Genomic DNA, 72,089 nt, shown 5'->3' on the forward strand with positions numbered 1-72,089 from the left:
TCTGAATTTCTTGATAAAATATAAATCTGTTATTTTGAAATTGGAAATGAAACTATCAATTGATAGAGAGCTAGAGACTTATTAACCCCTCCTACTTAGATAAGGAAATAAGTGACAAAGTCTCTTGCACTGAAGTATGTATTTTAACAGCTTTACATGTAATATTCATATATAAAAAACTTTAAGTGCTTTTCTCCAATTTAAAAATCTAAAGAATTCAAAAATAAGGCATTCAATATTTGAAAAAAGTACAGATTTACAAAATGTGTATATTCTGTCATGAAAACTCCACACCAACATTATACACTTGGAAAAAAATACAAACAGGATATATTACAAATTTATGTAAGCAATAACTTAGTTCACACCATGCAATAAAAAGTACATTAATCAAGATACACAAGCTTTTGTAGGTTCTAAACTGAAGGACTTTTTTCTGCAGAATCCTTAAAACCTGTGGCACTTAAAATTTGTTAGCCTTTCTACTGAGAGGTAAATTATACACAACAATGATGAAAAAGATTAACAGACCAGTTGTCTATTATGAATCATTCCAGCTTTGTTCAACAATGGCCGAAACTCTTTTCTCATATTCTCGTTTGTTTTCCTGATAAAGCTGTGCTGCCTGACTATTGGCTGGACTATTTGGATTCGGTTCATCCAGCAGAGACTAGAAGGAAAGAAGAAAAAACACGTATGTAATTTTTTTATATTAACATGGGTCAGATACGGAGCACGAAAGTTATAGAAGACAGAAATTACTTAATGAAGAAAGAAATTAGTATGTCTCATGCATTTTCAGATCTAAACACTTTCAGAAATAGTTTGATAAATACAGTAAGAAGTTTCCTATTCCTACAAAACTTCAGTTTTCAAAACAGATAGCTCTCAATTGCCTTAAGACCTCTAATTTCAAAGAAACTGGAAAAGAACAGATATTCTTCAGCATACTGCGATATTAACTGGGAAGTAAACAATTTGATTTGGTTAATATACAACGTCTATAAAATAGCTCAGCAACTAACATTTTCCAAAGTTAAACTCTATTATTGTGATAGGTTTGTAAATTCCTGGCAGTAAGTTGGGTAGTATATCTTATTTCCTTTATAATCAACAAAACATATACACCTAGCAGCAAGGGAATATATTAACAACAGGAAGGCTGAAAATACTGTTTATGACTCAAATTAAAGCATAAATGTGACAGAAAAAACTTGAAGGCCACAAACCAAAATATCACATCTGCTCCTCGCAAATCCATGTAACTAAAACTTGACTCCACCCCAAACCTTCCTCCTAAACTGTCATTCAAGGTCAACTCTGAAATATTCTGCCAGAGTGCTTTGGTGGATAGTTACATTACTCTCCTTTGAAATAGCATTTCTTGGATGGGGCAAAATGATGCTTTTCTGCACTGCAGTTTCTTGAGGTCCCTATGTTTTTACTGAACAATTATCTTTCTCTCTCCCCAAGATTTTTTCATCTGTCTCCATAACCTCTGGCTATGCTTTCTAGGCATGAATAATATTTGACCTGTGAGGGAATTTCCTGGTGGTCCAGTGGTATGACTCCGCACTTGCACCACAGGGGGCACGAGTTCTATCTTTAGGAGGGGAACTAGGACCCCAAGGCTGCGAGATGCAGTGAAAAATTAAAAAAAAAAACACAAAAAACAAAAACCCAAAGAAACAAAACAAAATCCCTTGATCTGTGAGAACAATTTATACTTTAATTTTATCAGGAAAATGATCATGGATTTGATCCAACATGGTCACAAATGAAAAAGCAGATCAGCTGTATGAAAATCCTGAGGATTCTGTATGAGGTCTGCAACGGGTAACCTTAGTGTTGGGAAGGTTAGTTTGCTCACTTGGCCTTTAAACTGATCCTGAAAGAGTCAATTATATTCCATAGAATCTTGAAAAATTAAGATGCATTCTAACACATGCTTACCTGAATTGATGTTAAGATAGAAGATACATCGTATGTTGGACTCCATCTATTCTGAAGGATATCTAAACATATGCTACCATCAGCATACACTGCAAAGACAACACTAAAATTGGTTACATGTTAACTTGGTCATATCTAATAATTAAACAGTAATTTTTTTTTTTTACCACAAACAGAATGCTTGGCTCAGTCAGAAGCTTTGAACATTGGTTAATAACTAAAACTTTCTGTCTCACAGGAAAATCAGTCTCAAACTAAGGGCTCTTTACAACATACCTTTTGATGAGGAGGCTGAGTGAGAGTTAAATTTTTTCAACACATAACACATAGCAAATCTGTTTAAATTCCACACTTCTAAATATTCCTAAATAAAGCTCTTCAGAAAAAAAATAAAATAAAATAAAGCTCTTCGGGGGGGCTAATTTTTTGAAATAGCATTTCTACTTTAAAATTAATAATGAGGCACATGCAAAGTTTTATTTATAGCATGTTCTCTATAATACTCTTTACAGAAGTGAAAAACTGGAAACGATTTGTGGTCCACAGTGAGGGGACTGGCTAAGTAACAGTACATTATTAATGGCACATACCAATACTGCTGCCAGAAATGATACACATCTACCATATGTTAATTAATGTAGAATGACATCCCTAATATATTACATTAATAGGTTTCCAATTACTTATATAATTCCATTTCTTATAAAGAATCATTTACAAATACTTTAATTTGAAGTATAGGCAGTCACAAAAACATTTGTAAGACTCAATGCCAAAATGTAGATATCTGTAAATAGTAGGACTATGAAGGATCTTATTTACCTTCCCTTGTACTTTGATTTGTTTTTCCAGTAAGTATGCATTCCTCTCATAATAAAAATAATAATCAAGTGATTACTATTTTAACAGTCTAACACTTGAGAGTGGATTTTTCCCCCTCTTGATTATGTGAGAATACAAACAATGAACATAAACTTTTATCCACTTGTCAGATTATGTATACGTATAATAAATTAAAACAGAATCACTGTGTTGACAAAGAATAAGTGCATTTAAATGTTACTATCAAATTGTGGAAAGCTTCACAGAACAAGTCTGATCACTCCACATCAAAACAGGAGTAAGTGAGGCCTTTTTGGGGAGAGGAGGTAAATTACACTTAATACTGTCATTCTTCAGGACTCTATGGTTACATGTTAACTTGGTCATATCTAATAATTAAACAGTAATTTTAATTTCTACGGTCTTCTTCCATCTTATACCCTTTACACAGCCTCTGGGGGCAACTTTATTCATGGCCTCAATTACTATCTATGTGCTAGGTATTTCCAATTGTTAACATTAGACCAGATTTAACTCTCAGCTTTAAAGCAGCATAGTCAACTGCTTACTGTGTACCCCACAGGAACATCAAACGTAGCAAGTTCAAAGCAAAAATCATCACCTCTGTAAAACCCATAAAAATGCAAAATGATTTTAAAGTTTTGAAGTAGTAACTATTTTTAAGAAGTAATCCAAAAGTAAATTAGAAACCGAACATCCATCAACTGATAAACAAAATGTAGTCTATTCATACAATGGATTATAATTCAGCAATAAAATGAAATAGTTATGTGTTACAAGAGATGAACCTGAAAACTATGCCAGCTGAAAGAAATCAATTACAAAGGACCACATACATTATATGACACGTATATTCTATGACTCCATTTATATGCAACGTCCAAAATAAGCAAACCTACATAGAGAAAATAAACCAGTGGTTGCCTGTGGCTGGGAGGCAGGGGGATAGGGATGGGGAGTGACTGCTAACAGGAATTTTTAGGGATTTTTTTGGGAGAGTGATAAAAATGTTCTAAAATTGATTATGGTGATGACTGTACAACTCAGTCAAGATACTAAAAACCACTGAATTGTACAACTTAAATAGGTGAACAGCACAGCATATGAATCTTTTAAAAATAAAGATGTTTTTTAAAAAAGTAAACTAGGAAGTTAACTAAATGAAGTTTTCCACTCATAGTGGAAAAAAAGGGAAACCATGCTATTAATATGGAGGGATAACAAAAATAACCAAAGGACCTCCCTGGTTATCCAGTGGTTAAGACTCCCACTCTCCCTATGCAGGGGGCACAGGTTCCATCCATGGTTAAGGAACTAAGATCCGACATGCCACACAGATCAGTTAAAAAAAAAAAAGAAAGAAAAACGATATTTATTTAGTTTTACATATAACATCAATTTTGAACATTTGTTTGTAGTTTTACAGCTAAACTTTAAGCTACAAATTCTTTTTAGTATCTTTCACATTCTGATAAATAAATAGATATTACTTTTAAAAATCATAAGTTATTAAAACTTTCCTCAAATCAGGAACCTTGGTAAGATTCCAGACTAAAAAAGTATGGTTAATACTGACATGGAAGCAACATTGAGAGGTGGGCCCTAATAATGAAAAGCATGGGGAACACCTAAAAGGATGAAACAACTCTTTCTTCCTCCTATTATTTGCAAAAGCTAATAAAATGCTACTCACCATTTGGATGAAACATTTTGGATAAAAACCTAACAGTTGGCGGTTTATTTGGATATTCTTCAGAAAATTCTATTACTAGTTTAAAAGTACCTAGATAGAAAACAAACCAAAATAATTACAGTAATGACAAGCAAAACTTTTCTATCTCATCACCAATGAATTCCCAACCCCATGCTGGCTTTTGCACAACCACACAAAAATTAATGTCAATTTTGGTTTAGCATATAAAACATACTAAATATACTTCTATTTATGTATTGATAATATACAACACTGGCAAGCATTTGGGGGTACAAGCACTTAACATATACTACTGTTAAGAACATTAATTGTCATATTTTTGGCAGGCAATTTTGCCCTAGCTACCAAACTTTTAAATGCACATTTGAGTATCTACAGATAATTTTCTATAACTTAGAAGGAGGTGCCAAATGATTTTGAGACGGGCTAACCATCATATGACAAAGGACTCAGACTGGAGGTATGGCCACTAATGTGAAAAAGTCTTTTCTGTTCCCATCAGTTAAATATGTCAAGAATCAGTTAAGCATTAGTGGAACTGTCTACTGTTGGTTATAAACCAATATGGTACATTTTGGTCAGCCTAAATCATTATTTACTGGTCAAGAGACAGGCATTAAAAAAAAAAATTACGCATTTGTAACAAAGTCAATCTGTTCAGCGTACAAAGGGCTCTCAACTCAAATTAAAAATCTATTTAGCAGATACAACCACCATTAATATACAGTTTTATGTTTGTCACTCTGGACTCCTTTTGTGTTTATTCACTATCCAGAGACATTTTACTTTGAGGAAATATACCTGAAGGCTGGATAAGTGCTCCAATTACCCACCGTGGGCTTACTCATTAAGTTGAAGCCTATTCCTAATGAAGTCAATAAAAGTTTAAACCATTCAAGATGTCTCCACAAGCTTCTCTCCTTATCAATTCAATTAAAAAAAAAACAACACTTTCTCAACCTAAATTCTAAACTAATGACTTCAGTCTACCAAGATCAAAGGCGTGTATTTAGTAAAATATTTAACATTCTATTTTCATTGCTCATATATTCAATATATAACCTCTACCTCTTTAAATTTGTTGTTGTTTGGAAATTTGGGATTAGGGAGGCCAAAGATACAAACAAAATCAAAGGTGATATTTAATTCACCTTCTGATATATTAAGAGGTTCTATGAAATGTATAGTTCATTAGCAAAGAGAGTCTTATAACCTAATATATTTTTAATACCTAATGTTATATATATTTTACGTCTACTTTTAATTTTCATTACAAAACATACAATGTAAACATTTCAGGTAAACACAAATATGAAACAGCTTTAAGCTTGCTTTCTTCATATTTATGGGGTCTCTGGACCTCTTTATACTCTGACTCCCAATCATACCAAGCTTCGAATGTGAAGTCATTGAATATGAAGATAGGAAGAGATGCATGCAACAGCACACCACTTCATGGCATTTCCACCAAAAATTAAAAATGTTTTAAAATATTTCAACTTTTTGGTTGGTAAAAATTCCGCTAATTTTTAAACAATCCATTCTCACAACTGGTATAAACTGTCTCTGGCACATCATGTGCATTAACTATTTATATTTGTTGTATTAGAAAGGATTACTCAAGGAAATCTTAAAACACTTAACAGCTGCAAACTCATTACACATTAACCTAAGTAACATTAATGAAAATAACTATTTCCCCCACCAAGTTAGTGAGAAGTGTAGCACTGTTTATCTGCAAATCTCTTAAATGATTAGCTTAATAGAAAACAGCTGCATTCTCTCAGCTGCCTCTGTCTGCATTCAATCTGTTGCAACATGCTGTTCTGGTTGAGAAACATGAAGAAAATCAGGCCTCTTCCAAATATGTAAAGGAAAAAGGAAGGAGTATTTTCATAGCCTTTTCAGATAAAGGTAGGTATTCTTTTTTGATATTACATAAAAGAAATGGTAAAGTTTTTAAAGGTTAGCTGCAATATAAAATTTGAAGCCATATAAACTTTTTGCATCACTTATATTAACGACTGTTGCACACTGCATGCATCTTTTATCCATCCATAATTTTCTAACACATTGGCCATTTGGAAAATACCAGTTCACTGAGTTATCCAAATCATCTAAATGTTGCCATATTTCATTTGATATGTATTTATATACACCAGGGCTTCCCTCACAGCTCAGTCAGTCAAGAATCTGCCTGCAATGCAGGAGACCTGGGTTCAATCCCTGGGTTGGGAAGATCCCCTGGAGAAGGAAATGGCAACCCACTCCAGTATTCTTGCCTGGAGAATCCCATGGACAGAGGAGCCAGAGTCAGACATGACTTAGCAACTAAAGAGAGAGAGATATACACCATCAAAACCAAAGTCACAACCGGTAATACCATCTACTAATCTCATCAAGAGAAAAAAGTATTGAGAAACCATAACTTTATCAGCAGCAACAAATCCTGTCAGTCACTTTCCTCGACTTAATTTAAAATCTTCCCTGGTGGCTCAAATGGTAAAGAATCTGCCTGCAATGTGGGATACCCAGGTTTGATCCCTGGGTCGGGAAGATCCCCTGGAAAAGGGAATGGCTATCCACTCCAGTATTTTTGCCTAGAGAATTCTATGAACAGAGGAGCCTGGTGAGCCATAGTCCATGGAGTCACCAAGAGTCAGACACGACTGAGCAACTAACACTTTCACTAGGAATATGGCAACCAAATACTCAAATCTAAATAACCGAAGTTTGCCAGTCATTCTTTCAAGTAAAAATGTTCCATGAAAAAAGCAGTAATTCAAGTTGCAACTCAAACAACTGCAGAAACTGCTTTCCCTCCAACCATCAAACTGGTATGTAAGAGAAGTGCTGTATGCATACTTCCAACTTCATCAAGCAGAATATGAGAAAGCAGCATACTCAATGGTCAAAATTTAGCAATATTAGTAATTCCCACTTTTTCATCAAAACATTTTAAAGTGAAATGGACATCTTTTATTGAAAAAATGCAAAAAATACGACTCCCAGCAGTTCGGTGCCACTGTCTTGGAATGTGCCAAGGCACTAAATTGCTTAGGGCCAGTTTTAGTCACTAATGCTTCTGTACCATCAGTGCTATGTTAATACAATAAAAAAGGTTAAAAAAAAGCCTTACTATTGCTATGAAGACAGTTTGATCACATGGAACCCCTGAAAGGGTCTCAGGAAACTTAAAGAACTTGTGGACCACCCTTAAGAATCCTTGATACAGAGTAAAAAGCAGAACCCCTTGAGTACGTTTCTTCAACTCCTTACCCCTTGACCCCCCATCTAGAGGTAACCACCGATAGCAGTGTGGTATACAAGCCTTTAAACACACTTGCATGTATGCTAGTCAGTGAAACTGTGGTATTACAACATATATTCTGCAACATTTTTGTCTCCTCAGACATACAATCAGATATACCTTATTCTTTAATAGGTTTAGATATTTAATAATTTGCTTAACCATTTCTCCTACTGAACACTCACGTTTTCTCCTTAAAAATACTTTTGAAATCATTATTTGTATAAATAACCTTGATCGGTTAATTCTGGAGCCACTGTGATAACTAAGACATATCTATTTAACACATTTTAAAAATTCACACTGTATTAGGGAAACTAAGTATCTGGTTAAAATCAATTTAATAAGTGCAACTATAAATACACATTAGAACAAGTTTTCCATTTTTCTGGCTCTTGGTCAAATACTGAATTTAAGATGCAAAAAGATTCTGTCGAATGCTAACTATTTACAGGTGTCAAAAGATAGCTGTTAAGTGAAACTACTGGCAGTTACACACAATTAAGAGCACTGATCAACACACATAAAGTTCACAATGCGTGATTATTACTCTTCTGATGTTTACCTCAGGAACATCTTTAGCAGGCTATGAGGTTATTTAAATTTAAAAGTATTCTCAACAGAGACCCCACCCAGTAGGCCCAGAGTTCAAGGGCCAATACAAAAGTAACAGAATGAACTAGCCATGAAGGTGATCAAGCTGACATGGGAAGAAAGTTCTTTGTAAACTATAAATTCTCAGTGGAACTATTTAGTTTTAATCTGATCTATTATTAATAGAAAATAGCTTTAACTAGATAGATTGGTGTTATAATTTTCTACTTAAAAGAAGCCTCTTAATACTATAGAAGACATTGAGAATGACTTACCATCTTCAAAGGGTGTCCCTTCTGGTCTGAAAACAAGAAGATTTCTGATTAAAAAGTTTTTCTTTCTGCTTTTTACCGATTTTCAAAGAGTGGATAGGATAAACTCAAACAAGAGAAAAGAGGAGCTCATTCTGATAATTTGTGGAGTATTTATTGTTAATTGAACATCACCTTAGCTCTGGATTTTTATTTATATACACAGAAAAGAGGCTTCCTTGGTGGTTCAGACAGTAAAGAATCTGCCTGCAATGCGGGAGACCCACGTTGGATCCCTGGGTTGGCAAGAGTCCCTGGAGAAAGGAATGGCTAACCACTCCAGTATTCTTGCCTGGAGAATTCCACGGACAGTGGAGCTTGGCGGGCTACAAACCATGGGGTCACAAAGTCAGACACAACTGAGCAACTAACAACAACAAACGCAAGACATAAATAGTAACTTTCATTTTCCAAGTTTTCCTTTTAGAATGGTTTTACAAAAAACAAAAGAAACTTGTCATAATTTTAGCACAAAAAAATTCAGTTCATATTTATCAACCCTTTTGTAAATATACGTATTCTTAACAGAAAAATTCCTATTTTCAATATATATCAAAAAAGTGGAAGTCAATACCCTTTAAGATAATTATGATACTAAAGTGTCCTGCTTTTCAAAAGAGAAATAGCTCTTGTTCAACTCAACTAAATTTATCTGATGTCACCAAGAATGCCAGTTTCTTCTGTCCACATCTTTTCATTGTACCATATCCCTAATCTCATCTTTCCTAAGCAGCAACATGAAGTTTACTTTTATTTTTAAGTTTGTTTTTTTAATTGCTTTACAAAGCTGGGTTGATAAGGTTTAATTATTATTTGCAAGGTACACTCAAGATCTCAAAGAAGCATGCTAACAGTCTGAATTTAATATCATTTTACTTTAGAAGAGTGAACTACACTCATTTTCCCCACTAATTTTTAATGTAGACTCTTAAAATGGAGTCAATGAAAATTCAGAATTCTGTTTACAGAAGTGTTCCTTTTAAGTTTTAGTGCAAACCCTAGTATAAAAAGAACAACAAAAGAGATTTCCCTGGAGGTCCAGAAGTCAAGAATCCACCTGCCAACGCAGGAGAAACAGGTTTGATCCCTGGTCTGGGAAGATCCCATAAGCAGAGGAGCAACAAAGCCCATGGACCACAGCTACTGAACCCGTGCACTCTAGGGCCCTCATGCCACAACTACCGAGCCTGTGTGCTGCAACTACTGAAGCACGAAGGCCTCGCTCTGCAACGAGAGAAGCCACTGCAATGAGAAGTCAGGGCACTGTAGAGATAGTCCACACACAGCAAAAATAATAAAGAAAAAAAAATTTTTTTTAAGAGTGAAAGAAAATAAAGTCCAGTTCAGGATAACCAAAGAAAAAGCATGAAAATGCTTTTATACAAATAAGCCTACATGCAATACATACTATATGTAAAATATAAGACTGCACCTTAAAAGGCTCCATTCAGTTATTTCACATTAAGCTGTGAAACACTTTTTAAATTCTTACTATGGTGGAAGTTATCAATATTTTTGGTTCTTACTCTTTTTACAGTTCTAGTAGAATACATATAAGCATCTGCTTGGCACATTTTGTACAAACTAACTTATCATTCTCCTGTAGTCTCAAATGATATTTTTATCAAATAAAACCCAGTGATTATAAAATCAAATTTTATGTGACTGCCAAAACTCTATCAGAATTTTTTTTAATCTTACTGTTTCTGTAGGATCCCTCATCCCTCAGTTCCTTTTCCTAGCTGTTATACATTCAATTTTCTTAAAAGAATCACCATACCTACCATTTGTTATTTCTTTCAACTCACCCAAATATAACTGCATTCCACTGCATGATGTTGTTTTCAGATGGTGCGCCACTGACACCCACAGGTGGGTCCTCTTGCAATCTAGAAATCCAGAATAGAAATTTTAAAAGTTGAACATTAAGGGCACTAAGAAGGCCAGTCAAACATCTTTGAACCATCTACTTTGAGAAACAAACTAAATCCATTTTCTTGTGCTGAGCTGGTATAAACCATACCACTTTAAATGGCTCGGGAGTCATCCCTCTTCAAACATCACCAAGGTTAAGGTATCTGTTCAAGAACTACTTTTAACAGTAACAACAAAGGAGAAACCTCAAGTGCAAAAAAACACTATTTACTCAACCATCCATTTTGCTGTTGTAAACATACAAAGGCTGTGTGAGTCCTAACCAAAGCTACTTGGGCAACACAGCCACCAAAAAAACTCTCCCTCAAACAAAATATAAAGACCCACCTCAGTGTAAACATTAAATGACTGAAAACCATTTGCATCCAGTTTAATCAGCAAACTAGTTTTGGGCAGTAGAGCTACTTTATTCCATTTGCTTTAGTTAGCAGTAGCTTTTAGAGTAAGCAAAGCTGCCTTTTACCTCTCAGATCATGAGCCCATATAAAAAGCTACCGTCCAACACCTGTCACAAATTCTTGCAAAGGAAGACTCGGAAAACTACCGAAGGTGCCAAGCACACAACTCAAAATTAAGCAGAGAACTACAATGAGAAACCAGGGTACCAAAGGCCAGGAACCTCGAAATTTTATTATTGGAATTTCACTCATGGGAGCTAATCTGAAATCTATGGTTTCAAGCTGTAGAAACAGAGTTTTGCACCAAAAGGAGTATCTCTCGGGGGGGGAAAAAAAGTAAACGCGACACTATATATATACACACACATACACACACATGAACACACCGTCATGTGGTATGCTTCTTGGAATTAGTCCCCCCAAAATGGCTTTTAGTCAGCCTCAAGCAGAACAAGCCATGACGAAGAGAACCCTTGGAAGATAACGCTGCGTGATTTCGCCCACCAAAGATAAAGGCTAAGTTACCAATGCACTCAAGGCCAAACTGGGCAAAGAACCAAACAATGGCTTCCAAGTGCTCATTTAAAGGTTCACAATGAAGTTGAGAGGTTACTTCCTGATAAGCCAATCCAAGTTTTTACAGTGGATTTTTTTCTCTCAAGCAGGGCAGGTTTCGCTAGACACACACTTAAAAATGCGCACGGGAGCGTAGAGCTAAGTTTTCTTGGTTATTTTCTTCTCCGTACCTGTAAGCAAAGCATTCAAAGGAAAATAACTGGGGCGGGGGGAGTCACTTCCTCTTCATCAACAACCCTAACACCTCCTAACAAAACCCTATTTTACAAAGGAGGCTCAGGGAGTATCAGGTTAGCGCCAGCCTCCAGGAAGGCATTTTTCCAGACCTTGGAGGCTATAGATAGGTCTTTATACACCAGGCCACAGAACTAAGTTCCAGAAAGCACTGGCAGCCGGGTTTGCCAGCCCGAGTCCCAGCCCTCTAAGCCAGTTCTCAAGGTCCTTTCAGGCGGGCGGGGCGGCGGGGGGAGAGTCGGGTTTCGGAGGATGGGTTAACAACCTCCGGCCCTCGCGCATCAGACCCCACCCTCACTGCAGAAAGAATGGGGAGGGAGGCGGAGGTTGGCCCCAACCCTGGCAGTCGGAGAAGACGGCAAGGCCATCGAACAAAGCTGACTGGTGTAGCTAGCGGTGGAACGGCTTCTGCAAGGGCTCGCTCTTAGGGCAGAAAGAAGAGGCACCGCAGGGTGCAGAGGCGAAGGATGAGATTTGAAAGCTAGGGCGAGGTATCAGGCAACTGGCCGCAGTGGGCAGCAGGGAATCGTAGGACAGACCATAGCCATCTTTTTACTTTTTTGGGGGGGTAGGGTGGTGGTGAGGAAGTATCAAAATTTCTTACGTAGGATAAGTGAACAACCAAGGAGAAGAGAGTGCTAAAACGGGGCTAAAACTGGGCTTCCGTCTGTCCCCCTGGGCCCGCAGCGGCCCTCTTAGACTCAAGAGGGGACGGTGTCCCGGATTCCCACCCTAGCCCCGTAGCTTTGGGGAGGAGTCGTCATTCAGGCGAAAATGAAGGCCCTTACCGCTTGAAATCCCGCATAAGCCTCCTCCGGGCCGGGGTCGACATGCTCCCCAGCAGCCCCGCGGTCAGTCTGAAAGAAAAGAGTCCCGCGCAGCCCCCCCACCCCCCGGCGCGGCGGCCGAATCACTGTGGGTCACCGCCGCCGCCGAGGTTGCACAAACAACCCTGCAATGACGTCTCCCTCCGCCGCCTCCAGATCCCTCCGCCCTCCGCCGGTACCATTCAGTGAAGGGAGGGGGAGAAGGGAACGAGACGTAGGAGGGCTAGTTATGGGAGCCCTTCAGCAGGGCCTTATCCCTTTTGTCTCCTTGAACGAATCAACCAATTACTGTTCTCTATGCTCAGACTGGAGGTTGTGAGTAAAAGAAGTACCGGAACTGAAACACCAACCCGTCTCCCCCTCTTTCACTAGTTTAGGTTCAGCCGGGTGGGGAGAGAGGGACGCATCCGGGGCCAGAGATTTCAGGGAAAGGAGGTGGGATGACGTAAGATCACGTGACCGCCGGCGGCGTTGTCAACAATCCACCTCCGAGGGGGAGGGGACGAAGTATCTAGAACCACGTGTCCCTATGACGCCATTAGGACGGATCACGTGAGAGCGTCGCCTGGGTCTAACTTTCAGCCAAGTCTTTCAGCCCGGTAGTTAAATTTACGGGCTGAGGGCTGGTATGCAATTTTATGTTTTTTCTCCAGTTTGTCCTATGAACAGCTATTGATGAGATTGTGTCGGAAGCAGTACTTTTGCTTCTTAAATTTTTAAAATAGAGCCCCAAATAATTTGGATTTAAAACTCCCCTCTTGTTGGCTCAATGGCTTATCAAATGTGGCATCTGAGGAAAAGTGAAGGGACCTCCGTTTTCCTCAGCTGAATGCGAGGTCCATACAAAGCGAAATCCCCTGAAATGCTTCCTTAGGGCCACCAAATATTACTGTATGAGCATTGCAGTGTTTCCAGGGTGGGCAATGCTGGGCAGAGATGAAAGAACCATGTGCAGATTGTTTAATGTTTGTTTAAAATCCCCACAGGATTACGGAATTTTGTTTTTCCTTTATGAGTCTGCTCTTATTTGAGGCTTTGTGTCAGAGTCCTTGGATTTGTCTACAGTGGGGTACCGTTGTATTTGTCAAGAAATGCGCAGCTTTGATCATAGAGAGTGTGTATAGACAGTGTAGGAGACTGGTTGTCAAACCTAAAAGTTTGACTCACATGTGGGGGAGAGATCATGCAGACGTGGATAGGGGTTGTATATCTAGCCTGAATAACTTATTTCAGATTTTCAACTCTAGTAAGTTAATGGCCTGAAATGTCCCTCACCGGGACTCAGAGATATTGGCTGTTGGAATTCTGACATTATTTCTAGTCATTGAGTTCCCTTCCTCTATCGCCTTCAATTCTGTTCTTAAAGACTTTTTCGGGCTGAATCCTGAGCTCTTGAAGTCCATTTGGGTGATTCCTCAACCCAAGGTGTTACAGAAAGAGAAAATAAAGAATATGGTGTTGGGCATACTTTCACTAAACTGGAAAGGGTTAATTTCCCAACTTTTCTGGTACCTCTCTTTCTTCAATCCCTGAATTCTTTGTTGCTTTTATTAACTGCCTTGGTGATCAAGTTAGCCAGAGCTAATACCTGATAGATACCCACTGACAAATATAATTCTCTAAGTCAAAAAGTGATTTTCTTATTTTCATTTTTTTGCCTTCCTGCCATAGCAATTCTTAGCCTCCCTATAGCTAAGGATGGAGACATACATACTGTTAGGGTTACCTACAGTGAAATGCTAATTTTTTTTTTTTTTTAAGATCTGTCATGTCATTTGTTTAGCAATTGTGATTGTTTTGGAAATCTACAGTTCATGGTTTTCCAGTATGAAGTAATGCTTTCGATCAAATCAAGTTAGTTTCATTAAAGTCTGAGAGCTTTATTGTATAAGCAAGAATCATACGTTGTCCTGGTTACCAACCCTGTCATAATCTAGTTGTAGAAAGGATACTTTTAAGGCTATAATTTTATAGTGTAGACTCAGTTGCTCTAGAGCGTGAGCTCACTGAGAGCAGGGACTCTGATTCATGCTTTGATCCTTGCCAACATTATAAGTCAACAACAAATATTTAATAAATGTGCTTTCCAAGTGTGAGTCCAGTATAAGATTTACTATGATACTCATAGAAAATATAATATAGTTGAATAACTTTTCAAAGGAAAGGCAATTTTGAATATTTTTATGGTGATAAGCAAAAAACCATGACCGCCTTTCTTTCTCCTCCGTCTCTCAATATAAGCTGTCGCAGCACAGAAACACTTAAGAATGTTTTAAAATACCAATTTCTTTACCCTAACTCATTTAAATCAGGATATCTGGGGGTGGGGCCTTTTAACAAGCTCTCTAGGTGTGATTTTAATGTGCATGTTGGGGTAAGACTAACTGGACTAGAATTTATTGGATAATAATAACGTTTTCCAAGTGAGATTTGGCCTCTTACGCTTAACTTTATTTTTTTTTTCTTTAACAGGAAAATGAAAGCCGTAACGAAAACAGCACTGCCTGGGCACTTCCAGTGATAGTCTTTTTATTCATTAGAGGCTGTCACTCGATCCGAACCCCATGTTTAGTTCTTAGGCAATTAAGATTCCGGGAGGTGGGGTGCCTTGTATGTCACTCTATTTTGTGGTGGAGCCCTTTCAATTATTTGCTTTTCCAAAGAGGGGCTTTGACCAGTTTTGACGTGTAGAAAGGGAAGTTTTTTAAAAAGAGGATTACTATGAGTTTAAGAAAAAAAAATTAAGCATATAAGAGGTATTCAGGAAATGTTATCAATCGGCTTATCCCTGTTTTAAGGATGAATGTCGACAGCTGAGGTCAAACACAGATTATGTAATATTAAGATAACTAGGTAACTTAGAAAACTATAATTTTACAAGACTTCCTTGGAAGTCTCGTTTTCAAGAAGTTTCTACCTGTGACACCAAGCATTCTTTTAGGATCCAGCACAAGCAGCAAGTGTTCTCGGGCCTGCGGGCGTCTAAGATGCAGGTCGAATAAACTTCCACCCCGGTTCCCCTTCCCTAGAGGATTTGCAGTCTCTCGAGCTTTTGCCAAAATATGATCCTCCCCTGTCGCGGCAAAAAAACCAACCTTATGTAGTGGCCCCGGTTTGATCGACAGCTGCTCGCATTACCGACCTCCACCCGCAGGGAAGCTTCCAGTTATCCCCCACAGCAACACGTGCCCGCTGGTTCCCATTTTCCCTTCCGGGTCGGGCCTGGCCGGTTTTCCGGTCTTGCGCAGTAGACCCCAAACTAGTGACCTGCTGCACCGTTGCTATGGTAGTAGGCAGTGGGGTAGCAGGCTAGATAGGGTGGGGGTTGCTGTGACTGCACTGAGCCAGTCTGGCAGGATCACAGAATGGGCTGAGGCAGCGGCGGCTGCCCGGACGAGGTCGACGGTGGGGAAAAGGGTGCGGCACTGGTCTGGGACCCTAAGACTCCTGGTTTGAGGAGCGGGCGGGACCGAGGTTTTCTTGGGTCCCGGGGCCTGATCTGTTGGCGACTGCAGCTTTGCGGAAAACTTATGTTTGATGAGGCTTGACGAGACGTGTGGGGACCCTACCCATGATGAATAGGTGACATGTAGTGAGAGCATCTTATATCTTGGTGAGAATGATGGCGACAGTAGGAAGTTCCCCCAAGTTCTGGTGGTGGCCGAAGCCACATAAGGAAATCTTGCTGCAGAACTGGCAGGGTTCCCAGAGACAGACAGGACTTGTAGAAAAGACTCCTAGTTTTCCTTTTTCCGTAATTTAAAGTATTAGTTTATTGTGATCTTGCATTATCCAACTTGAATAAAAAAAGGTATAATTGTTTAATCTCCCCCCCCCCCTTTCTTTCCATAAAGAAAAAACCGGGCTTCAAAATGGAGATGTATGAAACCCTTGGAAAAGTGGGAGAGGGAAGTTATGGAACAGTCATGAAGTGTAAACATAAGGATACTGGGCAGATAGTGGCCATTAAGATATTTTATGAAAAACCAGAAAAGTCTGTCAACAAAATTGCAATGAGGGAAATAAAGTTTCTAAAGGTTTGCTTCTTTTACCTTAATTGCTCTCTGTAAGTCAAAAAAGAGATTGTTATGAAATAAAAACTTATATTAACGAATATTTCAGTTAACATAGGTATTTGGAATAGAAAAACAAGTGTGATAGCTTACCTTATTGTGTACATTTTGTAATTTTACAGTGATACTAGATAAATGTGCTTGTGTATAATGTAACAAAAACTGCCAAATGTGAAATAATTATTCAATTATTTAGTTTTATAACACTTAATAAAAATGTCTGTGTTTGTGCCAGATGTTGTAACTATAATGAGGTAAGAGACAGTACCTGCTCTTCAGAACTTTTATTATTTAGTCAGAAAGACAAGAGGACATATAAAAATAACAGTGAATTTTAAGTGACTAACAGTAAAAGCCAGTGATTAACACAAAGTCCTACTGGATAGGGACGATTTCTTGGAGGAGATGGAACTTGAATTGGGCTTTAAAGGGTATGTAGGATTTAGGAAAGAGGGAGAGATTATTGTTTCACAGGTTAGGGGAACAGCATAAGCTCAGAGAGCCTAAAGCAAGACAAAGGACAAAGAGCAGAGCAGAGTGGACAAAGAGCACTTGCCTGTAGAGTTTCTTATATTGGAGTGGAAAGAAGTGAGATTAGAGAAGTAAATTGGAGGTAGGTTTTAAAGTCTTTTAGGTTAAGAAATCAAAACTTGATTTTTCTGAGAGATTTTGAATTCAGAGTAAAGAAATGGTTAATCTATATTTTAGAATAGATTGGAGGACTGAGAAAGTAAAAATAGGGAGATGTGTTATGGCTTTAATTCAAGAATCCTGTTAAATGTGAGGGACTTGCTAGAATGCAGCAATTTGGATTGAAAGTAGTAATATATTACTAAAGAAGATATGAAAGTGTAGAAGGCAACAAAAAGGAGGAATCAAAGGTATCTTTGAGGTTCCATGATTGCTACCATTGATGGAAATATCAGAGACTCAAAAGAGACATGGTTTGGGAACTAGTTCAGTTTTAGAAATATTGAATTTGAGGTGACAGGAAATCAGTAAAGATGACCAGTAGGCCTTTAGACATGGGGAACAATATGAGGAGAGATCAGGGGACAAGGTAGAATTTCATGTAGGTATGATAGGTCCACCCAAGGGAAAGACTTAAAGAAGTGTAAAGAAAGGAGCATTAACATTCCTAGGGGATTGGGTACAAAACTAATGATTTTAAAAATATCTATATATACATATGTATTTTGTTTATTGGAATTTAGATGCTTTAAGGTTCATAAGGTTCACCTTATGAAAAAAAGTTTCTCTTCTTGTTCATTTTTATCTGATACAAAAGTAATATTCTCTTCTTGCTTTGTAAGTCTGTATTAGATATGATGGATCAATTTGCTTTCTAAATAGAAAGAAATATATTAGGCATCTGTGGATTGTTGGAACTGCTCTATTTCTAGACAATGAAAAGGGAAGTTAATTCAGGAGAGGTGTTATGATTTTGTGAGAGATATCACCGACTCTGTGGACATGAGTTTGAGTGTACTCCGGGAGTTGGTGATGGACAGGGAGGCCTGGCGTGCTGTGATTCATGGGGTCGCGGAGAGTCGGACACGACTGAGCGACTGAACTGAACTGAACTGAACCTGTCCTTATCCTGATGACCCAAAACATAATAATACTGGAAGGCAACTTTGTGCACCATAAGTGAGATCTGATTAGCAGACCTTTTCCCAAAGCAATATCTTTTGCTCTTTTTTTTTTTCAGCTTTGTTGCATTTAAGCAGATTTTTTTTTCTTCTTGTTTTGTAAAAATAATTGATATGTGATAAGAACTCAGAGATGAATTTGACAATTTACTATTGTAACTATTCAAGCTACTTTGAGATATCCTAACTTTTTTCCCATTGTTTTATTTCTTGTAGAATTTTTAGTTTAATCAAATCTAAATCCACAAGAGATATTTCTTGGATTAGTTAATGTTCTTAGTCTAAAACCAACTGCCATAATGACTTAATTAGAACTAATTTTTTATCTGCTATAATTTCATTAAATAAGTTAGAGTTATTAGTGGGAATATCTGTAGAAAAGTTTTCTGTTTATAAAATAAAAATAAACAACCTGAAAAAGGACAGTGGAGTATTTCTGGGGGTTTCACGGTTTATCTGAGGAAGTCACTGATCCCTTATCCCTAGGTGCTGCTTCTGCTGCTAAGTTGCTTCAGTCGTGTCCGACTTTGTGCGACCCCATAGATGGCAGCCCACCAGGCTCCTCTGTCCACAAGATTCTCTAGGCAAGAATACTGGAGTGGGTTGCCATTTCCTTCTCCAGTACCCCTGGATGGATGTTCCTTAATGCTTATTAACTTGCACTCACCCTTCTCTGCTTTTGCCTTTAAAATTACAACTGGACAAGAAAACAGTAATTTTCCATAGTTGAAGTATTATATTGTAGTATCCAAAGGCAGTCTTTTTTTTTTTTTTGCTACTGCCAGCATGTTGCTATAGCACTCTGGCACCCCACCAACCAGGGAAATTGGAACAAAAATAGGAAAGGAATCTGGCATTATATTTTGGCATGTTTTTCTGTTAGTCATGTTTTGAGGACTTTTGTTTATATATTAGTACAGATAACTAGAAAAATTGATATTGTGCCATTGGAATAAAGGCAGATTTTTTTTCATACAAGTTAACTTTCTGATGAATCCAGCATCAAAAATATACCCCTTAATTTTTAACCAAATGAATAAATATTTTTGGTAATTTGAAAAAGTTAAATATTTGAGAATTGATTGTAATTAAGTCAGTGTGTTAAAAAATAGAGTAAACAGCATAAAATGTTAAACCTCTTTTAGTTTTCTAAGCTGATATATTCCATTATTGACATTTTGAAATTATCTTCAGTGAGTGGTTACCAATGTAAAAACATGTTTCATTGCTTAATAGAATCTTACAATGAGCAAAAATGTACCCACAGATAATTGTATATTTATATAAATTTCCTATGGCTATAAATTGGTACTTCACATATCTGAAAAGTTTCTAGATATTTTTATATCTTTTTGTTACAGTGTGATGAATGTAAAACCTCCACCTGGAACTTACGTTTTACTCTTGAGAGTTCAGGACCAAACTCAGTACTTAATTTCTATAAATTCAGATTACATGCTCAGTGGCACTGGAATTCATGCTTATTTGAAAACATAAGGACCTTTTAATCACAACCAATTTAAAGGATAGGACAATATCTCTTAGCAGAATACAAAGTTACATTTCAGCATGTTAACTCTGAATTATTTTAGTAAGTAACCAAATGTCAACTTGAAGCAATATATCTCCCTTTGTTCCACAAATATTAACTATAGAATAGATAAACATTAAAAAAAATAGGAATGTAAGCAAATCAACAAATGTTTATTGAAATGCATGGAGGAAAAGAAACAGAATATTCCTCTTTTTAAAATTATATGAGTCTTATATGTGCAAATTTTGGTGCATGAGATACTTATTAAAAATCCATTTCTTTTGTTGATAGCAATTTCATCATGAAAACCTGGTCAATCTGATTGAAGTTTTTAGACAGAAAAAGAAAATTCATTTGGTGTTTGAATTTATTGACCACACAGTTTTAGATGAGTTACAACATTATTGTCACGGATTAGAGAGTAAACGACTTAGAAAATACCTCTTCCAGATTCTTCGAGCAATTGAATATCTTCACAATAATAATGTAAGTGCTTCAAAGTAACCCAAACTATAGGAAAACTTTGAATTGTAAGTGCCCTTTAAACATTGTTCTGTTTTTATGAAAGTTGTTAAAATTATTTTTCTGTGCAATATCGACATTGTGAAAATGGAAAGAAGGTTGGGGGAGTTACTACCTTATAATTCAGTCACAGAACCAAAAAACATATTGAACACACAATAATTGTAACCATAAAGAGACCAACTCTGAGATGCTAAGGAGGTACAGAGAAATCAGCAGTCAACTCTGGCGTCTTTTATTAGTGAACATATATTAAGACATCGAAAGTCAAGCCAGCCCAGATGATGGGATATCTGAAAGTAGGAACTGGAAACTAAGCCAGGGGAATGGCAAGAGAATGTGGATGCCTTTAGGGAAAGAAAGAGAAAGTGGCTGAGGGGTATAGAGCCTTGTCTTTTAAATCAAGAAAGAAGATCAACTGTCTTGATGTTTAGTGTTGCCTTTTAACATTGTTTAGTTACTGTTTATTTCGGCAGGTTTTTATGGACATACTTTGTTACCAACATGAACTCTACTTTCTGTGAAATTAGACATAGTAAGTGATACTCTTGAGAGTCCCTTGTACTGCAAGGAGATCCAACCAGTCCATTCTAAAGGAGATCAATCCTGGGTGTTCATTGGAAGGACTGATACTAAAGCTGAAACTGCAATACTTTGGCCACCTCATGCGACGAGTTGACTCACTGGAAAAGACTCTGATGCTGGGAGGGATTGGGGGTGGGACGAGACGGGGACAACAGAGAATGAGATGGCTGGATGGCATCACCGACTCAATGGACACGTATTTGAGTGAACTCCGGGAGTTGGTGATGGACAGGGAGGCCTGGCGTGCTGTGATTCATGGGGTCGCGGAGAGTCGGACACGACTGAGCTACTGAACTGAACTGATGTAGTGTTTAACACTGTGTCAGGTATATTTTAAGTGCTCAATAAACAGTGCTGATAGGGAGTCAGATATAGTTATCTCTATCCCTATAGTGTCTTGCCTGTAGGAGACTAAAAACATTTCTTGAATAATGGGAGACACCAGTCTGAGAACAGAAAACTTCAAAGAGGAGGTAAAGTTAAAGTAAGAATTTTGAACTTAGGTGTTTAAATTCAGGCACATAGGGAAACAACCCAAGAGCTTAACGGACAATTGAGATGTCACTGTTACACATACGGATATTACTAAGCCATGAAAAAGGGTGAAACCACCATTTGCAGCAGCATGGATGGACCTAGTGGATATCATACTAAGTTAAATCAGAGAAAGATAAATATATCACTTAAATGTGGAATCTAAAAAATAATAATAATGAATCTATACACAAAACAGAAGCAGATTCACAGACATAGGAAACAGACTTACAGTTACCAAAGGGGAAATGGGAGGGCTAAACTGGGAGTATAGGATTAACAGATACAAACTGCTGCTGCTGCTAAGTCACTTCAGTCATGTCCGACTCTATGTGACCCCATAGACGGAAGCCCACCAGGCTCCCCCGTCCCTGGGATTCTCCAGGCAAGAACACCGGAGTAGGCTGCCATTTCCTTCTCCAATGTGTGAAAGTGAAAAGTGAAAGTGAAGTCGCTCAGTCGTGTCCGACCCTTAGCGACCCCACTGACTGCAGCCCACCAGGCTCCTCCATCCATGGGATTTTCTAGGCAATAGTACTGGAGTGGCTTGCCATTGCCTTCTCCACAGATACAAACTACTATATGTTAAATAGGTAAGCATCAAGGATTTACTTTATAGCACAGGGAACTATAGTTAATATCTTGTAGTACCTGTAATGAAAAATAATCTGAAAAATAATATGTATATAACTGAATCACTTTGCTGTACATCTGAAATTGACATAATATTTTGATTCAACTATAGTTAACTAAAACAAACAAAAATAGCTTAATAGAATCAAAATGGAGTAAAAATGTAAATGATCTTGAAACTAATGAAATGAATCAAAAAGTTCAAGCACATAAAGCTACTAGAACAGAATTATTATCATTGTAACATGGAGTTCTATGCATTTTGGGAGCACTTCACTACAAAATAAAGGAGAATCAAACTCACTGTTTGAATCCAAAATGTGATAATTCGTATCATATAAAAATTAACTCTAAATGGATTAATGACCTAAATGTAAGCACCAGAACTATAAAACTCAGAAGAAAACATAGGTGGTAATCTGTGTGGCCATGTATTAGGCAATAGTTCTTTAAATATGACATCAAAAACAAAAGTAATCAAAGTAGACAAATTGGACTCCATCAAAATTAAAAAGTTTTGAGCATTGAAGGACACCATCAAGAAAGTAAAAAGACAGTGCACAGGTGGGAGAAAATATTTGAAAATCATATATGATAAGCAACTAGTTTCTAGATTATATAAAACACAATTCAACATGAAAAGACAACCCAATTTAAAAATGGGCAAAGGACTTAGTAGACATTTCTCCAAAGAAGATATACAAATGGCTAATAGCACATGAAATGATGCTCAATATCTTGAGTCATTATAGTAATGCATATCAAAATCGCAGTGAGATACCATTTCACACTCACTAGGCTGGCTGTAATTTAAAAAATAGACAAGAACAAATGTTGGCAAGGAATTTGAGTAACTGGAACCTTTATACACTGCTGGTGATAATGCAAAATGGTGCAGCTGCTATGGAAAACAGCTTGGCAGTTCCTCAAAAAGTTAAACATAGAATTAGCATATGACCCAGCAATTTTACTCCTAGGTATCTATCCAAGAGAAATGATAGCATATGTTCACATAAAAACCTGCCCAGGAATGTCATATAAGCATTATTCAAAATAGCTGAAAAGTAGAAACAAATGTATATTAGCTGATGTAAGGATAAACAAAATGAAGTATACCCATATAATGGTATTTATTCAGCCTCAAAAAGGAATGGATTGCTGATGCATCCTACCGAATGAGTGAAACTTGAAAACATGTTGAAAAAAATAAAATGTGAAAAACACATAAGTATAAATTCCACTTAAATGAAAAATTCAGAAGAGGCATTTTTGTCTCCAGATACAATGGAGTCCAATTTGTCTGGGCTTCCCAGGTGGCACTAGTGGTAAAGAATTCGTCTGCCAATGCAGGAGACCCAAGAGACCTGGGCTCAGTCCCTGGGTTGTTGGAAAGGTCTCCTAGAGAAGGAAATGGCAACCCACCCCAGTATGCTTGCCTGGGAAATCCCATGGACAGAGGAGCCTGGTGGGCTACAGTCCATGGAGTTGCAGAGTTGCACATGACTGAACATCTTTCTTTCTTTGCTTTTGCTTTTGATGTCATATCTAAAGCAAAATAAGTTTATATTTGTTTATTTTTGAAGAAATGTCTATTCAAGTTCTCTGCCCATTTTTAAATTGGGTTATTTGTCTTTCTATTGTCAAGTTGTATTTTCTATATTTTGGATAGTAGATCCCTGTCAGATACATGATTTGCTATTATTTTCTCTTTTGGGTTACCTTTTTACTTTCTTAATACTGTCTTGTTTCCCCCCTCCGCTTAGTTTTTTAAATAATTTCTTTCTCTTTATTGCTATCCTTTATTTGGTGAGACATTCTGTTGATACTTTTCTTTAGTTCTTTAGATATGGTTTCCTTTTACCTTGAACATATTTAAACAAGAGAAGACTCTACACATGGACACCACCAGATGGCCAACACCAAAATCAGATTGATTATATTCTTTGCAGCCAAAGATGGAGAAGCTTTATACAGTCAGCAAAAACAAGACCGGGAGTGGACTGTGGCTCAGATCATGAACTCCTTATTGCCAGATTCAGATTTAAATTGAAGAAAGTGGGGGAGACCACTAAACCATTCAGGTATGACCTAAATCAAAACACTTATGATTATACAGTGAAAGTGAGAAATAGATTTAAGGGACTAGATCTGATAGAGTGTCTGATGAACTATGGACACGAGCAGAGGTTCGTAACATCGTATAGTAGACAGGGATCAAGACCATCTCCAAGAAAAAGAAATGCAAAAAAGCAAAATGGATATCTGAGGAGGCCTTACAAATAGCTGTGAAAAGAAGAGAAGTGAAAAGCAAAGGAGAAAAGGAAAGATATACCCATTTGAATGCAGAGTTCCAAAGAATAGCAAGGAGAGATAAGAAAGTCTTCCCTAGCGATCAGTGCAAAGAAATAGAGGAAAACAATAGAATGGGAAAGACTAGAGATCTCTTCAAGAAAATTAGAGATACCAAGGGAGCATTTCATGCAAAGATGGGCTCAATAAAGGACAGAAATGGTATGGACCTGACATAAGCAGAAGATATTAAGAAGAGGTGGCAAGAATACACAGAAGAATGTACAAAAAAGATCTTCACGACCCAGATAATCATGATGGTGTGATCACTGACCTAGAGCCAGACATCTTGGAGTATGACATCAAGTGGGCCTTAGGAAGCATCATTATGAACAAAGCTAGTGGAGGTGATGGAATCTCACTTGAGCTATTTCAAATCCTGAAACATGATGCTGTGAAAGTGCTGCACTCAATATGTCAGCAAATTTGGAAAACTCAGCAGTGGCCACAGGACTGGAAAAGGTCAGTTTTCATTCCAATCCCAAAGAAAGGTAATGCCAAAGAATCCTCAAACGACCGCACATTTGCACTCATCTCACGGACTAGTAAAGTCATGCTCAAAATTCTCCAAGCCAAGCTTCGGCAATACGTGAACCCTGAATTTCCAGATGTTCAAGCTGGTTTTAGGAAAAGAAGAGGAACCAGAGATCAAATTGCCAACATCCGCTGGATCATGGAGAAAGCAAGAGAGTTCCAGAAAAACATCTATTTCTGCTTTATTGACTATGCCAAAGCCTTTGACTGTGTGGATCACAATAAACTATGGAAAATTCTGAAGAAGATGGGAATACCAGACCACCTGACCTGCCTCTTGAGAAACCTGTATGCAGGTCAGGAAGCAACAGTTAGATCTGGACATGGAACAACAGACTGGCTCCAAATAGGAAAAGGAGTACATCAAGGCTGTATATTGTCACCCTGCTTATTTATCTTACATGCCGAGTACATCATGAGGAATGCTGGGCTGGAAGAAGCACAAGCTGGAATCAAGATTGCCAGGAGAAATATCAATAACCTCAGATATGCAGATGACACCACCCTTATGGCAGAAAGTGAAAAAGAACTAAAGAGCTTCTTGATGAAAGTGAAAGAGGAGAGTGAAAAAGTTGACTTAAAGCTCAACGTTCAGAAAACTAAGATCATGGCATCCAGTCCCATCACTTCATGGCAAGTAGATGGGAAACGGTGGACACAGTGCCTGACTTTATTTTGGGGGGCTCCAAAATCACTGCAGATGGTGATTACAGCCATGAAATTAAAAGATGCTTACTCCTTGGAAGGAAAGTCATGACCAACCTAGATAACATATTAAAAAGCAGAGACATTATTTTGCCAACAAAGGTCCATCTAGTCAAGGCTATGGTTTTTCTAATGGTCATGTATGGATGTGAGAGTTGGATTATAAAGAAAGCTGATCGCTGAAGAATTGATGCTTTTGAACTGTGATGTTGGAGAAGACTCTTGAGGGTCCCTTGGACTGCAAGAAGATCCAACCAGTCCATCCTAAAGGAAATCAGTCCTGAATATTCATTAGAAGAACTGATGTTGAAGCTGAAACTCCAATACTTTGGCCACCTGATGCGAAGAGCTGACTCACTGAAAAAGACCCTAATGCTGGGAAAGATTGAGGACAGGAGGAGAAGGGGATGACAGAGGATGAGATGGTTAGATAGCATCACCGACTCAATGGACGTTAGTTTGGGTAAGCTCCGGGAGTTGGTGATGGACAGGGAGGCCTGGTGTGCTGCAGTTCATGGGGTTGCAAAGAGTAGGAAATGACTGAGCGACTCTTGTAAGTTACATCTGGGCTTCTTCAGGCATAGCTTCTTATTGACTGCTTTTTCCCCTCATGCATGGCCATATATCTTTCTTTGCACACCTTTCTGGGTGAATTTTCTTGGAAATTTTGTAATTTTTTGTTGAGAACTGGACATGTAAAATAATACATTGTGGCAATCTGGGGATCAGAATTTCCCATGTCTCAAGGTTTGCAGTTGTAACTTTGTTAGTTATTTTCCGGAACTAATTTGTGAAGTCTGTATTCTTTGTCATGTGTGACCACTGAAATCTCTGCTCAGTTAGCTTAATGGTCAGCTAATGTTTGAACAGAGATTTCCTTAAACTCTTGAAACTAATAAATCTCTCAGCCAAATTTACTGGGTATTTACTGAGGGCTCCTTCTCTCTCTGTGTTGGGGCATATCTTCTGTGTTTAGGCAGAGAGTTTACAACTTAGCCCTTCTTGCTTGTGTAGAACCTAAATTCCACCAGACTTGAGAGCTTAGGGACAATCTCAGGTCTTTCCTAGTATGTGCACAGCTGGGCATGTACTCTTCATGATTCTCAGTAATATGTTGGAACTTTTCAAATCCTTTATGGACATCTCACTCCCAGCCTCTCTTTTTAATTAAGTATTTTGGTCAGCTTGTTGTTTGTCCTGTTACAGCTCCCTCAGGTGGCTATAATGGTATTTGCTGCTAAGTCGCTTCAGTTGTGTCCGACTCTGTGTGACCCCATAGATGGAAGCCCACCAGGCTCCCCCTTCCCTGGGATTCTCCAGGCAAGAACACTGGAGTGGGTTGCCATTTCCTTCTCCAATGTGTGAAAGTGAAGTCACTCAGTCGTGTCCGACCCTTAGCAACCCCACGGACTGCAGCCTACCAGGCTCCTCCATCCATGGGATTTTCTAGGCAAGAGTACTGGAGTGGCTTGCCATTGCCTTCTCTGAAAATGTTATTTAGTAGCTGCTAATTGTTTCTGACAAAGGCCCTTTGCACTGGGCAAGCTCTGAGTTAGGTCAGTGAAGACAAGACTTCTAGTGGAATTTTCCAGTAATCTGACAGACATGTTAGATAATGACTGTTACCTGGGAATGGGGCTTTGGAGGAGATCCAGCCCTATAGCTAGGAGATACAGCTTCCTCTGGTGGCTACTAAGCTGCTAGTTTTCACCATGATTTGGGGGTTGTTGGTCTACAAAGCTACCAGGAACTGGGGAGTGGGGAATAGAAATAGGATAACTTAAGAATACAAGTGATTGCAGCCTCGAAATGAAAAAACACTTATTTCTTGGAAGGAAAGTTATGACCAACCTAGATAGCATATTAAAAAGCAGAGATATTACTTTGCCAACAAAGGTCCATCTAGTCAAGGCTATGGTTTTTCCAGTGGTCATGTATGGATGTGAGAGTTGGACTGTGAAGAAAGCTGAGTGCCGAAGAATTGATGCTTTTGAACTGTGGTGCTGGAGAAGACTCTTGCAAGTCCCTTGGACTGCAAGGAGAACCAACCAGTCCATCCTAAAGGAGATCAGTCCTGGGTGTTCATTGGAAGGACTGATGCTGAGGCTGAAACTCCAATACTTTGGCCACCTCATGCAAAGAGTTGACTCACTGTAAAAGACTCTGATGCTGGGAAGGATTGGGGAGGGAGGAGAAGGGGATGACAGAGAATGAGATGGCTGGATGGCATCACAGACTCGATGCACATGAGTTTGGGTGAACTCCAGGAGTTGGTGATGGACAGGGAGGCCTGGCGTGCTGTGATTCATGGGGTCGCAAAGAGTCGAACACGACTGAGTGACTGAAATGAACTGAACTGAAGAATACCAGTGGATCATATGGTGAGGTTATGTTTTAACTTTTTGAAGAAACTGCCAAACTGTTTTTTCCAAAGTGGCTATGCCATTTTATATCCCCACTAACAATGTATCAGTTTTTCTGTGTCCTCCCAGTATTGTTATTGTCTTTTGATTGTCACTATTCCAGTGGATGTGAGTGGTATCTTTTTTTTTTTTTGAGCAATAAAACTGTCTTTATTCACAAATGACAAGATAATTTCCATAGAAAATTTTATGGAATCTACAGTAAAAAACTAAGCTGTAAGCTTATTAAGATTGTAGGATAGAAGATCAATATACCAAAATTATTTGTATTTCTGTGTATTAGCAACAATCAGAAACTGAATTAAAAATACCATGGTAGGAACGTCCTTGGTGGTCCAGTGGTTAAGACTCTGAGCTCCTGATTCAGGCGGCCCAGGTTCAATCCCTGGTCAGGGAACTAGATCCCATATGCAGCAACTAAGACACAGTGCAGCCAAATAAATAAAAAAATAATTTAAAAAAATACCATTGTAATAACAACAAAAATATAAAATACTTAGAGAAAATAAGACCTATATACTGAAAACTATTAAACATTGATGAGAAAAATTAAAGAAAATCTAAACACATAGAAATGCTATGTTTATAGAGGTCTCAGTTTGATTGTGGAAGCCCAAAGAGGATGTTGTTAAAACAGAATTTTTGAAGTTGGAATTCAGAGAGTGCTTGATTCTCAAAGATAGCAAAATTCTGCATGTAGTCAGGGTGTTAGCTGTTAAAAAGAGTGAACATATTAGGGTGTCAACTGAGTGCATCTTTATGCATGTATAGAGCATTGAGGAGGAGGATCATGGCTGTGTAGTAGGCAGAATATGTAAAGTGATATTTCAAAGTGCTTTTCCATGTCTATTTTTGCTCATGTTATATTCTCAGATCTTGGTATAGTACCTGGCATGTAGTAGTCACTCAGTAAAAGTTGTGAAAGTAAAAAGGGGCTAACAGAGTTTTACAGATGGTGCCTTTAAGGTGATTCATTACCCTAAGATAATTATTTGGCCAATTAGGAGGAAGACGAGGCAGAACAAAAACTAATCCCAAAAGTTTATAGCAATAAGTTATATAAAAAAGGAAAGATCCCAGAATTCTGTCACCAAGATACTTTCACTTGTGTTGTGATACTTTGCTGGTGATGAGAATATGCTTAATACATTTGGTAAAGTTTTTAAATGCCTTCTTTGTTTCAGGCACTGTACCGGGCATGGGGGATATAGCCTGAACAAAACAGATACACACCTTGCCCTCATGGAACTTACCGTCCAATGGGAATGACAAGTAAATAGGCAAATATTAATAAAGCATGACAAATAACTGTGAAGGAGGAAGTGTAGAATAATATATAAAAGGAACCTCTATTGCAGACATCTCAGCTGAGACATAAGGCGAGACATAAGACATTGGCGAGGCAGTGTTCTAGGCAGTTGGAACAGCATTAGCAAATGCAAACAATGATGACACAAACCTGGAAAATTGGGAAACTAATATTCTACAGGCTAGGGAAGAGCGGCTGAGAATGTGAGCAAAGGCCAAATCCTGTAAGTCCTTACCAGCCATTTTATGTAGCTTCGAATTTGTCCTATGGCATGGGGAATCCTTGAAGGAGTGACATAATCATACACATGATTTTAAAATAATACTCAGATTTCATTGTGGGCAATGAATGGGAGGGGATCAGAGGGAATTCAGGGAAACCATTTAGTAAGGTAATAATTTTGATGAGAGAGCTGAGGGAACTTGAACTAGGGAAAGAAGTAGATGGAGAGAATATGGGACCTGAGGGAGAAATGTGCCTTGATTTCTGGCTTGAGCCATGAGGTCAATGTTAATTCCATTCACTGAGCTAAAGGACTCTTAAGAACAAATGGAAAAAAAAGAAAAAAAAAGAACAAATGGGTTTGGGGGAGAAGATAATCTATTTAGTTTTTAATTATCTGAGTTTGTGGGAGTGTGTGGGTCAGTCTTAACGGGACTTCTTGCAGGCTTCCACTTCCTGTGGAAACCAAGTGAAATATCTTGGTTAGAGATAGAAATATGGAAATCATTAGTATATAGACAGTTACTAAGGCCTGTAAGAGTAGGTGAGATTGAGATGAAACAGCCAATAGGTGGGAAGAAGCCCAAAAGAATATGATATTCCCATAACCAAGTAAAAAAACTGCTAAAAAAAATCTGGATGAGATTGTTCAAGAAACAAGATGCATGAGAAGAGAAGCCTAAGACCAGAACCCTACATTTACAGACAGAGAAAAAGAAACTGCCATAGGAGGAAACTGGTCCCAGAAGTCAGGAATGAAGGAGCGGTTGACTATATTTTTACACTAAGATATCTAGTGAGGGCTTCCCTGGTGGCTCAGCTGGTAAAGAATCTGCCTTCAATGCAGGAAACCTGTTTTCGATCCTGGGTTGTGAAGATCCCCTGGAGAAGGGAACGGCGGCTACCAAATCCAGTATTCTGGCCTAGAGCAATCCATGGACTATATATAGTCCATGAGGGTCACAAAGAGTAGGACACGACTGAGCAACTTTCACTTCACATTTGGCAAGATATGTATTGAGGGGTGTCTGTTGGATGTAGCAACAATGAAGTTGTTGATGACTTTGACCCGGAATCTTTTTAAAATTAATTTTTATTGGAATATAGTTGTTTTGCGAGCTTCCCAGGTGGCACAGTTAGTAAAGAATCTGCCTGCCAATGCAGGAGATGTAAGAGATGCGGGTTTGATCCCTGGGTCAGAAAGATCCCCTGGAGTAGAAGATGGCTCCCCACTCCCATTTTCTTGCCTGGAAAGTTCCCTGGACAGAGGAGCCTGGTGTCCTACAGTCCATGGGGTCACAGAGAGTCGGACACAACTAAGGGACTAAGCAAATAGTTGTTTTAAATTGTTGTGTTAGTTTCTGCTGCACAGCAAAGTGAATCGTATATATATATTCCCACATTTTTTGATTTCCTTCCCATTTAGGTCTCCGCAGAACATTGAATAGAGTTGCTAGGGCAGCTTGAATGGGGGAGCAGAAGACAGATTGCTCACCTTCCACTTGAGCAGTGAATGAGTGATCAGAAAGTGAATAAGTAAACATAATGTTTTCAAGAAGTTTAGCTATGAAGGAAATGAGACAAAGGGCAGTACCTGGAGTGTGACATGGGGTTAATGGAAAGTTAAACTTTTTCCATTAAGTTTTTTTTTTTTTCCATTAAGTTCTTTTTGATTACTTTTTCTTTTAGGAATGTGATTTATCTTTTCAGTATTACCTTCACTATTATCTTTACAAGGGGTTGGGAAGATCCCCTGGAGTAGAAAATGGCAACCCACTACAGTATTCTTGCCTGGAAAATACCGTGCACAGAGGAGCTTAGTGGGCTACAGTCAGTGGGGCACAAAGAGTCAGACACAACTGAGTACACACACACAACTATTTATAGTTACATATTTTTGCACTGTGTAATCCTTTGCATGTGGTAAGAAAATAACTTTACTATCTTAATTAGCTAGATTTTCTCTTAATTGTTGAGAAATTTTCTAGAAAATGAAACCTCATTTTAATGTATTACATCTTCTGTTTGTTTTTTAGATCATTCATCGAGATATAAAACCTGAGAATATTTTAGTATCCCAATCAGGAATTACTAAACTCTGTGATTTTGGTTTTGCACGAACGCTAGCAGCTCCTGGAGATGTTTATACGGACTATGTGGCCACACGCTGGTATAGAGCTCCAGAATTAGTATTAAAAGATACCTCTTATGGAAAGTATGTATAGTTGGGGATCCTACCTGGCCTTTCCTAGCCATCTCTTTATTTCCCTTGGTGTATCTGTCACCTGAACTATTGACAAACTCTGCCTTCTGCATCTGGGCTTGGGATAGAAAAGGGACACCCCAAAATAGAGCAGAGAGACCCTAGACATCTACCCTGCTGCTGTTGATGTTGCCACACTTGCCCCCTGGAGCTGAGTGGCCCCAGCCCCAGGAAACTTATGCAGAAACCTCTCAGGCTACCATCCATGCTTGCCTTAAGCTGTGCCCCACCCTGTACAGAGTGGCCTCCTTGCTTCTCTGTAGACTCTAGATTCTGCAGAGATTTTAAAATCTACTCTGCCAGTGTTACCACAAGTTTCCTTGTTCCTGAGTATGGCACAGTCTTTGCAAAGACTGACAAATAATAATTTTTAAATTGTACTAGATATTTCAAAAAGTACAAAGGCCTCAGTCTATTGTGAATCAGTAAAAATAGTATAGGAAACAACACTCTAATAAACAAATAATGAATCTTGAAGAATGTAAAGACACCATCAAGAGTGTGAGGGTTAAAAATTCCTCCGTATCTTCACCAGCACTTGTTATTATCTGACTTTTGGATTCCAGTTATCCTTAGAGGTGTGAAATGATATCTCCTTATGGGTTTTATTTCCATTTCCTTGATAACTAATGATTTTTGGACTTCATTTTTGATCTTTTTATGTACTTGTTGACCATTTATATATCTTCCTTGGAGAAATTTCTGTTCAGATCCTTAGCCCTTTTTAAAATTAGACTGGCTTTTTATTATTAAATTGTAAGAATTCTTTGTATATCTAGATATAAATTCCTTATCAGATACTTATTTGCAGACATTTTCTCTTATTTAGTTGTCTCTTGATTTTCTCGATGGTGTGTGTCATTTGAGAAACAGAATTTTTAATTTCGATGAAGTTCATTCTGTCTGTTTTTATACTTTTGGTGTCATACTTAAGAATTTTTTGCCAAATCCAAGACTTTGAAACTCCTCTGTTTTAAGAGGTTTATAGTTCTAGTTCTTAGATTTAAGTCTTTCATTCATTTTGAGTCAATTTTTATAAGTGGTGTAAGATAAGGTTATGGACATAGGTTCAATCACTGGTTGGGTAACTAAGATCCTTCAAGTAGGACAGCATGGCCAAAAAAAAAGGGTTTTTTTTTTAGAAAAGATGTTTTATATATTTCTCCATGAAAGAGTGATTTATTCTTGTCTGTTTCAGACCTGTGGATATCTGGGCTTTGGGCTGTATGATCATTGAGATGGCCACTGGAAATCCCTATCTTCCTAGCAGCTCTGATTTGGATTTACTTCATAAAATTGTTTTAAAAGTAGGTAGGTATTACTGAAATGTACTGTTAAATGCCTAAATAAGTGTTTTCAGATCAATTCTGCTTGATTTTCAAATTTAGTCTATCTTTATAAGAATAAGGAAGCATATTGTTTTGATAGATGAAAGTAGATGGATGCTTTGGGCTGATAAAAAAAAAAGGTATGGAGAAGGCAATGGCAAGCCACTCCAGTACTCTTGCCTAGACAATCCCATGGATGGAGGAGCCTGGTAGGTTGCGGTCCGTGGGGTCGCTGAGTCGGACACGACTGAGCAACTTCACTTTCACTTTTCACTTTCACACATTGGAGAAGGAAATGGCAACCCACTCCAGTGTTCTTGCCTGGAGAATCCCAGGGACGGGGGAGCCTGGTGGGCTTTCATCTATGGGGTCACAAAGAGTCGGACACGACTGAAGTGACTTAGCAGCAGCAGCAGCAGTGACTATATAACATCCAGCTGAAGACTAGCAGCGGGGTACCCTTTCTGCCCCCTTCTGATGTCTGTCAGTAGCTTTCTCTATCTCCTTTATACTTTAATAAAATTTTATTACACACACACACAAAAAAAAAGGTAGAAAAATTCTGTTTTTGAAAGTAATATTTTTTTTTGCCTGAATGCAAATAGCTATACCATGTTGATGAAAAATAGTAAAGTAGTAAAAAAAAATAGTAAATAAGAAAAATAGTAAAATAGGAACCTACTTCAGTTTGTCTGAAAGTTGTTATAAAATTGTGGCTTCTACAAATATTTGCTTCTTTCAAAGAGGACTTTTAAATAATAGAATTGATTTTGATTTTGATGCTCTTTTAAAGTGTTTGGAAATAGAAAACCAGTTGTTTACTAAGAAAACTTTTATTAACCACAGTAGATAAGCAGATAGCTAAATATTCAAAAATATGTTTGATGATACCTGAATTATTTGATGATCTGTTTTGACTACCCAAACATTTTCATGGTTAGTGTTGCTCATGGAGTTTCAAAGACTTTCTATATATATTTTTGATTGAGGAGATTGAGCAAACTATTTTGTGATGAGAAAGCTATACATAAACATATAATTACAGAATCATGAGGAAGGTACTTTGAACAACTCTAAAAACTGTGAATCTGGATAAATATTGGTTAAAGATACAGTTCTACCTGGAGAATCCCAGGGACAGAGGAGCCTGTTGGTCTGCCATCTATGGGGTCGCACAGAGTCGGACACGACTGACGTGATTTAGCAGCAGCAGCAGCAAAGATATAGTTCAGAGCCTTAAAGCATCATACTTTTTTCTGTCATATTTAAAATTCTGGTTATGAGATTAATGGTGAGAAAACTCTAGAGATGATGGGATCTGTTTGGCATTTTACAAATGAGAAAACCAAGATACAGAAAGGGGAGATTTGCCCAAGGTCACAGAACTAGTTAAGAGCAAAACTAGTGGTAGAACTTAGCTCTTTCCACCCCTATTTATAGTTCTCTACATTCTGCTACTAATCTATAGCCTCGTTTTTTCTTTGCAATATTTCTATATAATTTTAGTATTTTAGCTGTTTTGAATAAGACTTTGCCGATCAACATTTGCTAGATAAACCTTTTTGATACCCTTATGGAAATAAATAAAAGTATAAATGTGCCTTTTCTAATAGCATTATATATTATGTCTTGTATTTTGAAAAAAGAAAACGCACCTGTGGTTTTTTAGTCTCTACTGCCAATGTGCTTTCAACAGATTACTGGGGAACTCACTTTTTTATGCTATATTCAGAAGATAGTTCCTTATGCTATATTCAGAAGATAGTTTCTTGTTCAATTTAAAAAAATTAAGAGAACTTAATTGTTATTCTTTCTTTTAGTAATTTGATGCAGACCACGTAACAATTTGATTATTTTGATTGTAGAATAATATCCCTGTTTTCTTATGTATATATTTTTTCCTCTTTTCAGGCAATTTGACACCTCACTTGCAGAATATCTTTTCCAAGAGTCCCATTTTTGCTGGGGTGGTCCTTCCTCAAGTTCAACATCCCAAAAGTGCAAGAAAAAAATACCCAAAGCTAAATGGATTGTTGGCTGACATAGTTCATGTATGTTAAGAGATTAAGGACTTATTTCTTGGAAATTTGCATAAATTATAATACAGTTTTAAGATATTACTTTAATGAAATTCCAAAAGGATTCATGGAGTAATATTAACTATTCAAAGTTACTATATTCTTCTGTGTTTATGTCTTTAGTTCAGAGAAGTTAAAAGTCACAGACTGTTAGAATTGAAAGGCCCCTGGGATAATCCGGTCTATTCTTTTTTGTTAATTCCATTTTTATTGATAAACTGGAAAATTTTAAGGATAAACTGGAAAATGTTAAGGACTTACCATGTTGATCAACACCTCTTAACAGCCAGTCTTCCTGGCAGTCTACCCAAGAGATTTCTTCCTTGTACAGTGATATTCTAAGGTATGTCAAGGCATTGGCAGCTATAGTTGTAATGTTGTTTGAGGATACACCAGTGCCAAAATTCAAATTGATTTGGAGAAAACAAAAACATTATATAGCACTTTTAAATTAGTTTAAAATTAAAATTTTATTTTGAACTGCATAATAAATATACCAGCATATTTAGAATAGAATTCAAGAAGTGAGACAGCTACTTGCTTCTGTTTATTTTCTCTTCCTAGCCAATTTTCTTTCCCAGGGTCAATTAACGTGTCTTACTTCTAATGTACAGCCCTTAAAAAAAAGTGGTAATCTAACTTCAAAGCAAGTATAGCATGGTGTTTATGAGAGGGGGCTCTGAATTCACATGAACTTTCTTTAAAACCCAGCTCTGTTACTAATTAGCTCTGTAAACTTGAGCAAGTCAATATCCATGCCTCAGTTTACTGAGTTATAAAACAACACTAACAATATTTATTTTCTGGAGCTAGAGGATAAAATGAGTTAATGGTAGAAATGTTCTTAGCACAGAGCCTTGAATAAGCTGTCAACAAATGTTTATGTTAATTGTTGTTGCTGTCTTTTAGATAAAACTAAACATGACACGCTTTCTTCACAATCCAACTCTCACATCCATACATGACCACGGGAAAAACCATAGCCTTGACTAGATGGACCTTGGTTGGCAAAGTAATGTCTCTGCTTTTTAATATGCTATCTAGGTTGGTTATAACTTTCCTTCCAAGGAGTAAGCGTCTTTTAATTTCATGGCTGCAATCAGCATCTGCAGTGATTTTGGAGCCCAAAAATAAAGTCTGATACTGTTTCCACTGTTTCCCCATCTATTTCCCGTGAAGTGATGGGACCAGATGCCATGATCTTCGTTTTCTGAATGTTGAACTTCAAGCGAAACTTTTCACTCTCCTCTTTCACTTTCATCAAGAGGCCTTTGAGTTCCTCTTCACTTTCTGCCATAAGGGTGGTGTCATCTGCATATCTGAGGTTATTGATATTTCTCCCGGCAATCTTGATTCCAGCTTGTGCTTCTTCCAGCCCAGCGTTCCTCATGATGTACTCTGCATATAAGTGAGAGTTGGACTGGGAAGAAAGCTGATTGCCGAAGAATTGATGCTTTTGAACTGTGGTGCTGGAGAAGACTCTTGAGAGTCCGTTGGACTGCAAGGAGATCCAACCAGTCCATTCTAAAGGAGCTCAATCCTGGGTGTTCATTGGAAGGAATGATGCTAAAGCTGAAACTCCAATACTTTGGCCACCTCATGCGACGAGTTGACTCACTGGAAAAGAGTCTGATGCTAGGAAGGATTGGGGGCGGGAGGAGACGGGGACAACAGAGAATGAGATGGCTGGATGGCATCACCGACTCGATGGACATGAGTTTGAGTGAACTCCGGGAGTTGGTGATGGATAGGGAGGCCTGGCGTGCTGTGATTCATGGGGTTGCAAAAAGTCGGACACGACTGGGTGACTGAACTGAACTGAACTGAAACATGGCACGTAACATCTAAAGACTTATCAAAGGGAGAAAGTTATTTCTTTGGTAACTGTAAAGAACTAGAGTTTATTAAAGGATCAGGTTTTTTTGCTACATTTTCCACTTTAATTTCTTTTTTTCATGTCATAGTTTTGATTTTACAAAGAATACATAATGATCATAAAAAAATAGAATACTTGATAGAGAAGTTAACATTTTCCCAACCCCCATAATCCAGGAAAAATTACTATTGATGTTTTGATTTATATACTTTTCCCAACCAAATACATGCGTAGCAGTTTATGCTTTTTAAAAGGTGTCATACTTTATTGTTGTTTAGTCACTAAGTCCTGTTTGACTCTATTGTGACCCCCATGAACTGTAGCCCTCCAGGCTCCTCTGTCCATGGGATTTCCCAGGCAAGAATACAGGGGTGTGTTTTCATTTCCTTCTTGAGGGGATCGTCCCCATTCAGGGGTGGAACCTGCATCTGCTGCATTGGCAGGCGGTTTCTTTACCACTGAGCCACCTGGGAAGCCCTGTCTTACTTTACACACTGCTATGTAACCTGTTTATTTTCACTTAGCATTATAGTTTAAGCATACTGCCATGTCAGTAAATATGGAGCTGTGTCTTAATTTTAGTGCTTGCTTAGTATTTCATTGTATGACTATACCATAGTTTATCTTGCAATTTTGGACATTAGGTTCAGGTTTTTTCCTTATTGGTAAAGATGATACAGTAAACATCTTTTAGATGTCTGTATGAACTTGTGGTATTATTTGCTTGGGATAAATTCCTAGAAGTGTGACTGGTAGACCAAAGGATTTATACTTGTTAGGACTTTCGGTATATCTTGCTATTTTTTCCTCCAGAAAGATTTAATAGATTTATACTTAAGTAGCATTGGGTATAAATCTATTAAATCTTTCTGGAGGAAAAAATAGCATTCACTTTCACTTTCACACATTGGAGAAGGAAATGGCAACCCACTCCAGTGTTCTTGCCTGGAGAGTCCCAGGGACGGGGGAACCTGGTGGGCTTCCATCTATGGCGTCACACAGAGTCAGACACGACTGAAGTGACCTGGCAGTAGCAGCAGCAGCATTGGGTATAAATCTCCATTCTCAATCTAACATTGAATATTATAATATTAAAAATATTTGCAACTTAATAAACTAGAAATAAAGTATATTTTTTAAAATTGCACTTCCTTCATTACAGGGAAGTTGGACATGTTACTGACATTAATTGGTCATTTGTAGTTTTTATTTTAAGAATCCTTAAACTATTTGTGATTTAAAATATATTTTTACATTGATTTGCCAAATAATCATATTAGTGTCCTGTTTTATATGTTCTAAATACTTTTTTCAACTTGAATAATCCAGTGATTTGGAATGGTACATTTATCATAGATAGATTGCTTAAACATGCTGAGGTATATTTGTATTTCATTGATTTCTCTCCTTATTCTATTACAAGTACAGTTTTGATTATTATAACTTTCAAATACATCTTTTTTTTGGTTGCACCATGCAGCTTGTGGTATCTTAGTTCCCCAACCAGTGATTGAACCTGGACCCTGGCAGTGAAAACTCTGAGTCCTAACCACTGGACGGCCAAAGAATTTCCTAAAATACATCTTAATACCTGGTGTAAAGCATGTATTTTTTTCCTAGATTTAAAATTTTTAAACAATATTATAATGGTATAATTTCTATACAGTAAACTACATGATTTCAGATGTACAATTTTATGAGTTTTGGTAGATGTATACATACCTGTGAAACCACCACTACAATCAACATACCTAAGATTTCCATCACTTCCCAAAATGTCCTTGTATCCTTTTGTAATCCATCTTTCCCTTCATTCCTGTCCCTAAATAACCACTGATTTATTTTCCACTATAGTTTATATTTTCTAGAATAGTCTGTAAATGGAATCAAACAGTGTATATACTCTTTTATGTCAGTCTTTTGTAACTCAGCATTATAGTCTAGAGATTCAGTTCATGTTTTTGTGTGTATCAGTAGTTTATTCCTTTTTGTTGCTGAGTAATGCTCATGTATGAATATATCACAATTTTTTAAAAAATCTATTTTCCTGTTTTGGATTGTTTCCTCTTTTTGGCTACTACAAGTAAAATTGCTGTTGACATTCACTTATAAGTCTTTGTGTAGATGTGCATTTTTATTCTGGGAGGGAGATCTGCCAGTCTGTTTCTCAAAGTGTAATATTTTACATTTTCCAAACTAGGGCAAACATTTAAATTCTGTAAATTATACTATTTACAGGAGGAATATTTATCTGCTTCCAATTGGCTGTGACCTTTTAGCATTTTTCTTCCTAAATTTTATTGATGAGTAACTATTAACGTTCTAAAATAAGCACATACTTTTAGCTAGTTGCAGTCTTAAGGATATGACTATTCTCACGTCAAAAAGACGATAATAGACTTTATGAGTCAATTTTTTTAAATTGTGGTAAAAAAAAAACCACGTAATATAAAATCTATCCTCTTAACCAAATTTTAAAATGCACAGTATGACATTGTTAACTATATGTAAATTGTTGTAGAGCAGATCTCTATAACTTTTTCTGTGAATCAATTTAAGCATAGACTTTGTGAAATAATCAGAAGTGTAGCATTATATGCAATTACTTTGTACATTCTGGATTTTAACTATCGCTTCCATTTATGAGATCTTAGACCAATTACTTGTCCTCTTTGGACCTTAGTCCCCTCATCTGTACAATGAGGACAGTAGTACTACCCACCTTATAGGGTTGTTGTTGGGATCAGGCAATAGGAAGACTAGATAGAGTGTTGTATGACAAACACATAATTAACATAAATAAAAGTTACCTATTATTAGTATGTTTTGCCTTCTTTTGGAGGAAGAATGAAAATTATCAGGCAAATGGCTTTTATTCAAATTATGTCTTTAATATTTACATTAATATATCTAATTATGATTAATTATATGTAGATTCATTATATACAACTTATTTTCTGATACTCTTACTTCACTCTCTCTTTGTTTTGTGGGGATTTTATTGGTTCTCAGTTGAAGTAATCCCAAGTGAAGGGAAGCAGAAAATAATAATGGGTTCTGATAATGGGTTATTGAAGGATTTGGGGACTTGGATATTTGTGAAATTGTTTTATGCCATATAAAAAACATTGAATTAGGAATCAGACAATGTGAGTTAAAATTCTAGTTTGACAAATTACTAAACATGCTCCTAGATCTATAAAATGGAAATGATAATTCATGAACTTTCTTCCTTACAGGGCTGGATAAGAGGACCAAAATGAGCTAATTAATTCCTACTAATTCCAGCAGAAATAGACTGACTTCTGTTTTGGCTAGAAATAGGACATTTAACCTGTAGTATTGCTTTACAAGTACAAATTTCTTAGGGAAACAAGTGGTCAGAACTCACTGTCAGAAATTCCTAAGGTCTAATTCTATCTTTTCAAGAACTCTTTTAGCTCTGGGTACTTAATTATATCTGCATTTGTGAAATTTAACATTTACCTTAAAGAGACATGTTAAGAGCTTGTTTCCATGTTTAATATGTTTAACATGGAATCTTTTTTATTTTCTAGGCTTGTTTACAAATTGATCCGGCTGAGAGGATGTCATCTACCAATCTTTTGCATCATGAGTATTTTACTAGAGATGGATTTATTGAAAAGTAAGCATTTTGAGTGAGTGTGGACTTTTTCGTGTTTTGTATTAGGAAATTTTACTATCATGAAAATTGCTACATAGGTTAATGTTACACAAAAGAATTCAGTTTATCAAAAACTTACTGAGTTTTTGTGTTGACTAGATACAAGGTAGACTTACAGGTTTCATGGTGAAAATTCTAACAATAAAAATAGTGCAATTAACATTTATTACACAGTCACTATGTCCTAGAGAGTGAGCTAAGCTCTTCACATGCATTTTCCAATTCTTACTATAGGGCAGAGATAACATTAAATAAACCATCAATACTTTTTAGCCTTGTTTCCACTTAGACCCCCGACTCAGAATAGTCCAGGTTTTCCTCTTGATAGCATCTCTGACCTATATATTATAATTATCATTCATTTACCAGATGATTTTTTTCCTCTGCTTTACTTATTATCTGTTGCAGTTCCTGTTGTTTTATTCTCCCCACCAAACCGGAAGTTCCCTGAAGACAAGGATCATGGCTCTTAAAGCCTTTCTCTGTCCCACATTGTATCTAAAATATATGTTAACAATGTGGATTCATAAATCAGCCATGCTTCTTTAAAAAAAAACCACCATTTTCTATCTGGGCTTTGAAAGAAACAGGAAAAGTTTATTAATTGCAAAAGTATTCAGTTTGCCTTGGAGTATGAGGCAGAAACATAGATATCAATTTAAAATGTATTGGAGTTAAGATCAGGCATAGGAAAGTCCAGGACCTCCATTGAATATAGACTGAAGTAGAAAAAGTCAAAGAAAAGGGAATTATTGAGAGTAAATAGAACTTGAAGCATTTCAAGAATTTTATTCTAAAACAGAAAATGAGAAGATATATTAAAAGTGTCATTGATGAGAAGTATCAGTTATTGAATAAAAGAGTTGCTTCCTGTCAATTCATATAGACTCATTTGATTTCTCTTAGGTATGTAGCTATTAGGATTTTACTATCACAGGGTGAAAGTTCTTGAGTTCCACAAGGTAAGGAAATTTTAACAGAAATGTGCCATTTTCTTATTCAGCCCAACTAATCACACTGGTTTTTTATTTTTTTCTTCATCTCACACTTACCCTTTTACTATAATTCTAGGGAAGAATTCATTCATGGTAGAACTTATTCCGGAGAAGGCAATGGCAAGCCACTCCAGTACTCTTGCCTAGAAAATCCCATGGATGGAGGAGCCTGGTAGGCTGCAGTCCATGGGGTCGCTACGAGTCAGACATGACTGAGCAATTTCACTTTCACTTTTCACTTTCACACATTGGAGAAGGAAATGGCAACCCACTCCAGTGTTCTTGCCTGGAGAATCCCAGGGATGGGGGAGCCTGGTGGGCTGCCCTCTGTGGGGTCACACAGAGTCGGACACGACTGAAGTGACTTAGCAGCAGCAGCAGCAGCAGCAGAACTTATTCAGTCTCAAACTGATAGCAGTAGCTGCTTCAAGAAGGGAAACTGTGTAGCTCGAGGAAAAGGGTGGAAAGGAGACTTTTCAGTATAATCTTTTGAGTTTTGCACCATACAAATTGGACTTTCTATTAAAAAATAAAAAACTTTAAAAAGGCAAAACTAGGACTTCCGTAGTGGTCCAGTGGTTAAGAATCTGCCTGCCAGTGCAGGGGACATGGGTCCGACCCCTGGTCCAGGAAGATTCCACATGCTGCAGGGCAACTGAGCCCATGTTCCATGCCACAACAGCTGAAACCTGTGTGCCCAAGAAGCCATTCTCCACAAATAAGAGAAGCAACTACAATGAGTGAAGCCCATACACCACAACTAGAGAGTAGCCCTTCTCTACTAGAAGGGCAACTAGAGAAAGCCCATGTGCAGCAATGAAGACCCAGCACAGCCAAATAATAAATAAATATATATTTTTAAGCCAACCTACAGCCAAAACAAAATAAAGAAATAGAGGAAAACAACAGAATAGAAAAGATAAGAGATCTCTTCAAGAAAATTAGAGATACCAAGGAAACATGTCATGCAAAGATGAGCTTGATAAAGGACAGAAATGGTATGGACCTAACAGAAGCAGAAGATATTAAGAAGAGGTGGCATGAATACACAGAAGAACGTACAAAAAAGATCTTCACGACCCAGATAATCATGATGGTGTGATCACTCACCTAGAGCCAGACATCTTGGAATGTGAAGTCAAGTGGGCCTTAGAAAGCATCACTACGAACAAAGCTAGTGGAGGTGATGGAATTCCAGTTGAGCTATTTCAAATCCTGAAACATGATGCTGTGAAAGTGCTACACTCAATATGTCAGCAAATTTGGAAAACTCAGCAGTGGCCACTGGATTGGAAAAGGTCAGTCTTCATTCCAATCCCAAAGAAAGGCAATGCCAAAGAATGCTCAAACTACTGCACAATTGCACTCATCTCACACGCTAGTAAAGTCATGCTCAAAATTCTCCAAGCCAGGCTTCAGCAATACATGAACTGTGAACTTCCAGATGTTCAAGCTGGTTATAGGAAAGGCAGAGGCACCAGAGATCAAATTGCCAACATCTGCTGGATCATGGAAAAAGCAAGAGAGTTCCAGAAAAACATCTATTTCTGCTTTATTGACTATGCCAAAGCCTTTGACTGTGTGGATCACAATAAACTGTGGAAAATTCTGAAAGAGATGGGAATACCAGACCACCTGACCTGCCTCTTGAGACATCTATATGCAGGTCAGGAAGCAACAGTTAGAACTGGACATGGAACAATGGGCTGGTTCCAAATAGGAAAAGGAGTACGTCAAGGCTGTATATTGTCACCCTGCTTTTATTTAACTTATAGGCAGAGTACATCATGAGGAACGCTGGGCTGGAAGAAGCACAGGCTGGAATCAAGATTGCCAGGAGAAATATCAATAACCTCAGATATGCAGATGACACCACCTTTATGGCAGAAAGTCAAGAGGAACTAAAAAGCCTCTTGGTGAAAGTGAAAGAGGAGAGTGAAAAAGTTGGCTTGAAGCTCAACATTCAGAAAACTAAGATCATGGCATCTGGTCCCATCACTTCATGGGAAATAGATGGGGAAACAGTGGAAACAGTGTCAGACTTTATTTTTTTGGGCTCCGAAATCACTGCAGATGCTGATTGCAGCCATGAAATTAAAAGACGCTTACTCCTTGGAAGAGAAGTTATGACCAACCTAGATAGCATATTAAAAAGCAGAGACATTATTTTGCCAACCAAAATCCATCTAGTCAAGGCTATGGTTTTTCCAGTGGTCATGTATGGATGTGAGAACTGGACTGTGAAGAAAACTGATCGCCAAAGAATTGAAGAAAATTGATCACTACAGAATTGAACTGTGGTGTTGGAGAAGACTCTTGAGAGTCCCTTGGACTGCAAGGAGATCCAACCAGTCCATCCTAAAGGAGATCAGTCCTGGGTGTTCATTGGAAGGACTGACGCTAAAGCTGAAGCTCCAATACTTAGGCCACCTCATGGGAAGAGTTCACTCACTGGAAAAGACTCTGATGCTGGAGGGATTGGGGGTAGGAGAAGGGGATGACAGAGAATGAGATGGCTGGATGGCATCACTGACTCGATGGAGGTGAGTTTGAGTGAACTCTGGGAGTTGGTGATGGACAGGGAGGCCTGGCATGCTGTGATTCATGGGGTCGCAAAGAGTCGGACATGACTGAGCGACTGAACTGAACTGAACTGAAAGCCAAAACAATCTCGCTTCAATATTGATGTATTCTATTATACTTCAAAAATATTTCTCTAGAGTAAGATTTTAGAAACTAGTTCATCTTTTAAGTCCTGTTAAAAGAACAGGACTTAAAAAGGACAAAGTGGCCTGAGTCTTCTTTGAAAAGAATAGTACATTTATCAGAATTGAAAACAATGCTTTTATTAAGTAAGTTTTACATCACAAAACAAATCTAATTCATATGTCTATCTTGTGAAAGTTTTATTAATAGTAAATTACCATGGAGAAATTGTTGAAAGATGTATCTTTACCAGGAAACAACCTGTATTAGGTAAATATTGTGCCATCTCTTGGCATGCATTACTGATAACTTATTTATGCTGTAGCTCAAATGTAAATTAATTGATTAAAAGGTCTTTTAAAGATAAAACACTATCTACATAAATAAAGTTATTTGATGTTGCTTGTTTTATTAGATTCATACCAGAACTGAAAGCTAAATTGCTACAAGAAGCGAAAGTCAATTCATTCATAAAACCAAAAGAGAATTCTAAAGAAAATGACTTTATGAAAGATGAAAGAAAAACAATTTATACCAATACACTGCAAAGTACTTCAGTTTGGGGAAAGGTAAAAACTGGTCTTATTTTTAGCTAGTATAACTGTATTATAGTTAGTACTTTAGTGATAAAAATAACTGTTCTCCTGACTCAGATTTTGGATGTATCTATTCTAGGAATTGGAAAAAGAGAAAAAGTCCAAGGAGATCAAAGTCAGAGTTCCTAAAGTTAAAGGAGGAAAAGGAGATATCTTAGAACCAAAAAAGATAGTGTGTGAAGGTGGGCATTGTCAACAGGTTGCAGCTGAAATTTCTCATACTATGTCTCAAGATACAAAACCTGTAATCAGTGAGCCACCAAACCCTGTCAATCCCAGCACTAACTCTATAGGCATGAAAGACGAACCATGTGCTGGAGGCAGTATGGTAATGCCACCCATCAATCTAACTAGCAGTAACTTGATGGCTTCAAATCCCAATTTAAATCTCTCCCACTCCAATTCAAGGTGAGTTTTAACAGAAAATAAACAGAAGGAAATGGACCTAAGTTTTATAATGTTTTTATATAATGGTATTTCAAAGAAGCACGTTTGTAATGTCTGTATATAAACTGAATTGGAAGGTGTATTGAAATTATAATCATATAATGGGCCATTACTAAATTCTTCTAATGAATGCTATAGAAGAAATTAACTTTTCTTGGCTATGCTCTAAGTGTGTGGTTTTTCACTAATGCAGTTTGCAAAAACCTCATTTTGAAAAAAAGGCCCTCAGAAAAATTACCTCCCATTTGAAGAGAAAAATGTAATGTGACCTCACTTTTTGTATTGATGTGCCTTCACATAGCAAAGTACACTTTATTTTCCTATCGTAGCAAATTATCTAAGTGGAAAAAAGATAGTTGAAAATAATCTTATGTAGTCAGATAGCTTTTCAAGGTTAAATATTTTGGGAGAAAAACAACATACTGGATCAATTTTTTATTCAACTACTAATACAGATTTGAGACACTGGTACCATGAATCTAATTAATCAAGGGCAGTGTGACGGATGGATGGCAAGGGTCTGTCTAGCAAAGCATCAGGGCCAGTTGTAAATTTAGGGAACTGCTATGGCTCTAGATAGAGAAGGAGGCTTGGTTCAGTGTCCTAGAAGACTAGTTCAATCCTAGCAGGCTGGTTTGGGCTGTAAGTTGTGAAGTTTAGTGGTCTGCAGAGGTGGCAATTGGACATGTCTACACAACGGAATACAGACAGCAAGTGTCAGTCGTTCTTGAGGTGACTCCCAAACCATGGTTGTAATAACCATAATTATAAACTAGCCTTGGTCAAAAGCTCAGAAATTCATGAACCCAGTAGTTAAGAGATCCAGGTTCAGAACAGATAGAAAGGACCAAGTAGGCCAGCTGGAGTAACCCCACCCACAATGTGGTGTCACCACTGATGTTAGCCATGAGTGGGTTGTTCTCTGCTCTGTTTTTACCTCTTAGAGCAGTTGGTACTTAAGGACTAACAATTGCATTTTGGCACATGTTCAAACAGTAGACTACCATGGTATAACTTATCATTATTGAAGCTAAACAGAAGTATTTCTGAGGAGTTCTAATAACTTCTCATTTGTTTTTAAATAATAGGTTAACAGAAAGAGCCAAAAAGAGACGTACGTCTTCACAATCTATTGGACAAGTTATATCTAACAGGCGTGAGGATACAGGTTCCACTCAAGTAAGGCAAGAACCTCATCATTAAATTACATCCTCTTTCAACATTATCCTCTCACCCTGTGTCCTTTTCTTTGTCTTTAGGGCTCTAACATTTTTTTAAAATGTGCTTTTATTTTTCCCTTTTACCCTGGAGTGAAAATAGGTCATCATTTCCTTAATGCTTTCACAGTTTTAGTTAATTTCTTATAACTTGATTTGTGTATTCAATAAATGACTTGGGGGAAAAAAGGTAAGATTTTCCTTTAAAAATCACAAGACTTTTTGGTTTTTCACTTCTAAAAGATGATTTTAATATTTTACTTTATAGATTAAGAGCAATTGCCAAATAAATACATCTTACTTTTCCCAAGAAAACATAATTGGTGTCATTCATTTCCCCATTTTTCACATAGGAAAATAGTTTACTTTATAATTGGAACACTGTTGTTTATAATAATAAGACATTGAAAACAACACATCCATCCAAGAACAAGTGACTGGTTAAATATATTAGAGTATATCCACATAATGGGATACTGAGCATTACATTGTGGAAGTATTCATTAACCTAAGAAAGTTTCTATCATCTGTTGTAAAATAAGCAAAAACAGGTAGCACAAAAGTTTTTCCAGAATGCTGAGTTCACAAGTAATTTTTTCCGTTAGGTTTTCCCAGTATCCAGAGCACATCATTTTGTAATTTGAAAAATAAGTTATTAATAAAATGAACCAAAGCAGTTTGCTCAAAATCAGAGTGCAATGAATAGGATAAAAAATTAAAGTTGAGACTGTGGTTCTCATGATCAAGACTATTCTCAGAATATTGAATAAGCTAAAAAAATCTATGAAATTTTTATTGGAGTTTGATCCATTTATATGTTTCATGATACTCTCTTCTTCTTTTTGAAAAAAATGATTTATTTTCTCTTTGGCTGTGCTGAGACTTCATTGTTGCACAGATTTTTCTCCAGTTGCAGCGGGCAGGGCCTACTGTCTGGTTGTAGTGCTCGGGCTTCTCATTGCAGTGGCTTCTCTTGTCGTGGAGCACGGGTTCTAGAGCGTGTGGGCTCAGTGGTTGCGGCTCTCAGGCTCTAGAGCACAGGCTCAGTAGTTGTGGCGCACCAGCTCAATTGCTCCATGGCATAGAGGACTCTCCCGGACCAGGGATTGAACCCTTGACTTCTGCATTGGCAGGCGGATTCTTTACCACTGAGCCACCAGGGAAAGCCCTCTCTTCTACTTCTTAATTATTAAAATAACCTTGCAAAGACCAATATTTATGTCTATCTTACACCATCCAAAAGGCTGGAATTTGTTGGCTCCTCATCCAGTAAGTAGTTACACACCTTTCTTCAAATTAACTCTTGTTTATTTGGTTTTTTTTTTTTTTTTAGAGCCAAATGGAGAAGTGTGTGTTTAATGAGCGAACCAGCCAAACTGACCAAATGGCAAATGGAAACAAAAGGAAGCTGAATTTTTCCAGATCTTACAGGAAAGAATTCCATTTCCCAGAATTGCCTTTCATAATACAATCAAAGGCGATGAAAGGAATGGAAGGTACGCATTTGTTGCATAATTTTACAAATCTCCAGATAGAATATTTTAAAAAACCTTTTTTGGTAGTATAACTTACATTTATAATATGATTTAGGTAGAAGTGTGTGTGTGTGTGTGTGTGCTTATAATATGATTTAGGTAGAAGTGTCTGTGTGTGTGTGTGTGTGTGTGCGCGCACGCATTCTCAGTCCCTTCAGTCGTGTCCGACTCCGTGTGACGCTATAGACTGTAGCCTTCCAGGCTCCATGGGGTTCCTTCTCCAGGGGATCTTCCTGATCCAGGGATTGAACCCACATGTCTTACATCTCCTGCATTGGCAGACAGTTTCTTTACCACTAGCGCCACCTGGGAAGCCCCAGAATGGAGTATATTGCTAGGCAAAATATTTTCAGCTGATGAAAAAAATTTTTTTCCATAGTCAAATAAAGGGTAAGACTTAAAGGAGATAATTTTAAAGAAGGGTTAAGAAAATTTTAAAAGTAAAAATATTATTGGCTCAATTTAGTTGAAATGTTAGAATAGTATTTGAGGAAGATGTTTTTGGTTTAGTATATGACCTAGGGTAATTGCAGTTTCCTCTGTTTTTCTGTGATAACTTGCCCATATAATAGCAGGAATGATGTCTGTGTGCTTCAGGCATTCAAGGATTTAGTCGATTAAGATTTTATAACATGTTTTGAGCTCATAAAATGAAACTCATTTTTTTTGCAGTCATTTCTTTGAAGAACAGTGACACCTTGTGAAAAGATAATATAAAGCAAGAAAATAGTACTTGCATAGCTCAAGAGGAATTATCTGATCCACTTAACAGTAATACTCAGAATTTTAAAAGTAAATGTCTTCTTTAGTTAGAGGAAAGACTGGTGGACTATTTGTAAAATACTGATATTTTATACCATTACAGCTCATGATTTGTTTAGTTCCTTTATAATAAACTGAGAAACTGACTTTAGTGGATATCAGAATTTCCATTTGAAACTCTTGAAAAGGAAAGTATAATTTCAAGGTAAGAGTAACAAGTTCTCGTATATATTTTTGCAAAAGTGAAACAGATAAAAGTGTTGAAGAGGGAATCAAAGAGAACAGATTCATCTAAAATACCAACTTTACTTAATGCAGATCAATATCAAGAAAAACAAGAGGTAAAACTTTTTATTGATAGCTTTTACTAAGTAATGATGTTTAGAACACTTGATTTAGCATATAATTTTAGCTATTACTGTTGGAAAGTTAGATAAAATTCCAAAATTCTGTAATCTTTGACCTCTAGAAACAGAACTATATTTTCCTAGAATAATCAATTATAAAGGTTTTTAAAAATGTTTTATTTTTGAGGGTAGTAAATTTGAACCCTCATTTGAATGTTGAGCGATTATGCTACCCAGAGAAAATAGTATGTGTGTTATGTATACTACTCGTGGTAGGTAAGCCATGCCAGAGGAAAGGAATAGTGGTATAAACATAGGATTATCCTGGCCACAAGAACATATATATTTTGTCTTTAGCCTTTTTCTTCCTATTTTTTCCTCCAATTTATTCCCCCATCTCTGCTCTCTAACTACTGTCCTATTTTCACAAAGATATGCTCTCAGCTAAGTATCAGATAATCTTGAATTTTATTTGGGGATCTTGAAGCCATCAGTATCTATTATAAATTAATACTCTTTAAAGGTATTCTAAAGGAGGTCAATCCTGGGTGTTCATTGGAAGGAATGATGCTAAAGCTGAAACTCCAATACTTGGGCCACCTCATGCGACGAGTTGACTCACTGGAAAAGACTCTGATGCTGGGAGGGAGTGGGTGTGGGAGGAGACGGGAACGACAGAGAATGAGATGGCTGGATGGCATCACCGACTCGATGGACATGAGTTTGAGTGAACTCCGGGAGTTGGTGATGGACAGGGAGGCCTGGTGTGCTGTGATTCACGGGGTTGCAAAGAGTCGGAGACGACTGAGCGACTGAACTGAACTGAAAGGTATTCTTTTAAGGGAAAGAGATTGTGCTGAGCATCCAATGAATTAAATTATATTAACAGCCTTCTATCCTGTACACTTGTGAGGTCATCAACTTTGTAATCTCAGTTTCTTATTTTCTAAATAAAATTGACTACAGTTTTGTGATAAAATTAGCACATACTTATTAAGGAAATTTGAGGAACTTATAAAAATAGAAACCGTCATCTGAAACTATGTAAGAAGGTATTTTTAACTAAGTCTATTAATTTCTAAAACATTCAGGTAAGAATTATCAGACACTGTTAGATATACTTTCACAGTGACATTTATGCCTTGTTCCTGGCCTTGAACTTGCTGACAACTCCACAGTCAGTTTTGCAGAGAAGAAATATTTTCTAGATAGAACAAGAAAGGCATTAATGGTCATCTTTTAGTTTGTTATAAAAAAGAATAAGGTGACTTCAAACTTTTAAACCTGGGTGACTTACTGTTGTCACAGCATGTTGAACAACACACCATTTGCACATTTTTTGAATAATTGGATGAGTTAAGGGTCTTGAGTTTGGGCAGACTAGTAATGTGCTACATGTGTTTGTTCTACTGTACTGTGAAAGCCCTCAGAACTAAAATTACATTTTAATTCAGGAAGAAAGGAACTCTTAAGACAGTTCTGACATTTTAAAAATACATAATAGGAAGGGAAAATTCCTTTTTGTGCATATGATGTAGAACTCCTGAAAAGATGGTCTTTTTAACAGTAACAGTGAAACAGTTGTAGTTATTAGAAATATCCAGAAGTCATCAATGATAATTGTAGTTTATATGTATCAGATTGGCCAAAAAGTTTGTTTGGGTTTTCCATAAGATGGTAAGGAAAAACCCAACCCAACACTAATCATTCAAATCCAGTTATGACAGAAATTACATATGAGGCTGATTCAAATGCTTTCAATAAATTAATGTCAGAATTAAGAAAATGTCCTAAATTTCAAGTTGATAGATTGTTAATTTAGAGCATGAGAGAATATGATATGTTTTTAAAAACTTAAGACAGGGAATGGCAGTTTCTATTCACAGATAGGTTTCTGACTTACTGAATCACATCCAGGCACTTCCCAGCTAACAGTGTAGACATGTATTCAATAGATCCTGTGGCCTAGAGAGAAATTCCAATTACTGCTGAGTGAGTTAGGCAAGAAAGAAGAGTCCACAGAAAAGCCTCCTCCAGTTTTGTCTTATGATAATAAGGACTCCTTTGCTAAATAGTTTCCCTGTGCCTTATAAAATAGCCCCCAGGTGCAAAGTACAAGTACTGATCTGTGGCTGTATTTCCTTAGCCAAAGACTCACCATTTCCTCAATTAAGGTCCTGTTTCTATTTACTTTTTAGAATACAGGAAATGCACAAACTGAAAGGAAGAAGAACCTGCCAGATGTAGAGTAGAAAATGCAGCAGCTGAAAATTCAGGGAACCCCAGAATCACACTGTATGGTTAAAAAAATCCTTTTTATTAATATTACATACACGAAAACGTTGACTAGAGAATTCTACAGATAGATCGTAAATCTTGTGTAGTTATGTGTAAACTCAACCTAAATTTGTTTTTAAATTTATTAATTTATAAATGTTTCATGTTTTCTTAATTTGAACATTAATTTATAAAAACTGCCTTACTGGTACATCCTAATAAAACTACAGCTTGTTTGGTCATATAATTTTATTTGATGACCTGTTATCTCAGTCATGTTTGATTACTGGTTATTCTTAGCTTTGGTTCAGAACTTTATAGATAGAAAGATTTCTAAAATGTCTAGTAAAGTGAGATTACAATGTCTGGGAGCACCAGACATTTCTGAGCAAGCAAGTACACTTGATAGCATGAAACATGAGTTTGGTTTTACACTGGACATTCTGGAGCAGTATTTAATGAAACATATCATGAAACATGTTTAAAACGATGGAAATTGAGCCAAGTATTGAAGGAAATCTTTTGGCTTGACCAGCATGTTTATCATTTAGTAGTTTATATAGAATATATTGTTATGTATAATTTACCATTAATACAGTCAAAGTTTTGGCAAGATGTATATATATTCTTATCCCTGGTTCTTACTGGCTTGGTTTCTGATTTTAGGATGGAGATGGCCATTGTAAGGGGAAGAATTTGAAGAGGAACAGATTTTTTTTCTGGTAGTGTCTTTTCTTTTAAATCTTAAAAAATACAAATTGGCAAGTCTTCCCTTTTAATTTTATATACAACAGAAACGTAACATGAGCTGTTAGGACAGCAGTTAGTCCACAGTAGCATCATCCAATGTTGTTTTGTTAGCAAACCATTCATAATTTTCTTCTTTCTTCTAAAAATTATGTTGATGTGATGTTATGATTTGGAATTATAGAATCATCTCCTCTCTACGTGCTTTTTTACTTGCCACAATTACTGAGTAGGTAACACATCCTGTCGTATGACCCATACTGTATTTCTACTGATCTCTGCCCTCTGCTAGTCATATAATCTAAGTGTCAGTTTTTTTCTCGAATGCTCTAGCTTCCTGAAATGAGTTCTTAATGAAATGTCTGACATTTTTTTAAAAAGTAGTCCATTACATGATTAAAAATATGTTCTGTTAGTTAGCTATAAAAGCATTTATAATACTTATAAAGTATCAAAATTACATGGTATTAAATGTTAATTTTTTTTATTCCTTTAAATAACTGCCAGCACTCTTTCAGTTTCCTAGTTCAATCTGATAGTGCCTTTTATGTAGTACAAACTTTTTCTATTTATGTATGACCCAGAAGAGAAACCCTACCAAAATTCTTGGTTGTCATATTATTCAAAAAACAAAATGAGGTTGTTTGGTATTTTACCAAGACTCTGCCTGATTTTGTATTTACCAAATAGACTTGAAAAAGGAAAACATAATTTCTTTATTATGATATTGTGATCTCTTTTCAACTTATTAAAAGGTTGATTAAAATTCGCAATGAGTTCTCTGGTGGTTCAGTGGCTAAGACTTGATGCTCCCAGTTCAGGGGGCCCGGGTTTGATCCCTGGGTGGGGAACTAGATCCCAGTTGAGTTCAGTTCAGTCGCTCAGTCGTGTCCGACTCTTTGTGACCCTTTGGACCGCAGCATGCCAGGCCTCCCTGTCCATCACCAACTCCCAGAGTTTACTCAAACTTATGTCCACTGAGTCAGTAATGCCATCCAACCATCTCATCCTCTGTTGTCCTCTTCTCCTCCCACCTTCAATCTTTCCCAGCATCAGGGTCTTTTCCAGTGAGTCAATTCGTTGCATCAGGTGGCCAAGGTATTGAGTTTCAGCTTCAGCATCAGTCCTTCCAATGAACACCCAGGACTTGACTTTGCATTCCAGGATGTCTGGCTCTAGATGGGTAATCACACCATCGTGGTTATCTGGGTCATGAAGATCTTTTTTGTATAGTTCTTCTGTGTATTTTTGCCACCTCTTCTTAATATCTTCTGCTTCTGTTAGGTCCATACATTTCTGTCCTTTATTGTGCCCATCTTTAATGAAATGTTCCCTTGGTATCTCTAATTTTCTTGCGATCTCTAGTCTTTCCCATTCTATTGTTTTCCTCTATTTCTTTGCATTGATCATGGAGGAAGGCTTTCTTATCTCTCCTTGCTATTCTTTGGAACGTTGCATTCAAATGGGTATATCTTTTCTTTTCTCCTTTGCCTTTTGCTTCTCTTCTATTCACAGCTATTTGTAAGGCCTCCTCGACAACCATTTTGCCTTTTTGCATTTCTGTCTCCTGGAGTTTGCTCAGATTCATGTCCATTGAATCATTGTCCCATCCTCTGCTGCCCCCTTCTTCTTTAAAGCCTTCAGTCTTTCCCAGCATCAGGGTCTTTTCCAATGAGTTGGCTCTATGCATCAGGTGGCCAAATGCTGGAACTTCAGCAACAGACCTTCCAGTGAATATTCAGGGTTGATTCCATTATGATTGACTGGTTTGATCTCTTTGCAGTCCAGAGTTCTTTCAAGAGTCTTCTCCAGCACCACAATTCAAAAGCATCAATTCTTTGACACTCAGCCTTCTTTATGGTCCAACTTTAACATCCTTGTATGACTGCTGGAAAAACCATAGCTTTGACTATACAGACTTTTGTCAGTAAAGTGATGTCTCTGTTTTTTAATACACTATCTAGGTTTGTCATAGGTTTCCTTCCAAGGAGAAAGCATCTTTTAATTCCATGGCTGCAGTCACCATCCACAGTGATTTTGGAGTCCAGTCCAAAATCCAATAAATAAAATCTTCCAATCCAAAATAAAATATGATGCTGCTTCCATTTCCCCCCATCTATCTGTCATGAAGTGGGACCAGATACCATGATCTTAGTTTTTTGAATGTTGGTTTTCAAGCCAGATTTTTCACTCTCCTCTTTCACCTTCATCAAGAGGCTCTTTAGTTCCTCTTCACTTTCTGCCATTAAGAGTGGTATCATTTTCATCTGAGGTTGTTGATATTTCTCCCGGCAATCCTGACGCCAGCTTGTGGATTCATCCAACCCAGCGTTTCACATGATATACTCTGCATATATGTTAAATAAGCAGGGTAACAATATACAGCCTTGTCGTACTCCTTTCCCAATTTTGAACCAGTCAGTTGTTCCATGTCTAGTTCTGACTATTGCTTCTTGTCCCACAAACAAGTTTCTCAGGAGACAGGTAAGGTGGTCTGGTACTTTCATCTCTTTTAAGAATTACCCATAATTTGTTGTGATCTAAACAAAGGCTTTAGCATAGTCAATGAAGCAGAAGTAGATGTTTGATCCTTAAAGGATTGTCCCTTTTTTCCTTCAGTTTCTACAAAAATGCCTGCTGGGATTTTGACTGGGATTGTGTTAAAGTCTATACATCAATTTCAGGAGAATAGATAGTTTAGAAATACTGAATCTTCCAATCCACAAGAATGGTATAAGCACTACATTTATTTAGACCTTTAAATTTTTTCTGTAGTATTTTGTAGCAGTCTTATACATCATTCATTAGATTTACTCCAGTGTGTTTTGATGCAATTATAAATGGTATTTTAAAAAATAACTTTAGTTGGTTGTTACTAGTAGTACGGAGGTACGATTTGTCTTTCTATATTGATCTTGTGTTTTGAGACCTTGCTAAGTTAAATTCAGCTTATTCTAGTAGGTTTTCTCCATTCCTTCCTTCTTTTTTTTTTTTTTTGTCTACTCCTTAGGATTTCCTATATAAGCAATTACAACATCTGTAGACAAAGATAGTTTTACTTCTTCCTGTCCAGTGTTTCTATGATGTGTGACAGTGCTTCACAGAAGTGGTGACAGTGGACATTCTTGCCTTTTTTCCTATACCAGGGAGAAAACATTCAGCCTTTTCCCATTAAGTGTGATGTTAATCGTAGGTTTTATGTAGATAACTTTTATTAGGTTGAAGAAGGTTCCTTCTGTTTCTGTTTGTTGAGTGTCCTTACCATGAGCCAGTATTAAATTTTGTTAAATACTTTTCTTGTATCTTCTGAGATGATTTATGATTTTTCCTCCTTATTTCTGTTAGTATGAATTATCCTAATTGATGTTTTAATGCTAAATCAACCCACATTCCTGGGGTTAAAATCCACTTGATCCTTTCTATGTATTGTATTGAATTTGATTTGTTAATATTTTATTAAGATATTGGCATCTACATTAATGAGGGATTTTAGTCTATTTCTTTTTCTTGTGTTATCTTTGCCTGCCTTTGATATCAGTGTTACAGTGCTCCATAAATGAGTTGGAAAGTTTTCCCTCCTCTTTCCTGAAAGACTTTGTGCAAGATTAATTTTACTTTCTCCTTAAATACTTGTTAGAAATCACCAATGAGGCCAGCAAGACCTAAAGTTTCCTTTGTGGAAAGATTTTAAGATGCAAATTCAATTTCCTTAAATTTATTTAATACATATGGAGCTATCTAGATTTGCTGTTTCTCCTGTGTCAGTTTTGGTAATTTGCCTCTTTCAAGGAATTTATCTATTCCACCAAAGTTGTTGATTTTTTTGGCATAACACTGCTTACCGTTTTCCCTTGTTATCACTTAAAAAGTGATGTCCCGCTTATCATTTCTTGTATTGGTAATTCGTGGGGGATTTTTTTAGTAAGTCTACCTAGAGTTTTATCAACTTTCCTAATTTTTTTTTGAAGAACCAACTTTTGGTTTTATTTCTATGTTTTTTTTTTTCTTATTTTATTGATTTATGCTCTTCTTTTGGGCTTAATTTGCTCTTTGTGATATTGTGATATAGTAACAAATACAGATTTTAGCTCTTTGTCTCCTTTTCCAGACACAGAGCTCCCAAAACTTTTATAATTTCCTAGCTGAGGAGTGAGAGGAGCGTCTTTTGTTATTCATAATAAATCCCTTTCATCCATACCTGAGTTCATGCTAATGAGGTGTTTAGGTCTTACATCTTTCAGTCTGCTAGTTTATTAATTGCTGAGGGAGGATTGTTAAAGTCTTCAACTGTAATGATAGATTTGTCTGTTTCTCCTTTCAATTCTAGTAGTAGTTTCTGCATGTTAAGCTTTGTTACTAGATGCATGTATTTTTAGGGCTATTATATTTCTGGTGAAATTGACCTTATTCTGCTGTCCATTGTGTGAAAACAGTTGTTTTATTAATTTTTTCCAGTTTTATCATTGTTTAAGGTAATGCCAATACCTATTAGTCAATGATGCCTGGAACTAGAAATTTAAAGAATTCTGAAAGTGAAAATCTAGTCAAAGTTGTGAATAAGGAATAACCTTTAGAGTCATTACCAAAATTTCTAGCTCTGTCTTATATAAAATGTCCCTCATTGATTGTGTGCTCTTTTAGTTTAAGACTATCCCTCAGGATGTGGATATGTGGATAGGAATTTGTAACGGCTTGCCTGTTCTTTTTGTTGTTCTTATTCAGTTATTGTAACTCATTTATTCTGTGAATTCTTTGCCAATAATATGAAAGTTTGAAGTATGAAGTTTGCCAGTGGAACTTCAGCAGTGGACATAGATAGGATGGATAGTCTATTGGTTGATAATACTTGTCAAAAGTTGTTAGTCAAACAAGTATGTTTGAGTTGTATTTCTGGCCTATTTTGATTTTCTGTGTATGAATCTAACTTGTAAATATTTGTTACAAAGCAATTGGTTGAGGTAATGGATGGCTTCCATCAAAATTGAAAATGTCCCATGGTGGCTAGAACATGATGACATTAAATGGAGCTCAGAGAAGATACAGTACTGATTTCTGTGTTTAATTTATTTCTATTCCATGCCCTCATCTCTCTCATCAACTCTGCCCAAGGAGTTGGACAATAGATAATTACTATGAACTTATTTTAATCTCATTGGTTTCTCTTAATTAATAACTTAATGAGTCCTGTAAGCAAAGGGAAAGCGAGGGATATAATAGTGATATAGTTCAAGTAATCAACAAGCATTTGGTCTCTGTTCTTAGATCTCTTTTCTCTGTATACTCCCTAGGTGAGCTCATCTAGGTATGGCCTTAAATATCACTTATATATTGATGACTCTTAATTCTCTCTCTTTAGACTGGACTTGCCTTCTTAACTCCAGATTCAAATTTCCAGTTGTCCACTCAGTAGTTTTACTAAAGTGTATAATAGATATCCTGTGGCCCAAATCAAGGTCCTGATCTCCTCCCCACTCTCCTGTTCCTCTTACCTGCTCCTCCATGTTTCTTCATTTTGGTTAAGGGCAGCTCTGTTTCTTCTAGTTGCTCAGGAGAAAAATCTTGAATCCTTGACTTCTCTCTTCATCTCTATGTCTCTAACCTATGCTTTCAGCCCTGCCTATAAAGTATTTCCAAGAAGTGACTGCTTTCCTCCCTCTACTGTTACTTACAACATTTCTTGCCTGGATTTTGTAGTGGTCTTCTGGTACCTGATCTTCCACTTTAACACTGTTCCACCTTCAGTTTCTTATCAACTCAGAGTAAAAGCTGCAGATATTACAACAACCTCCAGGACCCTACACAGCCTGCCTCTACCTTCTCTTTGATGCTATTCCTCTTCTATTACTTTTTCTGTTCCAGGCCCACTGGCTTCCTTGCTGTTGCTGGCTGTGCTTCTGCCTCAGAACCTTTGTTCTTGCTGTTTCCTCTGATGAGAAATATCTTTCCTCAGGTAACTGCAGGAGTCCCTCCTTTAACTCCTTCCTGTTGTTCAGAACAACCTCCTTACTGACTTTTACTCATATATGAAGCTTTCTCTATCAGGTTACTTAAGATGACAACTTTCCCCATTCTCATTCCTGTTTCCTGCTTGACTTTTTCATATATCATTCCCTATCTGACAAACTTTATTTATTAATGGTCTCCCTCCAATAAACTATGAACTACATGAGAACAGGGAAATTAGTGTTTTGTTTGTTGCTATATTCCCCAGCATAGAATAGTGCCTAGCATACATTGACACTCAATAATGTTTTCTTGTGAATTAATGAATTTATTAAGCACCTACATAGTAATCACTTGAAAAAACCAAAGAATAAACTATGAGATAGTTTTATTGATGTGGTAGAATGTGCTCTCTATATCATGTTAATATTTGTTGTCAAGTAGCTGAATGAGTAGCAGTCATTCAGCATGGAGGTTAAAGGTGAAGGAGATGAGGTAAACTTACAGCTTGTTAGCATTTTAATGGAGGAATTGAAACTTGGGTACTTTTAGAGATAAAACTTGAAGGATACTTTTTAGGAACAGAATTCAGAGGAATCTTGGATAAGTAAGAACAATTTCTTATTGTTTCTCAAAATTTAGAAAGAGACAAGGAAATTCAGATAAGACAGGTGAAAGGGTAAAAAGAAATAATGCTCTACAATATATGGGTCAGAATTGCACATATGGGTTACAGTATATGGGTCAGAATTTTAGATTTTCCACCTAAAGTGACCACATTTCTGTTTCTTCAGTAACTATGTATCAGGAGACCTAAATTAATATATTTAGTGCTTGCCATAGAGTGAGAAATTGTGTGAGTACTGTCTCAGTGTTATGCAGGTCTCTCAAGTAACTCTTGGCTTAGAACAAGCAAAGTGATTTATTTGCTCAATTGGATGGTATTGAAAGTATAAACAAAATGTATAATGTAAAGAGATAAGTAAAACAAAATTTGCTTCAGATTTACTTTCTTTTATTTTTAAATATTTATTTATTTGGCTGTATCAGCTCTTCCTTGAGGCCCACAGGCTCTCTAGTTGTGGCATGCAGGTTTAGTTGCCCTGTGGCATATGGGACCTTAATTCCTCAACCAGGGGTCAAACCTGTGTCCCCTGCATTGGAGGGTGGATTCCCATCCACCAGGGAAGTCCCTCAGATTAATTTTCAGACTAACTTTGGGTTTAGATTCTTGCTCTTTACAACTGGTGTTTTATTTAATGGATAGCCTTATAGAGCCTACAGGCATCCAATGGCTATTACGTACTCTCTGTGCCTGGATTACCACAGAATAAAGATGATTCCAAAGTTCTCCTTCAAGTCAGTTAGTCCTAACCTCCTCCAGAGGGAGCTCAATAGCCGTCATTTTCAGGACCAGGAGCTCTTGTCTACCCTGGTCTAACAGGACAGTCATTCAGCTCCGTGTTGGACTGAACCTAGTGTATGAAGATGGGGTCCTAATGAGGCAGTGATTTTTGCTCTTAAATCAGTGGGTTTTGCTCCCTAAGATGAGAAATGCAAGAAACAATGCATGTTAGGATTTGAGTTTCCTCAGATGAATGTCTCCAAAGTCTTAAGACCTTTCAGATCAAGCCTGATTATTTATATACATTTCAGGCAGCTTCTCTTGGACGTCTCTGAGTAATTTCTTTGTAGTTACTAATATTACATTTATCAGTATTATTAAACTGTTTAAAGCATCTGATGACTCATGAAAAACCTTTGTTGTTGTTCAGTCACTAAGTTGTACCCAAATCTTTTCAACCCCATGGACTGCAGCACACCAGACTTCCCTGTCCTTCACCATCTCCTGGAGCTTGCTCAAACTCATGTCCATTGAGTTGGTGATGCCATTCAACCATCTCATCGTCTATTGTTCCCTTCTCCCCCAGCGCTCAATCTTTCCCAGTATCAATCTTAAAAAAATTCTGCCACCAGTGGTCTCCCTTGATTTGTTGTTCGATAGATTTGAATTTGGAAAATGGGTTCCTTTAATTACTGTCCTTCAAACAATATCTAGTGGTATCAGAATATTTATTGAAATTATATCTATGAACTCCTGGGGCTTTTCTCTTTTTAAAAATGTTTGTTGAAAAGATTAATCTCCAAAATATAAAATCTGCTCATGCACCTCAATATCAGAAAAACAACCCAATCAAAAAATGGACAGAAGAGCTAAACAGACATTTCTCCAAAGAAGAAATACAAATGGCTGAAAAACACATGAAAAGATGCCCAACATCAGTCATTGTTAGAAAAATAATCAAATTGAAACTACAATGAGTTATCACCTCACCATAGTCAGAGTCGCCATTATCAAAAAACCTACAAACAATAAATGCTGGAGGGGATGTGGAGAAAAGGGAATCCTCCTGCACTGTTGCTGGGAATGTAAATTGATACAGTCACTGTGGAGAACAGTATGGAGATTATTCAAAAAACTAGGAATAAAACTACCATATGACCCAGAAATCTCATTATTTGGCATATATCTGAGAAAACCATAATTCAAAAGACACGTGTACCCCAGTGTTCATTGCAACAATATTTATGATAGCCAGAATATGAAAGCAACCTAGATGTCCATTGACAGATGAGTGGATAAAGAAGTTGTGGTACATATATAAATGGAATATTATTCAACCATAAAAAGAAATGAATTTTTAGTCAGTTGTAGTGAGATGGATGAACCTCGAGCCTATATAGAGTGAAGTAAGTCAGAAAGAGAAAAACAAAGATTGTATATGAATGCATATATGTGAAATCTAGGAAAATGGTACCAGTAAACATATCTGCAGGGCCAGGATAGAGATACAGACGTAGAGAATGGACTGGTGGACATAGCAGGGAATGAGAGGGTGGGATGACTTGAGAGAGTGGCACTGAAATATATACATTACCATGTGTAAATCAGATAGCTAGTAGGAAGTTGCTGAGTAACACAGGAAGCTCAAGCGGGTGCTCTGTGATGACCTAGAGGGGTGAGCGTGGGAGAGGGGAGAGGTGGCAGGTGGGAGGGAGGCAGAGGAGGGGATATGTGTGTACTTGTAGCTGATTCACATTGTGATACAGCAGAAACCAACACAACACTGTAAAGCAATCACCCTCCAATTAAACATGTAAAAACATATTCGTTGAATGAATATACAATTTTTATTAAGAGCCATATAGTATAATAGAGTCCAGATTATCATCTGATTGCCCCAAACAGAACCAGGACTTTTTCACACTTCTTTACTGCAGAGTATGTGTGTGGTATTTTGTTACCTCCGTTTTCCTCAGTTGGAAAATGAAGACAAGAAAAGCTTATCTCATAGAGATATTGTGAGGACTTACTAAGATAAGGTTTAAACACACAGGGCATATTGAGTTTACACTGTACTGATGAAATTCAGTTGTCTTCTTCAAAGATGCAGCATTACAGTTTTGTTTGTTGGCTGTACCCTCAGTTTTCCGGATCTCAGTTCCCCAGCCAGGGATTGAACCCAGGCAGGCTACAGTCAGTGGGGTCACAGAGAGTCAGATCCAACTTGGTTGACTGAGCACATACACATAGCAGTGAAAGTACCAAGTCGTAAACTAGACGCCAGGAAATTTCCTAGAAGGATGGTCTTTAATCGTAGTTCTTTTGACCAAGTTGTCTGAGTTTATCCTGACTTCATTTACTTTGGTAATAAATTGGTCTATAAGTGCCCCTTACTCTTATTGTGTACCATCTGTGAGATTTATGGGGGGATCTGTACCTTGGTCTCCATTTGTTTAGATATGAAATTGGCATGGATGACAAATACATCCCTGCTTTTCATGTATAAAAGTGTGAAAAGTGAAAGTAAAGTCACTCAGTTGTGTCTGACTCTCTGCGACCCTATGGACTGTAGCTATCCAGGCTCCTCTGTTCATGGGATTTTCCAGGCAAGAATACTGGAGTGGGTTGCTATAAAATGTTACATTAAATACAAGAATTAACATGGCATTTCAAGTTTTAATTAAAAGAGAATTGTGTAACAGATCTCCTTTTGAAGTTAGGAAGAAAGTCAGTCTCTGCTGATTTAGTAGCACTTTTTTAAGAGTTGTGCCATGTCAGGGGAGATACTAGTATCATTGTTTAGTCTCTAAGTTGTGTCTGACTCTTCTGAGACCCAATGGACTGTAGCCCGCCAGGCTCCTCTGTCCATGGGATTTCCCAGGCAAGAATACTGGAATGAGTTGTTATTTCCTTCTCCAGGGGATCTTTCTGACCCAGGAATCTGCATTGGCAGGCAGATTCTTTACCATTGAGCCACCTGGGGTATTGTAGTTCTGTTCTATCCTGGGAAAACCAAGTCAAGACCTGCAGTTTCTAGTATTTCTCCTTTGAGCCTACACTGGATTTTCTCAGAGTCTTTGTGCATTATGGGGATAAGTAAGTTGATGTTACAAATGTGGCTGTGGTAGGGTGCAGAGGAGATGAGTTATGGGTTAATATAAGGAGACGAAGGTTTTATAAAGCCTGAAGCTTTTAGATTTGAAGGCCCTTCTGGAGAAAAAAAAACAATAAAAATTTGCAATTATGAAATTGTTAGGGCTGTTCTCATGGCCTTGGAAGGCACCTATACAAGGGAGAGGACTTTATTGACTTCTTGACATATATGCCTTTGCTGATTGGGTTGCCATTACTTGGTTCTGTGGTCACCAAAAGTCACTGAGAAGTGGGAAAGTCAGAGGCAGTGGCAGCTGAATTGGCAGTCAACCAGGTTAGGTTTTAAAATCTATTGAGTAGATGCTCATGTGATGATTAGGAATCCTTTCTCCAGTCCTTTGGCCAAGTGGAGTTGTTATAAGTGGAAGGGTTTACAACTGGTAGCTCAGCAGGTTGCTGCTGTGTGGCACTCATCTCCTTTCATTTGGAAGAAGGAACACAGGATACCATTCCAGTGATAGGAAGCACCCTGATATATTTAACACCTTGAAGAATAGACTTCCATTTTTATTGCTTATACCATATATGTAAACAAATTTATATGTTTCACATCCTGCTTTATAATGCTAGTTACCTCTTGATTTATATCTTTGTACCTTAACACCCTACCCCCAGTACCTTCATATAATTATATACTTTGGTATGTATGGAACAAATAATTTAAATTCAAAATGACCTTGGTAGTTTGGAGACTTGCTGAAGAATCAATGGATGATGTCAAAACTGATCAGCAGGAATCTGAGACATGGATGTCACAGACCAAGCTTGTCAGAAGGAGTTTTGGGGTGGTAGTTAGTGATGTCATGTTGCAGTTCTTCCTTAAAATTTCAGAACACTCACAGTTCCATGTGCTTTTAGGAGCGTTTAGTTGAAGTTTTTCTCAGGTTTCAGTTTGAGCACATGAATGCCTGAAATAAAAACTAGTTTTCCCAGCTTTACTTACAGTTGGCACTATCAGAGAAATAGTGATAGTAGCACTTTGTATTAAAATCTGGCAAGTCAAAGATTTTGCATTATTGCTGTCAATTTCTAAGATAATAGAAGAAAACATGAAACAACTGTCTTGGACTCTGGGCACCAGGCAGCCCAGGACTGTGATCTCTGAGAGAAGAAAAATTATTGAGACAATCACTGTGATCACACAGGCTTTCTACAATTTCTGGATCACTGAACAGGGAGGTGGTGATTCAGCGAGAGACTGGCACATTTGGTGAGTTTATGAGGTGGGGATAAAAGCTTAGGGAGGTCAAGATGGCTAGAGTTGGTAAGGCAGAATACTAGAGAAGGAAAAACTATGTAGAGAAGGAACTTAGAAATCCGCATAGATTCCTCTCCAATATCTGGCTGAGTAGTAATCAGAGAATGTGTGGCAACCATGAAAATGCACCTGCTAGAGCTCCAACTGCAGGAAGTGTAAATTAACTTACACCAAAAGAATCACAAGAATTAGCCAGCTTACTGGGAAGATTCAAGGAAATATCTCTGGTATTAGATTTGGGGTATTTGATCAAGGGGACTAGAATATATGCCTAGATAAGCAAGAGTTCACTGACTTGGGGAAAACCTGTCAGGACATGAGATTTAACACTCTAGCAAGGACCTTATGGGACGTAGGAAGCACACTGCTGTGTTTGCTCTTAAAAGCCTGGGAATGACTATGGCCAACACCCAGGGAAGTAGAAGTGCCTGAATTGCCCTTACAGTGAGAAAGGAAGAGAGAAATAGGATAGAGAGTAGAATAAATGTATTATATAAGACCAGGAGACAACCAGAGGATAATGTTCCACAGGAGGGCCCAAGGGACACAAGTTCATTAGAAATACCCTGGTGAAAGGAAGTGCAAGTCTTATATACTGAAAACTAGCCCCTGATTATGGCATCATTCCTTGAGGAGACTAACTGGCTAATTGGTGGCAAGTCAAAATATATCAGGCTTTTTCATCCTTCCCAAACTTCCTTAGAGATACAGTGCAGTGTAAATGTTTTCCACTCAATCTTACTTTCATCCCTCTCTCCTTCATAAGTGTCAGCACTGCCTTGCAGTCTTATGACTCTCTTAGCTACTCCTGGCTGTCTTCCCATTTTTCCTTATGGGTATTTACTTCCATAAATCTCTTTCATGTCACATCCACTTCTCGGCATCTGCTTCTTGGAGTAACCAGACTGACAAGGTATGCACAGAGGAAATTTACAAAGCCAGCCAAAGAGTATCTGCCAGGGAGCTATAAGCTGAATACTTCTGAGAGATCACACAGTTAGGAGAGACTCAAGTTTCTGACAGCCAAGTGCGGGGGATGGGGGGGAGTAGACGATGAACCTGAGACATATTATTGTAATAGTAAGTTCCTTTAAAAGAGATGCTGAAAGGACACAGACACCAACTAGGAGCTCCTAATGGTCAAATATGAGACAATAGGAACAACAAAACAGTTGAATGCAGAGTTCCAGAGAAAGCATTCTTAAATGAACAATGCAAAGAAGTAGAGGAAAACAGTGGAATGGGGAAGACTAGAGATCTCTCCAAGAAAATTGGAGATACCAAGGGAACATTTCATGCAAAGACTGGCACAGTAAAGGACAGAAACAGCAAGGACCTAACAGAAGCAGAAGAAATTAAAAAGAGGTGGCAAGAATACACAGAACTATACAAAAAAGGTCTCAATGATCTTGATAACCATGATGGTGTGGTCACTTACCTAGGCCAGACACCTGGAGTATGAAGTCAAGTGGGCCTTAGGAAGCATCACTACGAACAAAGCTAGTGGAGATGATGGAATTCCAGTTGAGATATTTAAAATCCTAAAAGATAATGCTATTAAAATGCTTCATTCAGTATACCAGCAAGTTTGGAAAATTCAGCAATTTTCCAGTCCTGGCCACAGGACTGGAAAAGATCAGTTTTCATTCCAATCCCAAAGAAAGGCATTGCCAAAGAATGTTAAACTACCAACAGTTGCACTCATCTCACATGCTAGCAAGGTAATCCTCAAAATCGTTCAAGCTATAGGCTTCAACAGTACGTGAATTGAGAACTTCCAGATGTTTAAGCTGGATTTAGAAAAGGCAGAGCAACCAGAGATCAAATTGCCAACATACGTTGGATCATAGAAAAAGCAAGGGAATTCCAAAAATACATCTATTTCTGCTTCATTGACTATGCTAAAGACTTTGTGTGAATCATAACAAACTGTGGAAAATTCTTCAAGAGATGGGAATACCAGATCCCCTTACCTGCCTCCTCAGAAACCTGTATGCAGGTCAAGAAGCAACAGTTTGAACTGGGCATGGAACAACAGACTGGTTCAAAATTGGGAAAGGAGTATGTCAAGGCTGTATATTGTCACCCTGCTTATTTAACTTATATGCCGAGTACATCATGCAAAATACTGGGCTGCATGAATCACAATCTGGAATAAAGATTGCCGGGAGAAATATCAACAGCCTCAGATATACAGATGATACCACTCTAATGGCAGAGAGTGAAGAGGAACTAAAGACCCTCCTGATGAATGTGAAAGAGGAGAGTGAAAAAGCTAGCTTAAAACTCAACATTCAAAAAAACTAAGATCATGGCATCCCATCACTTTGTGGCAAATAGAACGGGAAAAAGTAAGAACAGTGGCAGATTTTATCTTCTTGGGCTCCAAAATCACTGCAGATAGTGACTGCAGCCATGAAATTAAAAGACGCTTGCTCCTTGGAAGAAAAGCTATGACAAATCTAGACAGTGTATTAAAAAGCAGAGACATCACTTTGCCGACAAAGGTCTGTACAGTCAAAGCTATGGTTTTTCCAGTAGTCATGTATGGATGTGAGAGTTGGACCATAAAGAAGGCTGAGCACTGAAGGATTGATGCTTTTGAACTGTAGTGCTGGAGAAGACTCTTAAGAGTCCCTTGGACTGCAAGGAGATCCAACCAGTCAATCCTAAAGGAAGTCAGCCTTGAATATTCATTGGAAGGATTGATGCTGAACCTCCAATACTCTGACCACCTGACGTGAAGAGCTGACTCACTGGAAAAGCCCCTGATGCTAGCAAAGATTGAGGGAAGAGGAGAAGGGGGTGACAGAGGATGAGATGGTTGGATGGCATCACAAACTCAATGGACGTGAATTTGAGCAAACCCCGGGAGGTAGTGAAGGACAGAGAAGCCTGGCCTGCTGCAGTCCATGGGGTCTCAAAGAATAGGACACGACTTAGGGACTGAACAATAACAACGGACGTATAAATAAAAATGAATGTGACTTTATGAACATATAAATGAATAATTTGAAACATAAGTAAATGAGGGAGAAGACACAGCTCTCTTGCAGTAGAGTTGCATTTAATAAATGTAGAAGGAATGATGGAAAAAGAAAATCATCATTTTCCATCACACTAATAACTGATGCTGGCAAAAATCACTGAAGGGTGCTAAAACTAAACAGGATATTGCATAGTGTCTCCCCATAGATAAATTATTTATTATAAAGGGGAAAGTAATTTTACAGAGGAGTAATCTTAGTAAACTGGTTGAAGTGAACATTTTCAGTAATGGCACAAATTGATATAATTTACCACTTGACAGGATGCAATGAGAAGAACAACATTATTTCTCTGATAGTCCTGCCAAAAATGCATGACCTGAATCTAAACATGAGGAAATATCAGGAAAACAAAATCTGAAGCCCTGTAGAAAAACAACTGGCCTGCAATACTCAAAAGGATCAAGGCCATGGAAGTCAAGGAGAGACGGAAGAACATTTCCCTACTGAAAGAGCAGAGAGATGAAAGCTAAATAAAACATGTGATCCTCGACTAGCATGTTTTGCTATTAAAAACATACTGGAAAAACTTGAATGAGGACTCTGGATTAACATAGTACTATTATATTAATGTTAATTTCCTATTTTTTGATTATTGTATTGAGTTTGAGTAAGAAAATAACATTTGGCAAAAACTGTCAATTCCAAGTATTGGTGAGGATGTGGAGCAGTAGGGTGTATTATGCAGTGCTGGTGGGAATGTACATTGGTGCAACCACTTTGGAAAATCTGGCATTATCTACTAAAGTTGTAGATGAGCCTGCACTAATTCAAGCTATTCCTCTCCTTGGTGTTTACCCTAGAGAAAGTCTTGCACATGGACTTCAGGAGTTAAGTAGTATAAGGATGTTTCTAGCAGTGTGGTTTATTGTAGCAAAAGTTGGAAACAAACCAGAAGTCCTTCAACAATAGACTGGATAAACAATGATATATTTAATACACACACACACACACAGAGTCTTTCAGTGAATGAACTACAACTCCAGTGCATCAGCATCAATAAATCTCACCAACATCTTTCATCAAAAAAGCAAGTCACAGTATGATTCCACACGTGTAAGTTAAAAACATGCAAAACTGTATCTTAAAATATACAGCATATGATTAGATTATTTTAAAAGATGGTACTAACAAACACAAAATTCAGGATAGCAACTCTGTCTGCTGGGAATGTGATCAGAGAGTGTACCTGGAATGTCTATGTGACTAGTAATGTCGAGTTTCTTGAGTTACTGTACTTCAACAGTGTCTGTTTTATTAATATTCTTTAAATATGCTAGTTACAGTTTTGTATTTTTATCATAAAAATATTTTAACCAAAGAAAACAACCCAATTCTTACAAACTGAGATAGAAATGGATATTATTCTTCAAAGTCATTACAGGAAATGCAGGACTCTTCCAGACATCCCTACAGATGATTGTCCACTTTCTATTTCATTTTTTATTATATGTTTTAATTTATGTTTTTATTGTGAAACATTTTAGAAATATAAAGATGCTTAGAGAATAATACAATAATCACTTATGTGTCCATGACCACATGTAAAACTTAACAAAAATAGTTGAAGCCCCTTGTATAACCATCAATTACATTTCCTTTCTTGCATTCCAATAACTACAGTTCTGAAATTTGTATCTGGAATTACCATTCTTATCTTCCTGACTTTATGCAGGTACCCTTAAAATCTGTATTGTACTGTTTGGCATGTTTGACATTTTATATAAATAGTATCATCCTGTACATATCCTCCTGCAACTTATTTTTCCCCAGTTAAAAATACAACTTTGTCCATGGCAGGATTCTTTGCATCTAGTTTTAATTTATGTTTCCAATGCTCCAAAATTAAAAAAAAATTTTTATTATGGGACGTTTCAAATATATACAAGCGTACATATTCATCTACATCTACAAGAGTAGATGGAGTATCATTTTGATACTTGCATAATGAACCCCTATGTACTCATCACCCAGATTTAACAATTATCAACACGTGGTCAATTATATTTCATTAATTCCCCTACTTATTTTCTCCCCTCTTGTATTATTTTGAAGCAAATACTGACATCAGTATAATTCTTCCTTAAATACTTCAATGTGTATATCTAAAAGCTAAGTCCTCTTTTTATAAAGACATAATTAATTCTTTACAACAGTTTTTAAGTTTAATATTATCAATACCCAATCAGTGTTCAAATTCCATATTTCTCCTGTATTTACATTTTGTTTGAATCAAGTCTCTCTTTTACTTTTTTTTAACTGCTGATGGACTACCCTGTGTAAGGCATTAAGTATAAAGTTCTACTGAAAATATGTGGGGCTGAAGACCTCAGTCTGAGTGAAGAGCAGCTCACTCCCTCCATCAATGGGCTCAGAGTCTAGACTTCTTCAGGTGGCTTGTGGAAACCAGCAGCCATTTCCACAGAAGCCTGGTTTGTTCATCACTGATAATCATCTAACTCTGTGATAATGTTGTTTTTTGCTCTTCTTACAGACTGTGTAAAAAGTTCCTGTAACATATCTTTTATCTTAACACCCCATTAGATGGTTATGCTATTACACAATATTTACCATGTCAAGTAAAGACATAAATAATAATTTTCTGTTTACTAATAATGGTTTTTCCCGTGGTCATGTATGGATGTGAGAGTTGGACTGTGAAGAAGGCTGATCGCCGAAGAATCGATGCTTTTGAACTGTGGTGTTGGAGAAGACTCTTGAGAGTCCCTTATACTGCAAGGAGATCCAACCAGTCCATTCTAAAGGAGATCAACCCTGGATGTTCATTGGAGGGACTGATGCTAAAGCTGAAACTGCAATACTTTGGCCACCTCATGCGACGAGTTGACTCACTGGAAAAGACTGTGATGCTGGGAAAGGTTGGGGGCGGGAGGAGAAGGGGACGACGGAGAATGAGATGGCTGGATGGCATCACCGACTCTGTGGACATGAATTTGAGTGTACTCCGGGGGTTGGTGATGGACAGGGAGGCCTGGCGTGCTGTGATTCATGGGGTCGCGGAGAGTCGGACACGACTGAGCGACTGAACTGAACTGAACTGAACTGAACTGAATAATCCATGCTAAACAAATACTTATTTCCATCATCCTACTATCCTTGTTCTTCCTTGAAACTGAAGGGTGTGGGATGAGATGAAAGAGTGAGGTGACAGCCCCATGAAAGTATTGATGTTAATAGATTGAAACCCATCACGTGCTGTCCGTACACAGGTTGCTTTACTAGAACAAGCAGCCCCCTCTCTCAGACATTTTACATTTGTATTCACTGTAATTCCAGTTTCTCCTCAGTTGACCTGTCTTACTTTCAGGCTCTCAGCCATCATTTGGGCTATTGAAGTCTCATATGCCCTGCCAGGTCCATGGTGCAGTCTTCAAAGTGTTGCTCTTGTTGTTAGCATAATGGTGCTTATGGGACAATTTAAATATTTTACTCTTTCTGGGGTAAAAATTAAAATTATTTGCAGTGGAAAAATGAGACTGCTCATGCCAGTGATTAGAAGCCTCACTCTGCACACACACGTGCACATGCACACACACAAACACAAAAGCAGCCCCACTTTCATGACTGTGATTGCATTAAGACAGATGAGCTCCTTAGGGGTGCTAAGAGGGCGCTAACAAATCTGAAGCCTCAGCTGAACTCTTACATGCCAGATGTCACATGACAGATGACAAACTCAGTTGTGAAGGAAAGGGAAAAAAAAAAATATATATATATATATATGTGCTGGAAATATGTTGTTTGACACTGATTAAACTGTGAGACATGTTTTTAACTATTTTGGAATGAACTGTCCTTAAAAACATTTAAACAAGATGCACACTGATTAAGCTGTGAGACATGTTTTTAACTATTTTGGAATGAACTGTCCTTAAAAACATTTAAACAAGATGCATGTTTGAAATACACTTGACTTTTGAAGATGTTTTAAAAAAACACAAAAATGCCTATAGTTGAATAAGGCTTCCTTTCCCACCGTTACCCACAGAGCTGGAACTCAGGAGGTTGAGGGAAGAAACCAGCTTAGCTCTGCTCCTGGTCACAGTGCTTAGGCAGCCTGGAGGGGAGGACAGTAGGAGAAAGGGGTGGTGAGCTCCACCCAGGACGAGAAGCCCAGAGCAATTGGGAGCCCAGAGCAATTATTTCATGAGAAGCCATCTTGATGACATGTGCCCAGTTCACATGTCCCAAATATGCTGTCCAGCTGCATTGTTTCCTGTTGTGGAAGCATTGTATGAGTCATCTAATGGTATTTGGGTGAAGCAGGAACCTGAGCAGGTCTCACTTGAAGTCTTGTTGACCCTGAGAACCTGGCACTGATTTAGAGCATCACTTAGTACAAGGTAGAGGACTCTTTCAGCAGTTAGGACTGCCAGCTTTCCACAGCCAAAATTCAGTGGTAGTCACTGACTTCCTGGTCTTGACAGTCTACAGGCAGGGTTAGAGGATGCAGCATGGACATGCAGCCTTCACCATCTGCTCTGCCCTCGAATTAACAGATACACCAAGAATACACATCACAACTGCATCGTCAGGAAAAGGAGGGTAGAAGTGCTTCTAGCCCTGTGCCATATTTTAGATCCAACACTTTGTGCACTTATCTTGGAAAAAGCTTTGGGAACAGAGGAGGTCATAATTTGATGGTATTGTTTGAATTTGACATCATTGGTACAATTTTTCTTTCGATAGTTTC

The 72,089-nt window shown here is 37.5% G+C and overlaps 2 protein-coding genes and 1 non-coding gene across 4 annotated transcripts; 2 read left to right on the forward strand and 1 right to left on the reverse strand.

Annotated features, from left to right (window-relative positions):
- Nucleotides 1-328: 328 nt before the first annotated feature.
- Nucleotides 329-12,819, reverse strand: UBE2B (ubiquitin conjugating enzyme E2 B). The gene is made up of 6 exons (XM_055431438.2): nt 12,657-12,819; nt 10,534-10,614; nt 8,690-8,715; nt 4,490-4,579; nt 1,954-2,042; nt 329-670 (listed from the first exon to the last, which is right to left on the reverse strand). The coding sequence occupies exons 1-6, from the start codon at nt 12,698-12,700 to the stop codon at nt 542-544; spliced, it is 459 nt and encodes a 152-aa protein (XP_055287413.1). The 5' UTR covers nt 12,701-12,819; the 3' UTR covers nt 329-541.
- Nucleotides 12,820-15,434: 2,615 nt separating this feature from the next.
- Nucleotides 15,435-52,608, forward strand: CDKL3 (cyclin dependent kinase like 3). 2 transcript variants are annotated; one of them, XM_088838656.1, is made up of 12 exons: nt 15,435-16,732; nt 20,246-20,440; nt 31,807-31,985; nt 33,232-33,344; nt 35,273-35,412; nt 40,873-40,961; nt 45,117-45,270; nt 45,377-45,705; nt 46,833-46,923; nt 48,295-48,457; nt 49,502-49,599; nt 52,549-52,608. In XM_088838656.1, exons 1-12 carry the CDS (start codon nt 16,568-16,570, stop codon nt 52,606-52,608), a joined length of 1,776 nt encoding a protein of 591 aa, XP_088694782.1. In that variant the 5' UTR covers nt 15,435-16,567. The 2 variants fall into 2 exon arrangements, with proteins under 2 accessions (XP_088694782.1, XP_055287408.2); XM_055431433.2 differs by lacking the exon at nt 52,549-52,608 and adding an exon at nt 51,804-51,857.
- On the forward strand, nt 28,564-28,636 carry TRNAR-CCU (transfer RNA arginine (anticodon CCU)). Its single transcript has one exon. It is a non-coding gene; the product is annotated as a tRNA-Arg (tRNA).
- Nucleotides 52,609-72,089: the final 19,481 nt, after the last annotated feature.

The sequence above is a fragment of the Moschus berezovskii genome, chromosome 8, assembly GCF_049115385.1.
Source record: "Moschus berezovskii isolate FMDL1 chromosome 8, NW_MosBer_1.0, whole genome shotgun sequence".
Lineage (NCBI taxonomy): Eukaryota > Metazoa > Chordata > Mammalia > Artiodactyla > Moschidae > Moschus > Moschus berezovskii.

Bases quoted from the DNA above. Each gene is read 5' to 3' on its own strand.
- UBE2B (XM_055431438.2), bottom strand. From the start codon at position 12,700: ATGTCGACCCCGGCCCGGAGGAGGCTTATGCGGGATTTCAAGCG. The intron at 10,615-12,656 runs GTAAGGGCCTTC...CTGGATTTCTAG, and splicing joins CTTATGCGGGATTTCAAGCG to ATTGCAAGAGGACCCACCTG. The intron at 671-1,953 runs GTAAGCATGTGT...CTTTCCTTCTAG, and splicing joins CTATCTTAACATCAATTCAG to TCTCTGCTGGATGAACCGAA.
- CDKL3 (XM_088838656.1), top strand. From the start codon at position 16,568: ATGGAGATGTATGAAACCCTTGGAAAAGTGGGAGAGGGAAGTTATGGA. The intron at 16,733-20,245 runs GTTTGCTTCTTT...TTTTGTTGATAG, and splicing joins GGGAAATAAAGTTTCTAAAG to CAATTTCATCATGAAAACCT. The intron at 31,986-33,231 runs GTATGTATAGTT...TGTCTGTTTCAG, and splicing joins AAAGATACCTCTTATGGAAA to ACCTGTGGATATCTGGGCTT.